This window comes from Biomphalaria glabrata, chromosome 6 (assembly GCF_947242115.1).
Source record: "Biomphalaria glabrata chromosome 6, xgBioGlab47.1, whole genome shotgun sequence".
Classification (NCBI taxonomy): Eukaryota; Metazoa; Mollusca; class Gastropoda; family Planorbidae; genus Biomphalaria; species Biomphalaria glabrata.
In genome coordinates this window covers 52,116,449-52,175,959 of record NC_074716.1, presented here as the reverse complement: position 1 = coordinate 52,175,959, position 59,511 = coordinate 52,116,449, and the positions used below count along the sequence as shown (strand labels likewise).

The 59,511-nt window shown below is 36.4% G+C and overlaps 3 protein-coding genes across 5 annotated transcripts in view; 1 reads left to right on the top strand and 2 right to left on the bottom strand.

The window, feature by feature from the left end:
* LOC106061322 (sialate O-acetylesterase-like) overlaps window positions 1-2,494 on the bottom strand; it is a 16,424-nt gene extending 13,930 nt beyond the window's left edge. Inside the window, exon 1 of the mRNA XM_056033559.1 lies at window positions 2,334-2,494. Within this exon, the coding sequence (XP_055889534.1) occupies window positions 2,334-2,433 (100 nt within the window). The 5' untranslated portion in view covers window positions 2,434-2,494. The remainder of the gene's footprint in view (window positions 1-2,333) is intronic.
* Window positions 2,495-17,108: 14,614 nt separating this feature from the next.
* On the top strand, window positions 17,109-33,156 carry LOC106073184 (mitochondrial pyruvate carrier 2-like). Its single transcript, XM_056033243.1, has 5 exons — window positions 17,109-17,402; window positions 22,399-22,439; window positions 30,661-30,745; window positions 30,934-31,045; window positions 32,448-33,156. The coding sequence occupies exons 1-5, from the start codon at window positions 17,294-17,296 to the stop codon at window positions 32,539-32,541; spliced, it is 441 nt and encodes a 146-aa protein (XP_055889218.1). The 5' UTR covers window positions 17,109-17,293; the 3' UTR covers window positions 32,542-33,156.
* Window positions 33,157-34,784: 1,628 nt separating this feature from the next.
* LOC106073185 (mitogen-activated protein kinase kinase kinase 7-interacting protein 3 homolog) lies at window positions 34,785-53,338 on the bottom strand. 3 transcript variants are annotated; one of them, XM_013233678.2, is made up of 8 exons: window positions 53,097-53,338; window positions 50,749-50,839; window positions 47,363-48,929; window positions 46,604-46,752; window positions 45,881-45,977; window positions 44,986-45,105; window positions 44,088-44,441; window positions 34,785-41,231 (listed from the first exon to the last, which is right to left on the bottom strand). In XM_013233678.2, exons 2-8 carry the CDS (start codon window positions 50,830-50,832, stop codon window positions 41,224-41,226), a joined length of 2,379 nt encoding a protein of 792 aa, XP_013089132.2. In that variant the 5' UTR covers window positions 50,833-50,839; window positions 53,097-53,338; the 3' UTR covers window positions 34,785-41,223. The 3 variants fall into 3 exon arrangements, with proteins under 3 accessions (XP_013089132.2, XP_013089133.2, XP_013089134.2); XM_013233679.2 differs by having other exon boundaries at window positions 44,088-44,438; XM_013233680.2 differs by lacking the exon at window positions 50,749-50,839.
* Window positions 53,339-59,511: the final 6,173 nt, after the last annotated feature.

The following is a 59,511-nucleotide window of genomic DNA, read 5'->3' as shown; positions in this document are numbered from 1 at the left end:
AATAATGACTTCACTTAGAAAAAATATTTGCAATAAATAAAAAATAATGACTTCACTTAGAAAAAATATTTGCAATAAATGAAAAATAATGACTTCACTTAGAAAAAATATTTGCAATAAATGAAAAATAATGACTTCACTTAGAAAAAATATTTGCAATAAATGAAAAATAATGACTTCACTTAGAAAAAATATTTGCAATAAATAAAAAATAATGACTTCACTTAGAAAAAATATTTGCAATAAATGAAAAATAATGACTTCACTTAGAAAAAATATTTGCAATAAATGAAAAATAATGACTTCACTTAGAAAAAATATTTGCAATAAATAAAAAATAATGACTTCACTTAGAAAAAATATTTGCAATAAATGAAAAATAATGACTTCACTTAGAAAAAATATTTGCAATAAATAAAAAATAATGACTTCACTTAGAAAAAATATTTGCAATAAATGAAAAATAATGACTTCACTTAGAAAAAATATTTGCAATAAATGAAAATAATGACTTCACTTAGAAAAAATATTTGCAATAAATAAAAAATAATGACTTCACTTAGAAAAAATATTTGCAATAAATAAAAAATAATGACTTCACTTAGAAAAAATATTTGCAATAAATAAAAAATAATGACTTCACTTAGAAAAAATATTTGCAATAAATAAAAAATAATGACTTCACTTAGAAAAAATATTTGCAATAAATGAAAAATAATGACTTCACTTAGAAAAAATATTTGCAATAAATAAAAAATAATGACTTCACTTAGAAAAAATATTTGCAATAAATAAAAAATAATGACTTCACTTAGAAAAAATATTTGCAATAAATGAAAAATAATGACTTCACTTAGAAAAAATATTTGCAATAAATGAAAAATAATGACTTCACTTAGAAAAAATATTTGCAATAAATGAAAAATAATGACTTCACTTAGAAAAAATATTTGCAATAAATGAAAATAATGACTTCACTTAGAAAAAATATTTGCAATAAATAAAAAATAATGACTTCACTTAGAAAAAATATTTGCAATAAATAAAAAATAATGACTTCACTTAGAAAAAATATTTGCAATAAATAAAAAATAATGACTTCACTTAGAAAAAATATTTGCAATAAATGAAAAATAATGACTTCACTTAGAAAAAATATTTGCAATAAATGAAAATAATGACTTCACTTAGAAAAAATATTTGCAATAAATAAAAAATAATGACTTCACTTAGAAAAAATATTTGCAATAAATGAAAATAATGACTTCACTTAGAAAAAATATTTGCAATAAATAAAAAATAATGACTTCACTTAGAAAAAATATTTGCAATAAATGAAAAATAATGACTTCACTTAGAAAAAATATTTGCAATAAATAAAAAATAATGACTTCACTTAGAAAAAATATTTGCAATAAATGAAAGTAATGACTTCACTTAGAAAAAAATATTTGCAATAAATGATAATAATGACTTCACTTAGAAAAAATATTTGCAATAAATGAAAATAATGACTTCACTTAGAAAAAATATTTGCAATAAATAAAAAATAATGACTTCACTTAGAAAAAATATTTGCAATAAATGAAAGTAATGACTACACTTTAAAAAAAAATATTTGCAATAAATGAAAGTAAAGACTACACTTAAAAAAATATTTGCAATAAATGAAAGTAAAGACTACACTTAAAAAAAAAAAATATTTTGCAATAAATGAAAGTAATGACTACACTTTAAAAAAAAAATATTTGCAATAAATGAAAGTAATGACTACACTTTAAAAAAAAATTTGCAATAAATGAAAGTAATGACTACACTTAAAAAAAAAAATATTTTGCAATAAATGAAAGTAATGACTTCACTTAGAAAAAATATTTGCAATAAATGAAAGTAAAGACTACACTTAAAAAAATATTTGCAATAAATGAAAGTAAAGACTTCACTTAGAAAAAATATTTGCAATAAATGAAAATAATGACTTCACTTAGAAAAAATATTTGCAATAAATGAAAGTAAAGACTACACTTAAAAAAATATTTGCAATAAATGAAAGTAAAGACTACACTTTTAAAAAAATATTTGCAATAAATGAAAGTAAAGACTACACTTTTAAAAAAATATTTGCAATAAATGAAAGTAAAGACTACACTTTTAAAAAAATATTTGCAATAAATGAAAGTAAAGACTACACTTTTAAAAAAATATTTGCAATAAATGAAAGTAAAGACTACACTTTTAAAAAAATATTTGCAATAAATGAAAGTAAAGACTACACTTTTAAAAAAATATTTGCAATAAATGAAAGTAAAGACTACACTTTTAAAAAAATATACTTTTGTCCTGTACGCTCATGTGTCGAATGTTAGCAGCTCGCGATGCTACAGCCAGCACGCACAGAACTCCTAGATACCGATACATGTTAACTCCTGGCATGAAAACATTGAAAAGTCTGGCCAGTGTTGACACTTAATATAGGCCTCCAATGTTTTGACAATATTAAATGGCCCCTGATCCATTGGATACCAAAAATAAATTCACCCCTTTTTTAACGTGTCCATGTAATTATCGGCATCTAAGATAAGTCTGTGATAAGTATACGATAATTAGAAAGTGTTATATTGGCGACCCAGCTATTATCAGACGATCACAAGCTCTTGTCAACTTTGATTGTTACCAACTTTCTATCTTAGGCCTATATGTTTTGAACCTGGAAATTGTTACATTTTAGAAATTTAATAGATCGATTTGAGTTCGATTTTTCAGCGGATGACAAAAGTGCATCGTGGCGATACGACCAGATAGTCATGTATAAGTAACACGCGAACACTGGGGAAACTAGATGCACACAGGATATGAAGACCAGAGTATACAAAAAACAAGTACTGCAGACAAAATGGATAAGAAGCACTACAGACCAAAGGGGAAAAGAAGTGCCGGTACTGCAGAACAAATTTATTTTAAAAAATGCTGAACTTTATTTTCCAGCGGATGGCGTGGAAACTGTCGAGTTTTTTCTTTCATTGGCAAAGTTCAAGATGAATACCTCTCTCTGCCTTCTTCTCTCTCTCTCTCTCTCCCCTTCTCAGTCCCTCCTCTCTCCCACCTCTGTCCCCTTCTTTTCTCCTCCTTATATTTCTCTCTCCTCTCTTCCCTTCTCAGTCCCTCCTCTCTCCCACCTCTGTCCCCTTCTTTTCTCCTCCTTATATTTCTCTCTCTCTCTCTCCCCTCCCTTCTCAGTCCCTCCTCTCTCCCTCTGTGTGCCCTTCTTTTCTCCTCTTTATATTTCTCTCTCTCTCTCTCTCTCCCTTCCCTTCTCAGTCCCTCCTCTCTCCCACCTCTGTCCCCTTCTTTTCTCCTCTTTATATTTCTCTCTCACTCCCTCTCTCTCTTCCCTTCTCAGTTCCTCCTCTCTACCACCTCTTTCCCTTTCTTTTCTCCTCTTTATATTTCTCTCTCTCTCTCCTCTCTCTCTTCCCTTCTCAGTCCCTCCTTTCTCCCACCTCTGTGCCCTTCTTTTCTCCTCTTTATATTTCTCTCTCACTCTCTCTCTCTCTCCTCTCTCTCCACCTCTGTGCCCTTCTTTTCTCCTCTTTATATTTCTCTCTCTCTCACTCTCTCTCTCTCCTCTCTCTCTCTTCCCTTCTCAGTCCCTCCTCTCTTCCGACTCTGTGCCCTTCTTTTCTCCTCTTTATATTTCTCCCTCACTCTCTCTCTCTCCTCTCTCTCTTCCCTTCTCAGTCCCTCCTCTCTCCCACCTCTGTTCCCTTCTTTTCTCCTCTTTATATTTCTCTCTCACTCTCTCTCTCTCTCCTCTCTCTCTTCCCTTCTCAGTCCCTCCTCTCTGGAACTAAAGGACTTATGCCCTATTTCCTAGAGTCGATAATATACAGGCAAGTCTTGACAAATTTAGTGGTTTTCAAAGCTCACGCTACTATTTAGTGGTTTTCAAAGCTCACGCTACTATTTAGTGGTTTTCAAAGCTCACGCTACTATTTAGTGGTTTTCAAAGCTCACGCTACTATTTAGTGGTTTTCAAAGCTCACGCTACTATTTAGTGGTTTTCAAAGCTCACGCTACTATTTAGTGGTTTTCAAAGCTCACGCTACTATTTAGTGTTTTTCGATTCTACTCAAGAATTGTCTTACGATGCCTCGAGTCGGCAGCAGTACAGTTATCCGATATGCAAGAAGAATAGCAGGATTACCCCTAGATAGACGTCTAGACATACCTTTCTAAATATCACATTTTAAGTCCGTTTTAACATAAGAAGATCTAGATATGGATTTCAATCTCTATCAGCGCAATAATACAAATCGTTTCTTTGCGGATTGAGAAGTATGCGCTCCCGTCGGTCTGCAATAAAAAAAATATACAGTATACGGCCCATGTCTTTCGTGCTACAAAAACATACTTTGTAAAATAAAATTATGTTGCCAGAGGCGAAGCTAGGGTTTGGGGGAGGGAGGGGGAGAATTTGAAAATCCACCGGGCCCCCAATTGAAGGGGGCCCCATAATGAGTGGGTTTTTTTTTTTTACATTAAATCTTAATTATTATGCAAAATGCATGGGCCCATAATGAGGTCAAGCTCCCCCGGTCCCCCAAATGATGACAAATTCCTAGCTACGCCACTGTCTGTTGGTCAACGATAAGACGTAAAGTGAAACATTAATTGTCGTCTGCAACAAAAGAAATTGGCGGGAAAGTCTACGACCTATGTTTGTATGCATACTAATACATTTTGTTACTTCTGCCAAATTGTCCTACAAAATGGCCCTGACCTTTATCTTTTAAAGAACAATATTTATACCAGCATGACGTGATCAGTGATAAATGAAATAAAGTGAAATATAACAAAATGTAGGCTTTGGATCTGTCGTACATCAGTATTAGAAATATTAATTGTGATCAGGGTAGGTTTTTAGACTATCTCTGTCACTTCATCCCCTGTCACTTCATTCCCGGTCACTTCATTCCCTGTCCCTTCATCCCCGATTATTTCAATCTCTGGTCATTTCATCCCTGGCCATTTCATCTTTGGTCACTTCATCCCCATCCATTTCATCCCTGGTCATTTCATCCTCCAATCCAACAAATAGTAATTGTAATAATCGAAATCAGTAAGACAGGCTATTGAGCGTAGGAACAGAAGACAGTCCATTGATTCCTATTCCTGTATGCCTGTACATGGTAATTTCTTGGCGAGTGTTTCGTATTTCTTCATAGGACGGTCTTCAGTGCCACAATTTATAACTTCAATGTTTTAATGGGGATTTTTTAAAAAGCGTACATAGGCGATATGAATCGGTGATGTGAATCAGCTCCAGGGGAGGGTTGAAGTCAGCGTTTATTAGATTTAACGCGCCCATTTTCAAGAAAGAGCGATTGACAAATAAAGATAAAGTGAAAGATGGCCGACAGGAGATTAGTTATCATCGGAATGATCATAAGTATTCTAATCGTTCTCATCTCTCAAAAGATTTTCCCTACTTCCACCACACCTTGGCCTTTGATCATTACATCATGCAATATGATTATGTCATCCTTACCTCAAAAAGAATACTCTGAAAGACACAAAGATAAAGGCACATTCCTCGTCCCATATGCTAGGACAAATTTGTACAAATACTGCTTCTTCCCTAGTGCTATTAGAGCATGGAATGGGTTGCCTGAGCTAGCCAGGAAAACCAGTGACTTGGCAGAATTTAAGTCATTGGTTAATATGCATGACTGAATGCATGACGCGTAGGACGTAATCATCTTCTTTTTTGAGGTAACGTCTATGTCTTGTCAGATAAGATAAGAATAGGCCTATAACTAATTACAAACTCCGCTTTACAATAGATTTTAGTTATTTACATATTGGCCCTATTATTTCATTTCTCAACAAGTAGGAAGAGAGGAGGGGGAGCACTATAAACGCTATAAGAACATCTCAAAAATATCAAAACAAACATTCAAAATAAACATATTTATGTATTAGATGAAATGAGGGCTTAAAGGCAAAGCCTTAACAACACAATTGCACAATGTCTGAGAAAAAAAATATTTAACTGGGGATGAAATTATCGGGGATGAAGTGACCAAAGATGAAGTGACCAAAGATGAAGTGACCGGGATGAAATGACCGCTCACAGTTTTTTTGTTTTTTTTTTTTTGTTTGATTGTTTGTTTTCTTTTTGCTATAGTGTACCGCACATTTCATTGTGTGGCATTCTCAGTGCGCTGAAGTCCAATCCCTTTTGTGGACATGGGAGGAGGGGAGGGGTAGTGTACCTGGGAAAAAGAAATCCATGCTGCCTTTAGGCTCTCAGCAAGCACAACTCAGCTCGAGTCATATTTCGAATCAAATTTCCTAGTCTACATTTGGATTCGAACTCAAGCTAAATAGTCTAGTGCAGGGGTTCTCAACCTGTGGGTCGCGACCCATTTGGGGGTCGATTGACGTTTTGTCAGGGGTCGCCTAAGACCATCGTCTATTCTTCTATTGCTGTATGCGTGTGTGGGGAGGGGGGGTCGCGGCAGAGTTGGGGATTGTAAAAAGGGGTCGCCGAGCATAAAAGGTTGAGAACCGCTGGTCTAGTGGATTTCGCCACTCAGCCAAACCTCCCACAGTGACCACTAGTTAGTACATGGAGATATTGGAGCTAGTTAGAAAAAGATGATACTCAAACACGTAAAGACTGGCATAAGGCTTATCATTTTGTTTTTAATCTCTTGCTTATCATTCTATGAATCGTGTCAGGGCCGGCCTTAAATGTATGGAGGCCCTCTTTGAAGTGAATTAGGTGGCCCCAAAAAAAAATCTCGCTATTTATTAAAAACCAGCGCGTCTATATCACAATCGACAAATAACGGAAATTCATATATCGCTATTTCCATAGAAGAGACAGAGTTAGACTAGTAAACACAAGAGTCATAGTAGAGACAGAGTTAGACTAGTAAACACAAGAGTCATAGTAGAGACAGAGTTAGACTAGTAAACACAAGAGTCATAGTAGAGACAGAGTTAGACTAGTAAACACAAGAGTCATAGTAGAGACAGAGTTAGACTAGTAAACACAAGAGTCATAGTAGAGACAGAGTTAGACTAGTAAACACAAGAGTCATAGTAGAGACAGAGTTAGACTAGTAAACACAAGAGTCATAGTAGAGACAGAGTTAGACTAGTAAACATAGAGTCATAGTAGAGACAGAGTTAGACTAGTAAACACAGAGTCATAGTAGAGACAGAGTTAGACCAGTAAACACAGAGTCATAGTAGAGACAGAGTTAGACTGGTAAACACAGAGTCATAGTAGAGACAGAGTTAAACTAGTAAACACAGAGTCATAGTAGAGACAGAGTTAGACTAGTAAACAAAGAGTCATAGTAGAGACAGAGTTAGACTAGTAAACACAAGAGTCATAGTAGAGACAGAGTTAGACCAGTAAACACAGAGTCATAGTAGAGACAGAGTTGGACTGGTAAACACAGAGTCATAGTAGAGACAGAGTTAAACTAGTAAACACAGAGTCATAGTAGAGACAGAGTTAGACTAGTAAACATAGAGTCATAGTAGAGACAGAGTTAGACTAGTAAACATAGAGTCATAGTTGAGACAGAGCTAGACTAGTAAACATAGAGTCATAGTTGAGACAGAGCTAGACTAGTAAACACAAGAGTCATAGTAGAGACAGAGTTAGACTAGTAAACATAGAGTCATAGTTGAGACAGAGCTAGACTAGTAAACATAGAGTCATAGTAGAGACAGAGTTAAACTAGTAAACACAAGAGTCATAGTAGAGACAGAGCTAGACTAGTAAACATAGAGTCATAGTAGAGACAGAGCTAGACTAGTAAACATAGAGTCATAGTTGAGACAGAGCTAGACTAGTAAACATAGAGTCATAGTTGAGACAGAGCTAGACTAGTAAACACAAGAGTCATGGTGCTCTACTATGTTTGAGATCTGATCTAAGTTTCGCATTTTTTTTCTCTTAACTCCACTAATTGGAGGCCCTAAGCGGCTGCCTAGTTTGCCTATGCCTAGGGCCGCCCCTGATTGTGATGAAACTTATGTATCGCAATTTACTGCATGTCATACCTTGCAGTCACTTTGACAGAAATAGAGTCAATGAGAATAGTATCAAACGTAAAGCATGTATGCGTATGTATGCGTGGGTATATATATATCTGTGGCATTTTACGTCTCGAGAGACGATCTTTTCCCTTTGCAACTTCTTGTGTGACTAAAGAGGCCAATCCTTGATACACAGCTGCGATCGCAGGTTGGGCATATATAATCACCAGGCGCCGTTGCATTTTCACCCTTCTTTCTGCTTCTGTTGTGTGTGACATCTGCAATCCGTGACCCTTCCTTTATGCTCTCTCTCCATGTGGATCTATCCAGTGCCACCTCTTCTCATATATATATATGTACCTTACTTACCACTCGGCCACTTCTCCATCATTATATTATTTAGATTAGAGGTGGTATAAATCTAAATAATATAATGATGGAGAAGTGGCCGAGTGGTAAGTCGCTTGGCTTCTGAACCAAAGAGTTTCGAGTTCAAATCCTGGTGAAGACTGGGATTTTGCACTTCGGGATGTAAAGGGCGCCTCTGAGACCACCCAACTCTGATGGTTGCCTGACATACGATGTGGAAGGTGGTTAGTCGATGGTTGTTCTAATGAAGACACATCTAAAGGAAGCTGCGATTGGTCAGTCTGTGACACGCTCTGTCTGAATTAAATAATAATGGATAAGTTTACAAACACATTCAATGTCGTCACAAGAAATACTAGTCCTGAGAATTTTTAGAAATATCAATTTAGATCTGCTGAGTTCATACTGATTGAAGTTCTTCTATCAGATCGAAAAATGCAATGCAAAACTTTCCTTTCGTTATATTATGTAGGTCAGTGTGGTTAAATTATTTTCATTCTTTTGCTGAAGAAGATTTAGAAGAAGGGTTCCGGTGTGTCTGTTTTGGGATCGCAAAGAACCCTCATTGCTGAAACAACAGACATACAAAAGATACGTAAACAAAGTGGTATTAGCTTGACAGGGGCAAATAATCCATTCATTGCTATTTCCATCTAGATAACTATCAGTTATTTCCCTTCGATAATAAACTCTCTTAATGCATGGCATAGTTTATCTTATCTTATATATTGCAGACGTTACTTTTGAAAAGAAGATAATTATGTCTTACGCATTTCATGTGTAAATCTAGTCATTCATTTTAATTAGCGATAAAATCTCTCTTAAGTCGTTGGTTTTCCTGGCTGATTCATGCAACCCATTCCATTCTCTAATGGGAAGAAGGAGCACTTATAAGAATTTGTTCTAGTACTTGTACAACTTTGTCCTAGCATAGAGGAAAAGAAATGCGACTTCTATCTCTGTGTCTTTCTGAGTATTTTATTAGGTTTGCTTTTCTAGTTGTAAATTATTGTTCAGTGTTTTTAATGTATTTTAGCTACTTTACTTTGTAGTCTTCTGTCCTGAAGAGTCAACAAATTTACTAATGTTATTCTTGTCAAATGTAAATATTCGATTGTTTAAATCTCACTCCTCGCTACTGGCATTATAATGTAACCTCTAGAAGGAAATGAGAAGGCTGACACACTCGCCAAGAGTGGGAGAAATAACTCACAAATAAACTCTGCACTCTATCCAGAAGAATTGAAGAAATTAATTTTAAATAAAATAAATGAGAAATGGACGAGCTCTCATCCAAGTCACAAGAAAGATGACGCTTACTATAAGCTATCCCGACAAGACCAACGTCTAATCTTTCGACTCAGGACAGGACACAACAGAATGCGACAACACATGTACCGGAAGCTCAAAATAGGAACCAGTGAAATCTGCCCATATCATCACCAGAGAATCACCAGAGAATGCTGACCACTTCCTCCAAAACTGCTCTCTTTACCAAGAGGCTCGTATAAGTGTCACAGTCTTAGTTGACATTGCATGATCTAAAGTTCACGTCATGTTAAGAATTTAAAAGACACGTGGAATTCCTGATGTAGAAAACAGGAAGTAGAATGAATAAAGTTGACTTTGAGTTCAGTCAAGTCAAGTCAGTAAGGTCTTGCTCCCGGTCCAGGAAGGTTGGACGTTGCTTCCTGGACTGGTGTACAAACATGTATATAGCATGGAAGTCGATGGACTAATGATTGTTGATTAATTATATTTGAGGGCAGTCAGTCGAGTCAAGCAGACAAGTGAAGTCAAGCTAGAAGTCAAGTGTTATTCTTTGGACCGAGTGGTCAAGTATATTTTGGTCCGGGATGGACAGTAGCGACTTAGAAAAGTCTGTAGTAATTTCAGTTAGAAAGTAACTTGTGGGCAGTTGTTGCCAGTGGTCTTTTGAGACATGTATTAGTTGATCTATATTTCTACACAGTGTTACCCACTGAGATGCGGACGTGCTTTGTAACTAACATATATTGGATACATTTGATACCGCTGTTATGCGGATAGGTTTGTTTATTATTTCTTGACTTGTAGCACTAACAATGAGTGCAGTATTATTATTATTGTGTTGTAAATAAACTTCATATTTGTCTGCTGAAACGGACTTCAGTCAGTTTATAATATTTGTCTTGTCACGTGTCAAGAGTACTTCAGGAAGCAAGAACCCAGTATTACAACCTTACGCCATTAAACCTGTCATTCACAATAAGACACTGGCCCCAAAATACCCCAATAGAAAGAAAACTATATGGAGAGCTCCCTGATTTGGAAACCACTGCGCAGTTCATCTCATGTATTGGTCTAGTCATCTGAACGCTCCAACATAACAATGAGAACGAAGAAGAAGAAGAAGAAGTAACCTCTGATTTTAGCCTATCAGGAATTCTTCAGTTTGTATGATCTAAATTAAATTTCCGATGTTTCTAAAATTATCTGGTAACTTCCGGCTAACAGTATCGCAGGGGAACAATGACTCAAACTGAAGACTGACTTTAAACAGCTCCTCTTACTCTGCCTTCTCAAATGCAGACGCCCCTTCAAATGAGAAGATAATTGCGACCAGGGCCAGATTTAAGCATATAATTTTTTGAAAACTTTAATAAAGATCCACTTTTGAATGAAAATATGTATATCTAAAAGCATGCTATATTTTAGAACAAATAAATAGAGCTCTTGTGAACTCAATCTCACTTTCCTTTTAAAAAATATTTGATATGAATATTTTAGTATATTTTTGTCAGTTTCTGGAGGGTAAGACCCTTGGTTGACGCACTGTTATAAATCTTCTTCTTATCTCATATATTACAGACGTTACTTCCAAAAAAGAAGATAATTGCGCCCTACGCGTTTCTTGTGTCAATCTAGTATTGCAAGTCAATCAAAAAACCTAAAATTAAAGTCGTTTCGTTGGTTTTCCTGTCTGATTCAGGCAACCGATTCCATTCTCTAATAGCACTCAAGAAAAGGGAACACCTTTACGAATTTGTTCTAGCGTGTGGAATAAGAAATGTGCTTTATCTTTGTGTCATTTATTTTCCTGGCTGAGAGAAACTCATATTTTCTTTTTATTTCTTTTTCATTTAAACATAGGCATAAACCTCCCCCCCCCCTTTTTTTTTCCCATATCGGTAATAGAAAAACAGTATCAACAACTGCAATAACAATAACAGCAACAGTATTAACAAAACAAACGTTTTTTTAAAATGTTTTACATGTTTCGGATGTCCCTTTAGAGTTGAAGATAATTACTTCTTAATCCAAATCTCCCGCAGGACGACGGGGGATGGGAGCGGGCAGGGTTTGAACCCTGGACCATCGATAAATCTGAACGACAGTCCAGCGCGCAAACCGCACGACCAGGCAGCCATCCAAAACCAAAACGAAAAACATTCAAAAACAATTTATTACAATGTAATGAGCTTTTCCATGGCTTTTCACGGACATCTTTGACTCAGCAAAAATCTCTAAATAAATCATTTTTATCTCTCAGCTATTAAACATTTCATTCACACACAAAAATGACTCTTCAATTTGAGTTGTCTGGTCTAGTTTAAATTGTCCATTAAATTATGACCACCTATCGTCTTCTACAAACATACAAATTAATGTTATCAAATCCATTAGAGCTTGTCACAGTCTGGTCGTATTGGGTTTAAAACAGTTATCGGACTTGCTCTTAGGAGTTGTCTAAACTTTTTTTTTCCTACAGACATCGTAACTTGCTTAAAATGCCCTTTGCTAATTATAGCATATTTTTTTAATTCGTCCCTGGAGCTCTTCAGTTAGATCTAGAGCTATTTACCTGACGTCATAAGCACATTGCAACTTATAGCATCATACCATTTAGAGCCCAAGGCAAGGGTCGATCTTAGGCATAGGCAAACTAGGGCTTCCAGTTGATGGAGTATAACTGTGTATTCCAATCAATTTTTAAAGAAAAAATAGCTAAATTTGTGCCGAATGTTATTATTGTAGTACCCTAGGTTTTGAATAAATTGAGTAATTTTATTTTTTCGATGTTTATTTTTTATTTTTGTATTTCATTTGGGGGGCCACCAAATTCTCTTCGCATAAGGCCACCAATTATCTACCTGGATGTAGAGTGGCGAAGATTGAAACAAAGGTTTGTTTTATAAATATATTTGGCTGCAATAAAAGGAGCTGTATAGAAATCAGATAGGCAAAAGTCTAGCATCGTTTTAACCCTGGTGGTGGGAGAATGTACGCACTGGCGGATCCAGGGGGGGGGGGCGGTAGGGGCGATCGCCCCCCCCCCCACTCGGCCGACACCCCCCCCCTAAGGGGGGGGGGGGGCGGACGAACTTTAGTATAGGTTTCACACAATTTGTATACAAATTTATTACTTATGTTAAAAATATATACTAATTATTTATATTTCAACCTATTTTTAGATTATTTCGCCCCCCCCCTCTAGTATGTTGGCCGATTTGGTGGGGTCGGGAGGGGGCGATGGTATCAATCCCGCCCCCCCCCCTACACTTTCGAGTGGGGGGGGGGGCGGTCCAATTTATTTGTAGAAATCGCAGCCTGCTAACAAATCAATTAAATATCTATATTCTTGTTACTTGTTATTGATATTTTAACCGATCGTTATATTATGTCGTTCCCTGTTTGCCGATTGGTGTGGGGGGGGGGGACGAATACCTCTTCTGCCCTTCCCACCTAAACCCTTTGAGTGGGGGGGGGGCGGTCCGTTTTTATGGAGAAATCATAGTTTGTGAACAAAATTAGTTAAATTAATATATAAATTTTATATTATGTCGCTCCCTTTCTGGTATTTTGGCCGATTCGGTGGGGTGAGGGGAGGGGGCGATTACATGTACTGCCCTCCCCACTCTAGCCCTCTGAGTGCTGGGGGGGGGGCGGTCCTATTTTTGTGGAGAATCATAGTTTGTGAATAAAATTAGTTGAATATCTATATAATATAAACTACGTATTGATATGTGACCCATTGTAAATATGTCGTACCACACTCTAATCTCAAATTGTATCATTAGTAAATTTAAATGAAAAAGGGTTGTACCAGGTGGGAGGGGCGATACATGCAATCGCATTTCCCCCATCGGACAAATCAATACTTTTTCTTTTTGTATTATAGTTAAGAAATTACAAAATTAAAAATATCTGTCACTAATATAATTTATATATACTATAAATTAAATTCTTATATCGAGTCGCCCCATACCTATTCTTTAATGCCAATGCAATCTTTAGCAGAAATTAGTAAAGGAGCGAGGATTAATCGTTTTCACTCTACCGCCATTCCCATTTCCAGACAGAGTTTTTGTAATTTCACATGAAGTTATCATAAGTATTTTAAGAAAGACTTTGCATTGGAAAAGTTAGAATTCAAACGAAATTTTTCAGTATAAGAGTTTTCATAGTCACCTTTTCCCAACCTTTACTAAATCTGATATTTTTCTAGCTAAATAAATTTGGGACTATAACTCACAATTTATACTAGAGTTTTCTGGAATACTATTTATCGAATAAGTTTTTTTTCGGCGGCGATCCTCAAAGCAAAAATCTAAATACGTGGGGTATCATATCTTTTCAAGAAACAAATCGGTTTTATTTGCAATGTATTATGGGCCTATAAATTCAAATTAGAATATTTTTCAAGTACAACATTATTCGAAAGGTCGTTTTTTAATAGTATGAATAATGAGCTTCAGGTCAGGAGAATGCGTTTCTGCAGTGAAGAATGCAAGAAAACGCTTTTGGCGTCGGGGCTTCGCCCCGAACTTCATTTATGGGTAATGAGTTGTACATGTCAAGAGAATCCGTTTCTGCAGAGAAGAATGCAAGAAAACGCTTTTGGCGTCGGGGCTTCGCCCCGAACTTCATTTATGGGTAATGAGTTGTAGATGTCAGGAGAATGCGTTTCTGCAATGAAGAATGCAAGAAAACGCTTTTGGCGTCGGGGCTTCGCCCCGTACTCTATTGATGAAGAATGAGCTGTACTTGTCAGGAGAATGCGTTTGTGCAGTGAAAAAAGCAAGAAAACGCTTTTGGCGTCGGGGCTTCGCCCCGAACTTCATTTATGGGTAATGAGTTGTAGATGTCAGGAGAATGCGTTTCTGCAATGAAGAATGCAAGAAAACGCTTTTGGCGTCGGGGCTTCGCCCCGTACTCTATTGATGAAGAATGAGCTGTACTTGTCAGGAGAATGCGTTTCTGCAGTGAAAAAAAGCAAGAAAACGCTTATGGCGTCGGGGCTTCGCCCCGAACTTCACCAGAGAACCTTATAGCGCTGCCCCAGTTGTTTTGTTTTTCGCCGAAGGTTGAGAAATGCTGCTTTTTTTATTCTCATATTTATATATATATATATATACATATATATATATGTGTGTGTGTGTGTGAGCGCGCGTGTGTGTGTGTGTGTGTGTGTGCGCGCGCGCTGTATGCACGTTTATGCTTAGGGTTAGGGTTTACTGGGCGTTAGGGTTAGGGTTTGGAAAAAAATCGCCCCTCCCACTCCAAAGTTCTGGATCCGCTAGTGAATGTACGCAGATATACAACTCATGATATTGAGTAAAATTTTAGAGAAATTTGAAGCATATTGTGTCCCAAATAAAAGCGTTACATACGAAAGATATATAAGTCAGGGTTAGAGTTTTTAACGGCTACCCCAAAGATGGGAGAAAACTTCCATAACTTTTTGACCGTGCTGATAAATAATAATAATAAAAACAACTGTGAATTTGATGATTAAAAGACAGTCTTATAAGAAACAGATTAATTGTGACATGTGCAGACAGGGAACTAAGAGAGAGAATGCTGGCCAAAGATAACCCTGCTTTAAAAGTATGTGTAGATATGTGCTTGCAAGCCGAGCAGACACGCTTAAGAAGCAACACGATGGCAGAACACTCTTGATTTGTTTCTCCAGATGTTGTGCATGCCCTTCAAAGTAAGGAGGTGATGCGGAACAAATCTGAGCAATCAGACCAAACTTGATTGTAAGCGATGCAACCGCAAGCATGAAATTCACAGATGCTCAGCTTCTGGTAAAACGTGCAACTTGTGTAGTAAAAGAAATCATTTTGCAGTTTGCTGCAATCAAGTCAAAGGGCAGCTTGTACATTCCATCCAAAGGGCGGCCTGTACATTCCATCCAAAGGGCGTTCTGTACATTCCATCCAAAGGGCGGCCAGTACATTCCATCCAAAGGGTGGTCTGTACATTCCATCCAAAGGGGCGGTCTGTACATTCCATCCAAAGGGCGGTCTGTACATTCCATCCATAGGGGCGGCCTGTACATTCCATCCAAAGGGCGGTCTGTACATTCCATCCGCGGTCTGTACATTCCATCCAAAGGGGCGGTCTGTACATTCCATCCAAAGGGCGGTCTGTACATTCCCTCCAAAGGGCTGCATAGACAATTCTGGATCTAGTCAACGATAGTGAGATGGACTGTGTGTTCTGTGCCAGTAACGTCAAAGATAGGTCTACTGGTGAGGAATGGATAGTCTCCATTCATTTATGTGACAAGTTTATTCTACCAGTTAAGCTCAACTCAGGCAGTGGGGTGAATGTAGGCTTAATAATTAGGAGAGGTGTCCAGGAGAGAAACATAAATATAAGCCAACCAAAGTTAAGATTAAACATCGAATTCACAAGACCATATCCCAGTAGTTGGTGAGTGTGAAATGTCACAGTGAACAAATGGACAATGCTGGGTAGATGCATTGTTGCTAAAAATGATGTGCAGCCAGCAAAAGGCTTCAGAGAATTTGAAAGACTTGGAGTCATTGAGAGAGAAACAGTGAATACCATTTCATCTTGTAATCTTTACAATCTGGCCTATCAATTAGGAAAGCTAAAAAACCGCCCAAATGCCTATTTAAGTTTCTGTGATATTTCATTAAAGCATTTAATTGTTTATTTTATTTTATTTATTTATTTATATTTTTTTTTTGGGGGGGGGGGGGTTCATCTGTAGGACTCTTATCTCATCTGTCCCTTGACTTTCGTCGTAGCTGGCAGGGCCGGCCCTAACTATTGCGGGGCCCTATGCGGAACGAATTGCGCGGGGCCTAGTCTGGGTAGGGATAAGCAAAATTTTAAAATTAAGATTTTGTATTAGAAAATACATTCGTCTTTGCAATAAGTTTTCATTAAATTAAAGTTCACAATGCCGTTTTTATTTACACCTAATGGTACCCCAAAAGGACAATTTTGTCTTTTTTTAAACTAGATTTTTATGAGTTTTCAGGAGGTTTTTTATAATTTCAGGAGATTTCCAGGAGACCCTTGAAAGTCAGGAGGCCGCGTAATCCCTGCTATTATATATGTTACAGTGGTTTAATTTAATAATTTACACTTAGAATAAGCGCGGGGCCTATGAAAGTGCTGGGCCCTGGCTCTAGATCTTGGATCTGCGTGGTTCAATGCTAGGATATGGGGGAAATATTTAATTGAATGATTTCGCTCAGTTCAAATAATGAACTATAAACAAAGATCATTTATATCCTTTAAATTAAACAGTTCAGCCAATAAGAACTATCAGCTTTACTTACGCCTGCATACTTTGAACCGCCCCTCATTCCCGCGAATCTTTCTTCCTACATATTTTTTTTTTTTTTACAATACGCCAACTATGCAGGCGGGCGTACGACTAGTAACTGTCCCACCAGCAGCCGATTCGTTGTACTAGATCGCCAGCTTGGAAGGTAGATCTAGATCTAGACTTAGTCTAGTGGCAGACTAGCCGTGTAGAAAAGGTTGTCATGTAGTATTTTGCTTTTCTTCAAAGACCTAGACTCTATTAAGTGTACAATCAATATTTCGATTCAAAATGGTTCGGTTAATGCCAACATTTGCTACGAGGTTCTATGAATTTCTTATACGGAGTGCGGATCCTAAGATTCCTCCTAAACTTAGACCACTTTGGGTGCATCCCGCTGGTAAGTTGTGCAAATTATTAACGCTTGGAATTGTTTTATTTGTTACAATCTGACTTAAACTATATTTATTTACCATTTATAATTTGATTTATGCTTCGATTTCAAGCAAAGGAAAATCGTTTATGAAATAATATTGGAAAACATTGGCCACGATCGAGCATTTTTTGTCCCCTAAGTCTAAAAATAGAATTAAGGTTGAGCAACCATACTAGTGCCAACTCTTCAACGAGAGTGCTCACGTCAGAGGAATAATGCTATTTAACCGACAGTAGGCCTACAATGAAAACGTCTCATCATATTCGTCTTATGATTTATTACTCTTCTTTGATGAGATTTAATTTCTAGGCATTAAATAACACATGGCATGCATAAGTATCTAAAAAAAAGGTATTTGCTACATAGAGTCTAAGTCTATGGAAAATTATTAGATTCTAGATCTAGATTTTAAAACTTTAAATTAGTTTAATTAATAGTCCTAAACTAGCCTAAAGACTTAAATCCATGGCCAGAACCTAATTTACCAAATGAGGCAAATAAAATGAGAGCGGTAAAATTCGATTTGTATTTTGTTCAACATCTAGAAACTAGATATCTAGATCTATAGATTTAGATAATAGATCTGGAGTAATACCAATCTCTTGTATGGAATTTATGGGAGTGACTTAGTAGTATTATTTTAATGTTTTAAAAAAGTATAGACAATAGGATTTACATTAAAATGTTACGCGTATTTTAAAAATAAATAAAATAAAAAATAAAGAATAAACTATGTAATTTAGACAAGCAACAATTGCTCCCATTTATAAATTTGTATTTATATTATGATGAGTTCATAATTATGGCTATAGTCGCCTAAGTAATCTAATGGCTTAACGAGTCTAAATGCTGGAACTCGGTGATTCTAATCTAAAACTCTAATTCTGTGAAGAGGCTCATCACACTTGATTAATTTGTAACACGATATTTTTGCCACATTCATGTAAATGTTTTGGCAGACGATCAACTGGGTCAAAACTAGGTCAAGACGTGTTCACACATAATTGCCTTCTGCTTGCAGTAATCGAATTAGATTGAGTTTAAGGACCAAACGAATAGCTAAGGTCATTGAAGCTGAATCAGTATAATAGAATGTATTGTTTTAAATTACAACGTGAACACTTGTTTAACATTTTAAACCTAAAAAAAAAACAACCAAAACACTGTTTGATATTATGGACCCGTTCCAATGCCCTTTTGTACCTGGTTCTAAAGGTCGCCTGCCTGTGCAAAGATTAGATTTTTGGTTTTACTTTTTACCTATACTGCTGTAAAGAGATAGTGAATGTTTTAAATGTTGTTTTTTTTTTTTATTCCCTCTACTTGTGAACTTTGGCCCTAAAATATGTACGACGTAGACATTCATACTTTAATGTAGTTCTCTTTCTTTTAAGAACCAACCCCCATCTTACCCCCCCCCCCACTACTCTACGCTCCTGTAATGTTCCCTAAATTAGACAGAGTGATCTATTTATACAATGGGTCATACAGGTCTGGCTTCATTCCCTTCCTAATGTATGAATAGAAACAGAAGGTCAAAATATCCTTGTAGATACAGGATATAAGGTTAAACAGACCACTGTCACACCAGCTTTAAAGGCTTGTGCCACACAATTTCGGTTTTCACCTGAGCGATTTATGAATTAAACAGAGCTGAATCGACCTTTTAGCAACATAAGTTATAGCTTAGGGGCACAAGCACCAGAAATGGCACCATGGATATTTTCATTCACTTTGAAGAGAGAGCAAAGAATAAACTGCCTTATGTTTATTACACGGGGCCCCCATATCTCAAATAGCCTCAGGGTCTTATCAGGCCTAAATCCGGCCCTGGAATAAAAAAACAAAAAAAAAAACATCAAGGATTTATAGTCTCCACATGAATGAGGGATAAATATATCCAAACATGACCTGGTTCAGACGGTCATCGTTGGTGATAGTAGTAATTGAAGTCTTCCTCCCCCCCCCCACGCACACCTACACCTGCATCATTGGTAATGGAGACCTCCCTTTTGTTATAAGTGACCCAAATAGAACGAGTTTTTAATCGTAAGTGTGTGAAAATAGTTTGAAAAACATTTTTAAAATATCCATCAATAATGGAGCCCACACATTAACGAAGAAATGTCAGCTACGCTCCTGTTCACAAAGTTGCGTGGAACGGTGCGAGACGATTTGAAACTTCAGCCAATTATTAATTCATGAATAAAAATACAGCGGCAACTGTGTTCGAATTTTGTAACCTGTCCCGTGGAATGGTGCCAACCTCTCTCCCGTGACTCCCCCCCCCCCCTGTCTCAATTCTTATGTTTGCATTGACCTAGATTCAACACCGCTGACGCAATTCGTGTTTACAAGGAAAAAAAGAAACGCGACAAACGATTGGCTCTTTCTGCTACCGACTGCTGTAAACATTCTTCTGTTACTTTACATGCCTCGCTGCATTTTTTTTATCAATTTAAAAAGTAACGCTACAATACATTTATCCCAAAAGTAGATTCTAGACCAACATATAGATCTAGATGTCTAGATGTTCAGATCTAGATCTAGAAATTCTAGGTGTATTAAAAACAAAAATGAAACAAAAACGACTGCTCATTTTTTTTTTAGCATTGCCAGGTTTTTGTCCCAGATAAAACCTAAGATTCTTTCACTGATAAATTATGCTGAATGTTTTAAAATGAACAGTTATTGTGGAATTATGGCAGTCTGGCTACTTTTCTACACACTTCTTATCTGCTATAACATGTTCAATGGGGCCATGTTAGGATGGAATTACTTTAATTAAAAGCAAGTTATCAATTTGTCTTTGCTTCATTGGGTCGAAGCTATTAATAATAATAATAATAATAATAAACCTTCAAGGCCCTTAACATTCCTAGGAACATCTTCGTTGCCTGTCAGAGGGCGGTACTGCTGCAGAACTGCCACATCACCAGAAAATTCCTCAGTGGAAACTGTTAAAGGGACTACGATGAATTTTGTTTCTCTTTAGCGAAACTCGACCCTGGCAGCGCCAGAGAATGACTACTCGTTCATTTCTAACATAATAATAATATTTATTGTCCATATGGAAATTTGTCTTACAATTTGTGCATTACACCAAACAAAAAAAACATTATAACTATAAGAAACCAAAGTGTACATTCACACCAGACTCACTCATAATTTACATGTGACAAAGTTTATACCAGATTGTTCTTATTTAATGATCTGATTGCCAGGGGAACAAAAGAGTGTTTGTGTCTGTTTGTCTTTGCTATCGGTGTCTTGTATCTCTTTTGTGATGGTAAAATCACAAAATCCTGACACAAAGGGTGATTCTTTATTTCGAGGATCTTATTAAGGGCAGAAGAAAAAAAAAGAGGGGGGTGTGGGGTCGTGGTAGCTTTCAAAAAATTTCTAATGGAAGTTAGCCAAAAAGAAAAAAAAAAGAGGGATATTTACAATACATGCTTACACAATCATAACTTAAATCTTTTTTCAATAAAAGAAAAAAAATCAGTGTAACAGAGACGTAGTGGGCAAAACTTGCGACCGGGGCAAGGTACTTTATCGCCCACCCCCAATTTTCCATGAACATCACATAGAAATATAGGCTTCGTGTGCCTCCCCCCCTCCCCCAATGAGGTTGGCGCCCGGGGCATCGTGCCCCCCCCCTCATTACGCCTCTGCAGTGTAACATGATCAAACCTTCACTGCATATTCATCTTCCCTAAAACATCCGTTATTTTGGCAACTTTTGTTTTATTCTTCCATAATTGTGTGCCCAGCCCAAAAGGCCCATGCAGCTGCATTATCAAAATCACTCGTACGCACATCGAAATTTGAGCAGCATCTGAATGTAAATGCTTGCTGTTGACTTTCTCGCCCTGAAATGTGTATAACAAATGTGTTTAATTCTATTGAGACGGAAACAATGATTATGTTTGTGACTTGTGAGTTTCAAACGTTCTTTCAGAGCGGAACATCTTTACATCCTAGTCCAGACCTCCCTGCAGAAAGACACGGAGAAGGCTGGATGGCGGGCGGGTCGAGTTCGAACACAGGACCATGATGACGACAGCCCCAAGCGCATACCACACGACCAGGCTGCTAGTTAATGAACTACTAACAAATTAGAATAGCAGACGCGACAGAACTTGTTATCAAAACAAATTTCCTATCAAATATTTGCTATAAAAAAAAAACCAATTTAGAGTAAAAAAAAAAAAAAAAAGTTCCCCTTCCAGACCTTGCGATCTATAGGGCAGATGATGTAAAGGCCATCTCTTTCTGTGTCCCACGGCTAACTAGGGTGTCATGTGGCCTGCACAACGACCAACCGACTTTACTTTTCCCCAACTAGTGTCAGGTAGAAGCGCCCAAAGATCCAGAAATTAAAAATCCATGTCTTCACCGGGATTTGAACCCGGGACTCTTGGTACGCTTTACGTCGCCTTAATTTTAAAAAGATATCAGTGAAGCAGGCATAGACTTGGTCTTCCAGAAAATAAATATCAGATATTTAACCTATTGAGTAGCTGTGAATGGAGGGCTTTTCAATCAAACCATACAGCTATTTCGACATCAAAATTAGGTTTATATCCACGATAAATGTAAGAACAATTTAGCGGTTTTTTGACATTGAATTATAGCTCGCCGATTGTTTTTGTCTTTTCTTCTATTGCTGTGTGGGTGGGGGTCGCAGCAGAGTGGGGGATTGTAAAAAGGGGTCGCCGAGCTTAAAAGGTTGAGAACCGCTGATCTAGTGGTTTTACTGTTAGATATATTCATTTACTGACTGTTTCAACTACTTTACTTTGGACACGATTTGTTGTTATCAGACTTTGTCAGTAGCACACTGACAGTTCCAGATATGATCCCTCGACATTGACGTCTGCTGACTTTACATACTATTTAAGCCTATTGTGTGAACCAAAAAAAAAAAAGGCTTATTGCTTACATTTATTTTCCTCAGGCCCAAAGACAATATTTTTTTGGTCACCGTTCGCCAAATGGGTAAGTTGATGTTTGTGTTTGTAATTTAGTTGTTTGTGTGGGTTTTTTTTCCCCATACCTACTGTTACCGCTTTTCTATTTATATTTCTACTAATAACTGGGTAGAATCTACCTTAAGTCTCGATACGTCTAGGTGTCCCTGGTTCAGCTGTAGTTACACATAAGCAAGTAACACTTGATCAAACACATAAACTTTTAATCATCATTTCGGCATATCACACACTGCACTCTCTACTTTTGACAACTAACCCACTTCCGATGATTCGCTCTTTTGTAAAAATAGATTATACATACATACACACATTCACCCGTGACACCTACTCCATTAGCTTACTCTCTCATCATAAGGGGAAAGTTCTTTATTTTTCTTAAATGGCTGTAACGATTTTCCTATTTGACAGTTTATTAGTATCCTTGGTAAAAGAAATCGCTAGCTAATTAGCCACTCAGAAAAAACAACAACATTGAAATTTAGACATTAAGTTGACAAACATAATTTTAAAGGCTTCGGACACAGTTTTCCAAACGTGTCTTGGAAAATGCCCAAATTGACCAAGTAACAAAAAAAAATGGTTGTCTACAATGTCTGTATAGTGAGCAGCCTTCTTTATTGTTAGTGAGAGCTGGTCAACATACATGCATAGATTAAATAGCTTTCACTTACGCTGCCTGTGACGTATAATGCGCATCTCCTAGAGGCATTATGTCTCCAATCAGGACGTTTTGAGATTGGCCATGACGCACAGAATCTATGCTCTTTGGATACAGAGAAGACTACGTTGGCTAGGACATGTCAACCGCATGCCGGATGGAAGAACTCCTGAGGACATTCTCTATGCTGAGATTGTGGAGGGAGTTAAATCTAAGCGCCGCTCAAGAAAAAGCCTACAGAGAACTAGAGGCATCAATGAAAGTTTGTCATGCAGTATACGGTTGGAAATATCACTAGATAGGACAGCATGGAGACAGACTAATCTCGCCAAGAGCAAAAGAAACGAATCGAACTTAGACCCTAACAGATAGCCCTAAAACAAATGCATTCACATGCAGGAGCCGTAGTAAAATTTGCCGCTCCATAATCGGCTGAGGTTGTCAATTGTAGTCAAACTGAAGTTCCGTTTGTTTGGATCAGTAAAGTTATCTTATCTTATCTTATCTCTTAATATTAGTCAAACTAGATTCTTCCCCCGACTCAAATGATTCATTTGGGCGCATCCATTGCCTTTGGAGGCAGATGCTTCGACCTTTGTTCTGAACTATGGAATTATCATAAATTTAACTCTTTCTCTCCGTTATTATTTAACACGCTCTGATGGAATCAACGTTGGTGTCGTCAGTTAGGAGAGAAAGAGTTAAATAGTTCTGAACAATTATTAAATTTGGCGGACATCTTTTTATCAATGAAACTGTTCCGAATGACGTCGTCTCGTTGGTCCTGGGTTCGAAACCAGTCCGTCCGTCGCCATTCCCGCTCCGCCCTGCTGGAGGTTTGCACTAGGATGTAATCATCTTCAACCAACCAAAATTTGTACAACTAAACACCGTAAACATACTAAATTTTGTTTTTCTCAATAAATGATCAAACTATTTTTAAAATGTGATGTCCTTGGCGGATGTAGATCTAGTCTACCTGGTTCTTCACTTGTGTTTCTATCGAGCTACACATGTTTAGAGAAAGTGTGTAGGCCCGCACTGAATTGTACAAAAAAAAATGTGTGTATGAAGGTCACCGTTGTGACTTTTGACCTCGTTTGACCTCTTGTTTTAAATTGTATGACGGCAATGAATCTTTTCTTGTGAAGTTAAAAAAATAAAGTCATCCATTAACCCTTGAGAGTAGGTCGTTGGGGCAACCCCTGTTGACTTTCGTCTAGGGCAGGGCAACACCTGTATTTCCCCCCAACGAATGTAGGCCTAAGATTTGAGTCGCAGCAGGTGGAAAAGAAAAGCATTAGATCTAGATCAATATTCAATCAAAAAAGTTTTGTTGTGGTAGAGCCTCATCTGATCTCTACATTCTTTTGTACAACGCTCGGCAATTAGTTTACAGCGCGCGCTGTCATTGTTAAACACAGCGTCTGACCTAGTTTTTTTTTTTTCCTTTCTAAGTTTGCTTTTGATCCGCTCGCCCCGCCTCCTTTTTTTTTTTTTTTTCTCCTAGTGTGTTGTAGGTGTCACGAGCGGAGAGCACGAGTGAGTTGGTGTGTGGTGCGAAAAAAAAAAAAAAAAAAACTAAATCTCAGATCCGGGAAAAAAAAGAGAGCTATGTGTGTGGTACATTTTAATATTCGAATCTCGGTGAAAACTGCGATTTTGAATTTCATGATTTTAAGGACGCCCCTGAATCCAATCCAATTCACCTTTACATTATTTTCCCCATAAATCGCAAAGTCTGAAAAAAAAAAGGGGGGGGGGGGGGGTGGGAGTTTACTTATGAAACACAAACTTTAAAAAAAATAATAATTTATAATCGTCTGGATGGTTATGTGTTCGGCTTCCGAACCGGTGGTCCTGGGTTCGAATCTCGGTTAATACTGAGATTTTACATTTCGGGATCTTTGGGGCGCCTGTCGTCCACCCAGCTCTAATGGGTACCTGACATTAGTTGGGAAGAAATAAATGGTAGTAGGTCGTTATGTTGGCCACATGACCACCTTCGTTAACCGTTGGGCCACAGAAACAGATAACCTTAGTTACATCGTCTGCCCTAGAGATCGCAAGATCTGAAAGGGGGGAAGTTTTACTTTATAATTAATCTGTTCGCTGCGGGCTCCACAAGAAGTATGCTGATCAGTGGTCAAGTTAATCTCCCCTCCCTCAAAGCGAGGTGCCGCTCAAAGTGGCTACCTTTCCAAGGGGTCTCTGGTTCGAATCCCGACTCGAGCAGAGTTGTGTTCGCTGCGCGCATAAAGGCAGCACGGAAACCTTCTCTTAGCTTCTCCCCAACCCCCCCCCCCCCCCCGGCTGGTCCACAAAAGAGATTTGGATTTGAACAGAACGCTACGAGAATGCTATAATAAGCATAAAAGGTGCGCTATACAAAAAAGGGCAAAATTTAAAAAAAAAAGAAAGAAAAGCGTATATAAGGGAAATAACCGCAAAAAATAGCTGCCACATAGGCCTATTACAATACTGTAGAAATATGATCCCTTTACAAAACAGAATTACTAAATTAACACTTTTTGTTATTGATACATGTTTTTGTAAGGTACAATTAATAATTGCGTAGTTTCAACTTGATCCTAGAATTGGGTGTGGGAGATATAACGTGTTCCAAATTTGGCGCAGACAAAGAGAATGAGTTGATATAAGCTATATTTAAAAAAAAAAAAACGGAAGATGATGCTAGGAAGAGAGAAAGGTACCGGTAGTATTGTTTCACTTAAAAAAACAACAACTTTTAAACCATTTACATCTGAATGTATGATATATTAGTAGAGTCTACTGGAGATGTTAGTGTCAACTTTCACCCATAAAAACTTCATCGTTTTGAGGCCAATTAACCTAAATGTTTTATAGCTGATAAAACTGTAGGCCTATGCTCCTATTATCGATAAGACAAGGGTTTGCCTATCAGACATACTTTTTGTTTTGTTTCTTTCAATACATAAGACATGAGTTCTCGTTTTTTATACACACTGTGTGTTTTGGTGGCAATGACACGCTTGCCTATCGATTAGACGTGACTGTAGCGTTGGGTTGTTTGGGAAAAAACAAATGTGCTCCATAAATAGTTGGTTTTGCTACACGGAAGAGTTGCCAACAGTCCTTTTATGCTCTATGTTCACACAGCTAGCGTTCCCATTGTTGTAGTCTGCAGTTCCAAACGTCCGTGTTTCCTGCTTATGTTTTTCTACCCTAGATCTAGATTTTTCTATTTTGCTTGACTTCATCTCATGCGTTAACCAGAGGGCTAGGTTTTCTGATTTGCTTGACTGCATCTTGTGGCATAGCCTACAAGTTTCCCGATAGCTTTGATTATGTTCGTTCAGGCCTACGAAGGGCATATGAAGTAATTAACAGTGCCGGATTTTAGTAAGTGCAGGCCCTGGGCATGACTTTTTATTATTATTGTTATTCTTAAGAAACAAATAATCTCTTAAGTTTCAATTATAATAAGACATGTCCTCAATGGACCTCATTCACCAACCGTAAACAAACAACATTTAGCCACGTGGTGCTCTTCTATACAATTTACGATCTCATGTTTAATTCATGATGGTTGTCACGTGACTGTTTTTTCCATTGTTTTATCAATAAGATCACGTGACTAAATGTTGTTTGTTTACGATTGGTGAATGAGGTCCATTATTGAGAAGTGCAGTGTTTCACGTGGATACAAAGGCCCCTATACGACCGACTTATTTTGCCACATCCAGCGCAGAAATAACCGTTGTCCTCCGGTGATCGGTTTAGGTTCAGTGTAAATGTTCTTGAACTTAATAATGTTACTGGATCTCAAAGCATGCCATACTCGTGAAGAAAGATATAGTCATCTCATCTGTCCCTTGACTTTCGTCGCAGGGGTGCTGTGACAGTTCGCGTAATCAAATCCCTCCATTGTTACCTGCAATCAGCTGTTTTTACCAATAAAAGAGAGGCCGGTCCATTCTTTTACATTGTCCAGCCAGCTTGTCTTTGGATGACCCTTTCTTCGTGCTCCCTCTACTGTACCTTGAAAGATGACTTTTGGCAGTGAGCCACGTCTTACAATATGACCCAAATAGGGTACTTGTAAATTTAATCTCATTTCCCATTATTATCAAATATTTAATATGCATTTTTTTTTAAAGTTTGTATAGATTTGAAATGTAAGGCTCTATAGGCTGCGCACTCTTGCGTTGTCATAGATCTGTGACAATGTGGCAAAACTCACTAGTTGTTTTGGCTACCAATGGGGGTATGTTCGATTCCCGACTCTATCAGTTTTAGTAAAATGTTTTACATGTTTCGGATGTTCCTTCAGAGATGAAGATAGTTTACTTCCTAGTCCAAACCTCTCGCAGGACGACGGGGGATGGGAGCTGGGCAGGGTTTGAACCCGGGACCATTGATAAATCTGAACGACAGTCCAGTGCGCAAACCGCACGACCAGGCAGTATCAGAGTTGTGTTTGCGGGCCTTTTTGCTGAGCGCGTAAAGGCAGCAAGGAAGCCTTCTCCTGGGTACTCCCTACCCCAGCGTCCACAAAAGAGCTTGAACCATAGCGCTCTGGGCATGAGAGTTGCGCTCTACAAAAGCAATTCAAACCAATTATCCGGCCCTGATTAAAAGAGTAACATAACTTGATCTTATCTTATCTTATATAACACAGACGTTACTTCAAAAAAGAAGATGATTACGTCCTACGCGTCATGCATTTAGTCATGCATATTAACCAATGACTTAAATTCTGCCAAGTCACTGGTTTTTCTGGCTAGCTCAGGCAACCCATTCCATGCTCTAATAGCACTAGGGAAGAAGGAGTATTTGTACAAATTTGTCCTAGCATATGGGACGAGGAATGTGCCTTTATCTTTGTGTCTTTCAGAGTATTTTATTAAATTTTGTTTTTGAATTTGAAGATTATGGTTCAGTGTTTTATGTATGATTGCTACTTTACTTTTGAGCCTTCTGTCCTGACATACATGGCAAAAAAAAACTTTGTTTGCGTATACTGGGGTACTTAGATACTGGGGTACTTAGAAGCGCGGGACAGTCAGAGGAACAGGGTGTGTCCTGTTGTCCCTTTCGCCCCCCCCCCGCCATACTAATAAAGACAAGCCTGATCTAGATCTAGTCTCCAGGGCTAAAGAATTGGGGGGTGGGGGGGGGGAATAGAAAACATAGGTCAGCAAACACACACACACACACACACACACACACAATATGTAATTAATGGACCACAGTGACTTTTTATGAAGTCATTAAGCTACATGCAGTTTGAACTTCATCAGTTATTAATTATAACTGTCATTAAGTTTGGTTTTGATAAAAGAATTAGGCTAAGTATAGATATTAGATATATATAGAGATAGATAGATAGATTTAACGTTCGTTTGTAGATGGAAAGTAGTAAGGCCACGTTGACTTCCTATAAACAATGCGGTGAACGGTGTTTTGTCAAATGTTTGACTTATTAATCTGATGTTCCATTCAGAGTTGAAGATATATCTTCTTCCTAGTCCAAACCTCCCGCAGGACGACGAGGGGATGGCAGCGGGCAGGGTATGAACCCGGGACCATCGAGACGACCGAACGACAGTCCAGCGCACATACCAGGCAGCCCCCCACGATGGTGAAATGTGGCCATCTCAACGATTCACCGCCTCAACATTCACCCATCGGAACTGTCATGAATCTACCCCCATATCCTTTTTTCAAATCTAAGTCAAACTTTCCGATAACTTAGTACAGTGATGCCCAAAATACGGCCCGCGGGCCAGATCCGGCCCGCGAAGTATTTTCATCCGGCCCGCCAAAATGTCGGCACAAAGTGTAGAAAATCCCTGCCCCTTCCAAAACAGAAAAAAAAAGTTGAAAAAATGTATCTTTACCTACATTAGGGCCTACATTGGGACCCTCACTTCGACTATCCCACCAACGAATATAAGTACTTAATCCACGGGTCACTACTAAGATAGTTTCAGGTCCATTTCATTTCTTTTAAGTATATTTTCGTTCACGTGGCCCGCGACATGGGTGTCGGAAATTAAAATGGCCCGCAAGTCGAATAAGGTTGGGCATCACTGACTTAGTAAGCTAGCGTGTGGGACGTAGATCTTTGTCACAATGAAGACAACGCGTCCTGTCGGCAGCCTAGCCGTTACTGTATAGATCTAAGACCTGGTGTTTGAAGTAAGCATTATTAGTGTTTCAACTGCTAGATCTTTATCTTCTTATCTTATATAATACAGACGTTACTTCAAAAAAAGAAGATGATTACGCGTCATGCATTTAGTCATGCATATTAACCAATGACTTAAACTCTGCCTCTGGTTTTCCTGGCTAGCTCAGGCAACCCATTCCATGCTCTAATAGCACTAGAGAAGAAGGAGTGTTTGTACAAATTTGTCCTAGCATATGGGACGAGGAATGTGCTTTTATCTTTGTGTCTTTCAGAGTATTTTATTAAATTCTGTTTTTGTATTTGAAGATTATGGTTCAGTGTTTATGTATAATTGCTACTTTACTTTTGAGTCTTCTGTCCTGAAGGCTTTCTAAATTTAGTGATTTTACTAATGTGTGTTACTCTAGTCAAATGTGAATATTCGTTTGTTATGAATCTCACTGCTCTATCTTGTGTCTGTTCCAGTTTCTTAATGTTTTCTTGAGTTGAGGGGTCCCAAAACGGAGGATGCATATTCTATTATTGGCCTAACCAAGGTTAAATAACGTTTTAGTTTTATGTTCTTATTTGATTTATATTTGATTTATTTGATCTTATTCACTTTCACCGATTGCTCTCTGTAACTATAAATATTTTTTTTCTCATAAAACTAGCATTTACCCACCGGCTGCACCCGAAAAATTGGGGTTAACCATCCGACTTTATTTTAAAATTACAAATAACACAGACTTTGCCCTCCGATCTTCTCCTGTTATAATGCAGTATGTCATGTTGGTCAAGGCTGGATGGGGAAATTATTACTGTGTGGTGTTGGTTCGTCTCTTTGGGCGCTGCCAACTACGCATATTTTGAGTTCTTTTTTTTTTTCTTTTCGAAGCGATATCTGTGATAGAAATGACTTAATGGCGCCCAAGGAAATGTATATACGAGCGAGACCAATTGTCATAAAAGGTCCAAACACTGACCTGCAACGTCACAACCTGTGAGTAGTAGAGACCAATAGCTAGTTGCCACGACACAGGTCTGTACGACGTGGTAACGAGGTATTGGTCTAAACAGCCCACAGGTTGTGACGTTGCAGGTCAGTGTTGAGGCCTTCTATCTTCTTATATGTCTATTCAAGTATGCCTATGGAGCCGGAAGCGATGCGTTAAGAGATATATGATATAAATGTGGTGTAAAAGTCGTTCAATAAGTAATGGCTTTAAAGTAACGTAACTGCTGTTACTGGAACGCCTTCATGCGGATGTTCTGGGTACCCCAACCTGGGAGTGGGGATATATATAATAACCAAATATTTTATACATTGATTTATAATATTTTAATAGATCTAGATTCTAGAAGAAATACAATTGTTTGTAAACTGAAATATGTTGTTATCTCCCCTGACAGCTTCTTGTAATAGCCGGCATAGGAGATATATCCAGGCCAGCTGAAAAACTTAGTCTCAGACAGAGTTCAGCCTTATGCCTCACAGGTATGTACAAGTATTTACAGGTAACTATAACTTCCAAAATAAATTTAAAAAAAAAACACTATGCAAGAATGAAATCCTGTATTTTCTGTTAGTATTACACACTACTTACTGCATCTAGTTATTGCTAACAAATATCTAGTAATTCTAGTTTATATAACTTCAATGCCATTTTTATCACTTCTCTTCAGGTTTCATCTGGTCTAGGTACTCCTTGGTTATTATACCCAAGAACTGGAGTTTATTTGCAGTCAACTTTTTCACAGGCCTGACCGGCACAATGCAGCTTAGCCGAATAGCTCAGTAAGTCTGATTCTATTTCTTATAAAAAAAAATTGTGTTTTTCATCATTAAAATAAATGTCGTCAAATTGACAATTGGTAGTTGTAGCCAATAGATAGACTCAAAATATTAATCAAACAAATTTTCACTAAAAGTAGAATTCATTACAGTACCGGGTAGTACCATTGATAGATCTACAGACTACTACTTTCCCAAATATATGGCCTCTTAGATACTTTACCAGCCTTAGGACTTAGTTTTATCAGTTTTATCGTTTGACCAATAGTTTTATCAGTTTTATCGTTTGACCAATAGTTTTATCAGTTTTATCGTTAGACCAATAGTTTTATCAGTTTCATCATTTGACCAATAGTTTTATCAGTTTTATCGTTTGACCAATAGTTTTATCAGTTTTATCGTTTGACCAATAGTTTTATCAGTTTTATCGTTTGACCAATAGTTTTATCAGTTTTATCGTTTGACCAATAGTTTTATCAGTTTTATCGTTTGACCAATAGTTTTATCAGTTTTATCGTTTGACCAATAGTTTTATCAGTTTTATCGTTTGACCAATAGTTTTATCAGTTTTATCGTTTGACCAATATGTCCACAATACAGTCTCTTCAGGTAATAGCAAATTTGGCTACAGACAAACTTTCTAAAGCTGATAATAGACTGATTGAGTTGGGGAATTCCTTTTAAGTCTTTATTTTTTTAATTTAAAATAAACTATTTTTATTCTATCGCTGGTCTCTGCGGATGGTTATCTGACATCTTTGTTGACCAGTTATGGAAGGAAATAGGTTGACTTCGCATTATCTATTCCACTGTTAGGAAGTCTGATCGGGAAACCTTATTCATTTATTCAGTGAGTTAATAATAATAATAATATAGAGCGCTGTTAACAAACATGATGTGGGCTCAAAGCGCTGTAATAACATTACAAACATAAAATGAGAGCTAAAATGACAAACTAATCTAAAAAGGTTTTGGCCTCATTTATAAAGTATTTCCCATTTTTAACATTTATTATTAATTTATTAGTAGTTAAAAGTTAGGCAATCCATCACTGAGTACCGGCACCTATTTTTTTTACAAAAAAAGCACTTATAATAATAATAATAATAGTAATGTTTATATCTATATATTCTTTTTAAATATACTTAATCCTTAATTTAGGATATGGTTTAATTATTATTTTTATTTAAACAAAATATCCAATTAAGCAGTGTTCCATTAAATACTTCAAATGTGTTCTCTTATGGGAAAGCTTGGGAGACACTGTTCTAAACCAATTTAAGATCAATGCAGTTTGAAACATGTATAATTACATAGTCTTCTATTTGATATCATCTTAGTATTACACTAAGGGACACAATCATTACTCTTGTACATGTGAGTTCTCTCTCTTGTTTACCCTCAGCTTCAATTATGTAACCAAGCCACAAAGAGACACCGAAGCATCAGAAAGATTGCACAAGAAATACTTGGCAGCACAAGAGAACCTACCCCTGTAATAAATCTAGATTTGGTTGTTACTATGTAATATTTATGCAGTGAGCACATTGGTCAGGGGGTTCTGGTTTTTTTTGTTTGTTTGTTACATTTAAAGTTGGGAGTAGGGCTAAAAATAAGAGCAGAACTAGTTGCCTCAAGGCAGGTAAATATTAAAATGTGTGCAGTTGAAGGACTAGTTAATATCTAAACATCTTGTTGTCACCGACCTGTAAAGGACGAAGAGTCATAAAAGTGATTTTATGGTTGTTTTATAGACTCATTTTAAAATGAAATCTTGTAATATTATTTCATGCAAGTGAAATAGTTTTTATATGCTTCATGTATATTGAACAATGGAGCTTGTGTTGTGCTAATCTATATAGCCTCTAGTACCACAACAGTATCGATTGTACAAAACATGGTTGAACTTATCACAATGTTGAGTGCCATTATAGACTTATTTATTCAGATGAATTTTTGTGTGATAGTTGTATAGAGAATTATTAAGAATTAACGAATTAGTACCAGTCTAGATTTGATTGAATTCGATTAAAAAAAATTACACAACTTTGAGCGTATATTCATATTTATTTCATTTTTAATTGTTTTTCTAATAAATACATTTTAAAAAGATACTGGTTTTAGTCTTCCATTGTATTTCAAGTTTTCCTTTAGAATAGGTGTTACCTAAAAATATGGATTATTTTTTGTATTATTTGGGGGAAACTAAACATTTAAGGCTGAGTTTCTCTGCATTACTTTAAATGTTTGATATCAGTTAAATGTGGAGTATCACCAGAGAATGCCGACCACGTCCTCCAAAACTGCTCTCTCTACCAAGAGGCCCGTATAAGACACTGGCCCCAAATCAAACCACTGCGCAGTTCATCTCATGTAGTCATCTGAACACTCCAACATAACAATGAGAACGAAGAAGAAGAAGAAGTTAAATGTTTCTGAGGATCATGTTAGGTTGTTGTTGTTTTTTTGTAACAATGTAGTGCAAGCACCGGATGGAGGACAATCGCATCCTGGGGTCATTCTTTACGGGCAACCCCTTAAACATAAATGGCTGGCTCCTCTACCGCCAAAGCCACCTTAACCTGTGGACTGGAGTGTCTCTCCAAAATAGGGCTACACATCCACACAAGAACATGTTCTATGAAATGAACCATAGTTGTTAGGACTGAAGGAGGCCACGCAGGAGTGCCAGCAAGTAGCTACATATATGTACTATAGAGAAGTGGTTAAAAGAGGCTTGCTGCTGGTGTAAGGTTTCACTAGATAGAAACTCTAAAAATGTCAATTAGAATAATATAAAATGGGTTGATAGTACTTTGTTGCTATTTCAAATGGCCAGGGTTAACCTCTTGTGGCTGATGACAAATATTTCAAAATGGGTTGATAGTACTTTGTTGCTATTTCAAATGGCCAGGGTTAACCTCTTGTGGCTGATGACAAATATTTCAAAATGGGTTGATAGTACTTTGTTGCCATTTCAAATGGCCAGGGTTAACCTCTTGTGGCTGATGACAAATATTTCAAAATGGGTTGATAGTACTTTGTTGCCATTTCAAATGGCCAGGGTTAACCTCTTGTGGCTGATGACAAATATTTCAAAATGGGTTGATAGTACTTTGTTGCTATTTCAAATGGCCAGGGTTAACCTCTTGTGGCTGATGACAAATATTTCAAAATGGGTTGATAGTACTTTGTTGCCATTTCAAATGGCCAGGGTTAACCTCTTGTGGCTGATGACAAATATTTCAAAATGGGTTGATAGTACTTTGTTGCTATTTCAAATGGCCAGGGTTAACCTCTTGTGGCTGATGACAAATATTTCAAAATGGGTTGATAGTACTTTGTTGCTATTTCAAATGGCCAGGGTTAACCTCTTGTGGCTGATGACAAATATTTCAAAATGGGTTGATAGTACTTTGTTGCTATTTTAAATGGCCAGGGTTAACCTCTTGTGACTGATGACAAATATTTCATTAGTCTTTATATGAAAGTAAATCACATGAATAGCAAATGAAATGTTTCAAGCCTTGATATTTACCAAAACCAAATATCAGGCATTATCAAAATAATGATATTTAAATATTTAACAAATGACATTGTTTGGGTCTTGATTTTACCAAAACCAAATATCAGGCACTATCAACAAATATTTGATGCTGTCTCCACCACTAATTGTATGTTGGAGGGAGATAACTAACAACTCAGATTTAAAAAACACAAAAAAAAAAAAACAGATAACACACCAATTTGTGTAGCCAGTTTTATTGATTTGTTTAAAATTCTTTATACAGATATCACCCATTCAATAATTTTCAACATAATCGTCACATTGCTTATAGAGAATATATTAAAGAAACATTTCTCGTAGGTCATGCATGTACAAGTCGCTTTAAGTTTCTACTGTACAACAAATGCATGCAATAAATTCTATTGTAGACTTCAGGCTAGTGGGCCATATACATGATCTAGTGGAAACCATCAACAGGCCCCGCAGTGTTCCAGCACTAAACGTGAGGGGAGCAATGAATACAAAGCAAGGATGAGTCCAAACCCCCTAACCAAACAGATAAAGCTTTAGGTCTGCACTGACATATCAAAACAAGACCTGAACACTATTTATATGCACATATTCATTCTATTGGGAAAGTCACTCAACCATTTCCATAATGTGGTCAGATTACATGAAATTAAAATAGTACACGTATGACATCAAATCTTTTTCTTGAAATAAAATAGCTTGGTGATAATGTCGAACAGTGGACATCCTTTGTAGGTACAGAAACACAAAACAAGAGCGTGGCTAATAAATAAAGACAAAATTAAATCTCTTCAAAGTAGTCTGTTCACATCTGAACATTTGCTTTTTTTTGTTCATTCCATTAAGTCTGATGAATTGTGTTCAACCAGTTCAGTTCATAAATATAATTAGGGTCTATATGTCTTTCTTTGGTCAAAGAGAAACCATTGACTGCTTTCTTCAGACAAAAGAGTTTCCCCTTCAATGTTTTAAAAACATGTGCACTTGCTTTATAACTAAACATTTTCTTTCAGGGCCAAAGTCTTTAGACTGCAACAATAAGCGGTGCACATTTACAAGTGAGACAAAACATTCAGCCATGACCTTTGACCCCCAAAGTGACAGACCGAAGTGATCTAAGACGTGTATAAACGACAAAAAATATTGAGCACATGTTAAACAAAAAAATTTTAGAAATCTTTCAAAGACCACTTAATAGCCTTCATCGTGTATCTCATAAGATGTGATGTGGCTCATGGACATCAACAGCAAATGTAACAAAGCTTGAACAAAATAATTTTACAATGAAAACGACACAGACATCAAATTGACTTGTGATTAGAATCAAAACGTTATTCAACTCCAATAATATTCTAGAATTTTCTAGGCACACAAGGGGCCATTCAGTCAAGTCACAATATGAAGAGAACAAAATTGTTTGTTTTTAAACCGATAAATTTAAAACTCTATAAATAATTATGAACTGGCATGTCCTAATTATATACAGATAGTTATAACATTGATTTATATTTGTAAAACAACTATTTACAGACCTTCATTGAACCAGTCTTTTATGGCTACAGTTTATACAAAACACGGAGAAGCAATGGTAACAAAGTAATGCAACAAGGACCAACCTCTTGATTGAATACTGTAGTAGAGCATACAAACAATGGCTATCAGCATGGATGTGTTTTTGTGTTGTATACCCCCACGTACAAACAATGGCTATCAGCATGGATGTGTAACTTACTTAGAGTTCAACTAGACTAATGAAAGTCTAGGATACAACATTCATTACATTTATTAGCAAAATTTGTCAGAAAAATTTTGAATATTTACACAACTGCCTCGGCTACTATATTCAAACACTGTTCAAAATATTTTTGATAGAAATTCTAGAAACAATCTAACAAGAAAAACTTAATCGCCATAACAAGTTCAAAAAGTGTAAAAAAAAAAAAAAAACCAAACCTGATCCAGCAGTCACAAGAAAGAATGGCTCACATACAAAAAACAGTACAAAGTGATGGAATCATCTTTAAAAAAATGGTGGTTGTTTCATTCCCAGGAGATACAGGAAACTCATGAATGAGCACATTTTTAGAATAAGAATGCTCAACATTACCATCTTAGTTGTAGCTACTCTCATGACATGTTTCATGTGCTAAGTCGACAAGATGTGCAAGAGTTTGATTTATTATGGTAACAATGATTAATAAGATCTGCCTTGACTATGTCTTTTTATTTTTGATATGGCTACAGGTGTGAACCTATGAGCTGTACTGTTGTAACTACTACACCCCATTCAAAGCCATGTTTAAAAATCTAACATGTAAGTACATGAGAAGAATGCTGATCAAATAGAGATAGAGTTTGTGTAGTAACAGAAACATATAGAGATAGAGTTTGTGTAGTAACAGAAACATATAGAGATAGAGTTTGTGTAGTAATAGAAACATAAATAACGTTAATGAGGATTAAAAAAAAAAGACAGTTAAAAAAGGAAACGAATCAAAAAGTAAAAAGAGCAAGCTAAAAATCTTGAATCCAATCAGGAGTTTCAATGAAACTATAATTGATCAGTCTACATTTTCATAGTTCAAATTAGGATTACAAAAAAAGTGACATTTGAAAGCAAAAAATAAAATCTTGTTAGAGTTGAGAAATCAAAACTAAAGCTGGTTAAAATAAAAAAAAAAGAAATGTGAACAGGATTAAGTTCAAAAATTAAAACTAGATTTGGTCTTGTATTTAGTTTCTCTTCTGTGTAACAGTTAAACCTTTTTTTTATTTATTCTCTTTGATTGATCACAGCTCTACTATCTAAACAGTACAAAGCCACCACCATAAGATACAGTGTAAGAGAGTTTTAATAGACAAAAAAAAAAAAGCTACTTTAAATAACTAGTGTCGAAGGATGGTTGGTTATACAAGCAACAAAAAAAACACCAAGCAGTGAAGGCAGTAGCTTGAAAAGAGAGGCTCTAACAAATTACACTGTACGACAGATGTATGCAACCAAGTTTTACCATACAAAGTTAAGTGCAAAACAAACCAATGTAGTCTGGTACAAAGTAAAGTTCCCATTTCAGACCTTATGATCAATAGGGCAGATGATGTAAAGGTCATCTGTTTTTTGTGGCCCACAGTTAGCGAGGAAGTCATGTGGCCAGCACAACGACCAACCGCGATTATTTTCCCCAACTAATGTCAGGTACCCATTGGAGCTGGGTGGGCTCAGAGGCGCCTTAAGATCCCAAAACTAAAATCCCGGTCCTCAGGATTCAAACCCGGGACACCAGTTCGAAAGCCAAGCGCTTTACCACTCAGCTACCGTGCCTCCTGTAATGTGGTGGGACCACTTGAAAACTTTGTAAGTTGTTGTTTTTTTTTTTCTTTTTTGCTAAAATAACAACTTGAATAATTTTAAGGCAATGGTACAAAAACTAATTCATGACTGACCAAATTGAAGTTTAAGAAACACAAATTGGCCTGCTCCTAGTAAAGCCCAGTTTTGAATTGAATGGTATAATCATTGGATGAAATCCCATATGTATATTGGTTTTTATTAACTCTTTCTTTCCTAACTGACGATACCAGTGTTGATTCCACCAGAATGTGGTAAATAATTACAGAGAGAACGAGTTAACTGAACAAATTGCATTCCAATTTTTTAATTGACCAAGGAGCATGAAGCAGACGTAGAAAACAGAGAAATACATTTCTTGATTAATTCCACTGAACACACAAAATGATAGACTATGTTCAATGACAGCATTATGCCAGGTAAAATCACTTCAACGATGCACTACACAGGACAGATTTTGGCAAATTTAATCAATGCAGCAGACCCGCCCCACAAATGACAAACTCACCAAGCAAAATATACAGGTCAATGTTCAGAAAGTTGGTGATATACTTGCATACCAGTTGCACAGCAGAGTTCAGAGATCTGATACATACATATATTTTTGTCCTTGCAGAAAAACTTTGGCATATACAATAATATATACATGAACAAATAGGAACTAACAAATTGAATATGGACAAACAAGAATACAGTATGTCTTCACTAATATAGTACTTTTTCACTCAATCTTCCACAGTACTTCTTCACTCAATCTTCCACAGTACTTCTTCACTCAATCTTCCAAAACTGTTATATAAGAAATAAAAAAACAACCTGGATATGAACATAAGAATAAAAAAGTTCACTTTGAATATTAACATCTTTTAACTTATAAAAAAAAAAAAAAAAGATGTACTTTTGATCAAATAAAACCTATTTCATTCCTTTTGAAATTAATATAACTGATGGTAATAATAGGAAAGGGTGCGCTGACTCCTTAACTGCCTCGTAACTTCTTTAAAAAATTGTGTGAATTCATTTTAGACAATGATGTTCAAACTATGGCCCACAGGTGAAGTAAATTATCAAGCCCACGAAACTTCCTGTCAAAATGTCGATGGAAGCCATAGAGGAGAGGGTACAGTGTACACATTTTGAGGGTGATTGAGGCCTGTGGCACAGGTTTGGGAAATTTAGATGGATTTTGGGGGTCAAACAATGTCAGTGATCAGGCCCCCCATTGATTTAGGATCATAAAAATGAATCAAAAAGACAAAAAACTATCCAGTGCTTGTTGAAGTAGTGCTGCATGTGTAGAAAGAGAACCAAGAAGATATCACTGGAAGGGGGCTGCTGAATGTATGGCACAGTAGACAAACCAAAGTGAACACAGAATTAAAGCAAATAAAAAAACACAGAAATATAACAGCCAAATATGAACACATAATAAATTTCTGTCTGTGTTTCAGATAAGATAAAATCCAAATGTTGAGTAATGATGACATTATGTTAGCAGAGTTTTTAATGGGATTTAGAATCCAAACAAAACACCAATGTAAACACTAGTGAAGCACGGAGCTGGCATATAAAACTTTATATATATTTGGAATTATTTGTCTAAGTTCTAAGACACTTTTTTAAAACATTTTTTTCATAAAAAAACAGAAACATTTTCATTTTGTTTCTAGCATTAAAAAGTTAGTTATGTTTTACAGACGAATAGCTTGCATGCCTAGCCCATACACACAATAAATACATTGTTTTAAATGGCTATTATTAGGAACAATTTTTTTTAAACCATTAAAAATTGTTCTTTTCATTCAATATATTCACTAAAAATAAAAGTAATGGGTAAAATAACTAAAACAAAAAAAACAACTTAAAACTTAATTGCTAGCTATACACCTTGCAGATGCTTTTTTCTATAGTAACATTTACTAGAAGTAACACTTAAAGAGTTACCAGCCCATCATTTTGTTTCACTTTGAAACCCTGCGCAAACAAAATGGCAGTTTCAGAATGAGAAAAGTTTTGATTTAAAAGCATGTGACTTAACATTGACTATAAGAAGGTTGATCCATTTAGAATTGCTCTTTTTTAAAAGGATGATTCAGAGAGAAACAAGTCTCCTCTATTTATATCTGAAACTAAAACAAAGGAACATTTTTTTTGTTAAGACTGGGGGGACAAGCGTCTGTCTAATCAACAATGAATTTCCAATTTGTCTTAACCAAGGACAAAATATAATCTTTTATCTTTCCATATAAATATATACAGAGAGAGGGCGGGGCCTATGAAAAAAATAAATAAATAAATAAAACTAAGACCAGTAAGAAAGTTTAGTTGTTGTCATAGCAACATTGCAGAATTTTACACAATTTGAATTTTTTTTTTTAATCAGAACTCAACGTCAGGATAAAAAGACAGAAGCATGAGCTTTGCACCCCACACACTTATCCATCCACATTGTAGTTGCTGACATCAAACATTTAAAATCTGAAAACATAGCCACCCTAGTTACATCCTGGAAATTCTTGACTCTGGTAAAAGATGCCAGGGATATTAACTCTTTCTCTCCTAATTGACGATGCCAACGTTGATTTGACCCCACTAAACTAAATTGATTTTTGAATTTTATGTGTTGTGTAAAAAGAGCATGCATTCCCCTGTAATTTGATACCAAATAAAAACATTTTCTGATAAACAGACAAAAAAGTTATTGCCGTTTAATCAGAACAGGATAGCGAAACACAAATGAGCGAAATTAATTATTCTATCGGAGCAAGGAAATTAATTACGGAGAGAAAGAGTTAAACTCAAGATGATTATCATATTTCATTTCATTTTTTTTTTAAAAGACTTAAAGCATTCAATCAACTAAACAAATAATGGATTCTAGTGAAGAAGACAATCAAAGAATTTTGTTTAGCATAACCTTAACTTAAACAATGTTTCAGGTACTATTTAAATCTAACAACAGATGGTTGACGTCTCACACAGGTTTACACTTCTTTATGGCCACATAGTTCAATGCTCATTCAAGCGTTTGTTAGTTCTCAACAAAAAAACACGACAACATCCATACATACATTCCAGCGGAAGAGTTGGACATCATTCCTGAACCCAAACCAGGCATGCTTGTTCAGACTTGTCATTCAGTTGGATCAATAACTATGTCCCGAAATGTCTGCAGGCACAACAAGTTGAAAGACACGACGAGGCAGGTGAAGAAACATGCGGGTGAAGTGGTTCCTCGCACCCAGTACCCCCAGCCAATGAAGATATCATAAAAACCAGGAGGAAAACGAAGTTCTATGTACCTGATTAGCAAATCCAAGAGAAAAATAAAAGGAAACAATAAAAAATGTTTTTTTTTTAAATTTATGCATAAATAAAGTGCGTCACCACATAATGCACAGACCAGAGCAAAATAAAAAAATTTAAGCATAATAAGAATTCTTTTTTTTTTAAAGAGAATAAATATTTGATCACTTGATTTAGAAGTTATAAACTTGGTGTTTAAAACAAAATAGTAAATAGTCATTTAGAACAATCTGTACTTGTTACATTTAGTTTGGCAAAAAGTAAAAATCATTAAATCTACACTGTTGAATTTGAAATAAAAGCTTGTCAAATATTCACAGCTAACACTTAATTGTTTAACTTGTCAGAAAGTTAGTGATAAACATGAAGATGTGCATAAAAAAAATTAGTTTGAAGCAAGCAAATAAATAAATACAATGATCCATAAAGAAAAGAAAAACAGCAAAATGTCGAAAGGGAGGATATCTAGACCCCGAGACAATGTCTTATGAACACAAAAGAGACGTTACTTTACATCAGCGGTTCTCAACCTTTTAAGCTCAGCAACCGCTTTTTACAATCGCCCACTCCGCCATGTACCCCACCCTCACACACAGCAATAGAAGAATAGACAAAAACAATCCATATTTTCGATGGTCTGGCAAATCGTCAATCGACCCCCCAAGGTGGTCGCGACCCACAGGTTGAGAACCCCTGCTTTAGATGGACTCATTATATAATGTTTTACACAAAACTAATAATGTTTTACCCAAGTTTAAAAAAAAAAAATTATATTATAGACAAAGTACTATTCTTGTTTACTTTCAACCTCTGTTTAAGATGCAAGTTAATTCTATTACATATTTAGCATTGGTTGTAGTGATGTTAGTGATTAAATGGTCAGCTATCAAAACAAATAATAGACATCAAATTTATTTTCAAACAGATTCATAATTTTGTCTTTAAACTTCATTTCAAAATGTCAATGATGTAGCTGGGTTTATATAATCACATGGTTTACTTTCAACCTCTGTTTAAGATGCAAGTTAATTCTATTATATAACTTCTATTACAATGTCTTTAAACTTCATTTCAAAATGTCAATGATGTAGCTGGGTTTTTATATAATCACATGGTTTTAATGTGTTTACAAATTTTATACTTTATAAATAAAAAGAGTCCAAAAGCTGCTATTTATGAGAGACAAAGATTTGCTTTTTAGGGGCAAGAGAATAGCTAGTAACTACAACAAAATCAAAGAGATTATGGACTAGAGCCTAGCTAATAACTACAAGAAAGTTAACAATATCAAATAAGAGAAAAAGAGTGATTTTTTTTTTACTATCATTTATGGCTATCATTGAAAGGGATTCTATCCAAGGAAAAAGACACAAGAGGAATGGAGAAAGACGGTCTACAGATGTTATATGGTGCCCCAATGGTCCAAAAGACTAAGGGATAGGGACTAATATGTTATCAAAACTTGGATGTTTTCAAGAACTGTTTCCAAGCCACACATACACACACACACTGCACATCTCACACACACACACACACACACACACACAGTGATCATATGTTGGTCTACTTTAGTGCCAAAGAATGATTTGAAAAAAAAAAATAAGGGGGGAAGAAATTCATTCAAATCTTTGTTGGAAATGTCTCCACTTGAAGCTTCTAGTAAGTTGACTCTATAGACAGCAGATGAGTTACAACTGAACTATTTGTTAGTCCCTTTCATCAGTTAGCTAGAAGAAATAGCAAAAGTCTCTTTACTCTGTCATCCTTGTTTTTTTCACATCCAGCTGTTTCCCAAATTAAGTTAAAACTTAAGTTTGCATTAACAATGATATGGTCCTGCACTACTCTTATCAAAAATTTAGTAGAAATACTTTGGAGGCACGGTGGCCGAGTGGTAAGGCACTTGGCTTCCTAACTGGGAAGGTCCTGAGTTCAAATCCTGATGAGGACTGGGATTTTTAATTTCAGGATCTTTAGGGCACCTCTGAGTACCCAGTTCTAATGGGTACCTAACATTCATTGGGGAAAAGTAAAGGTGAATGGTCGTTGTGCTGGCATATGCCACAGAAACAGATGGCCTTTACATCAACTGCCCTATAGATCATAAGGTCTGAAAGGGAAACTTTACTATCTAGGAACAGTGTGCAAACATGATGAGGTATTACTTGATAGGACATGCACACTTGATCTTAGCTACTTCTTTTACAGAACTTGCTTCATTTTGCAATTACTTTTTTTTTATTGCTTATTGCTCCCAAATTTTTTTAAATTTTGGGATGGGGGTTAAAATTGTTAATATGAATGGAGGAAAGTGTGCAATAGTCATGGAAAGAGATCAACTGGGTGAAGTGCAAAGACAAATACAGGATGGTGACAGTTTACAAATGAAGCTACTCTAACTTAAATTAACATTCATGAATCACCACTAGCTTTTAACAACCTAACAGGCCAAGTCAATCAAGAATATCTGCCATTGAGGGCTAATAAAAAACGTCTGAATGCCAAATTTCCTGAAATGAAGTTAGAGCTGAGCAGTCCAGGGATCATAAGTAATACTTGTGGCTAACAAAACGCATACATTTACATGTATTTAAATTTTTTTACAACGTACAGCAGGTGTTGGGTTTCACGATTCAAAACTATTTTGATGATGATTCAAAAGCTTTGGTTAAAAAGAAATTTCATTTTCTTACAGTAAAAGCTCTTTTCTTACAAATAAGTGAAAAAACAAAAACAACTTATGCTTATGACTAAATGTACAAAGAGTAAATAGAAAGTTGAAAACACTGAAATCAATGTTTTGAAAATCAATTATTTGCCCATAACATTACTATGGCAATAACAAAGCTCACCCGCTCGATGGTGATGTCCTAGAGGTTGCGAGGGGGCAAGTCTTGGTGGCAGTGGCACTAGGGGCTGGTGTGGTGGAACTGGAGGCCGAGCCACGGAGTCTAGGTTCATCCTGGGCATCTCGCAGACCTCACATTTCTTCATGGCTGGGTGGTTGGAGAAAGTGCAGTATGTGCAGTTCCAGGACTCGCCTTCCTCTGAATCACCAGAGTTCACCATAGGCTGCAGGGTAGGGGGCACAGGAGGGACACGAAATATATCACTGCTGGGCCCCATTCCAACTGTAGGATTCATTTCTGTCGACGGCTGTCTAGACGGAATAGGTGGGGGCGGTCTTGGTGGAGGTAGGGGAGCTGCTGCGGAAGTATTAAAAAAAAAAATTCGAGAATGTAAAAATGGCAATAAAAGTGTCACAATATAACGCAAAGAGTTCCACAAAAAATGGAAGCTTTAGAGATTGAACTTTTTTTTTAATTGTATTAAATGGGTTCAAATTTTGTAAGATGTAATGGTGTAAATTACAACCAAAGACATCTTCTCTTAAGCCTCTACTTGTCACTACACTATATGACAATTTTTTTTGTGTGTATATTTCAAAGTGTGTGATATAAGATGCGTCCATTTCCTTTTAGCATAGAATCATATCTGTTGACAAATCTTGATTCAGCAATACATTTGTTGTCTTTCGACAACCTTCCCATTCCTTCACCTCTTTTACCCAATTATTTGTACAGAGGAAATACATTGTCAAGTCTTTCTCATTAACCTGTATTGTTGTTTTATCAACAATTACCCAATTATTTGTACAGAGGAAATAGATTGTCAAGTCTTTCTCATTAACCTGTATTGTTGTTTTATCAACAAATGAAAAAAAAAAAAATAACCGATGAATTCACTCACGTCTTCGTTCTCCTAATTTATTCTGAGCACTGGATTTGTTGTAGATGGGATCCTGCTGTCCAGTAGGCATGTTGGCAAAAAAGTTTTGCTGGTCAAGAGGATTGATCTTACTAACAGGAACTAGACGAAAAAAAAAAATACAATAAATAAATTTAACAAGATATTTTAGATCTATTCACAAGTAAGTATGGAACTGTGTATACTGTTTACAAAAGGTTTTAACTCCACCAACCCGTGAGCCTGTCTTTCAGAGAATTCCTTAAAAAGCATATGTCCATGAGCCTGTTAAAGAATTATTATTATTACCCTATCTAGAACAATGTGTCAGAATCTAAAAATAACTAAAGAAATGTGATGAGATTATTATATTAACCATACAACAACGGCTATCTCCATCACTGCATATCAAATTTGTGTGGAATTACATGAACATTTCTGAAAATTCGCAATAAAATAGAATCTGACACGTAATCAGTAGGTCTAGGCTTGTAATAAGCAGTAAGTTAATTTCATGTCTTAATTTTATTAAAAATAATGTTTTACTTCCATTTATAGAGAAAGTGATAGCTCAATCAATAATAAAAAAAAAAAAGAGCATTATTAGATCTAGAGCTAGAAAATCTAGTACAAAAATTGGGGCGCGGTTCTCATAAGCTCAGGCGTAGGGGAAGTTAGATATACATACTGAGTGCCGGTAGGGTTAAAATAATATTTTATTAAACAATTTCGGCGTAAGGTTTATATCACATAAAAAAGAGTAGAGATTGGTACAGCTAAGATCTAGGGTCTGAGGGCTGGTAGGGTTACAATAATATTATTATATATAATACCATTTTGGCAGAAGGATTAAAGCAGATAAAAAGTAACTCCCAAAGCGCTACGACACAGCACTTACCTTGTCCACTCTTGTACATGTCTATTTCATTCATGTACATTTGAATGTCTGTCTGCAGCAGTCGATTACTTTCACACAGTTTAGAAATATCTTCAACCTGACCAACCAAAAACACACATTTCAATGTCAACACATAAATTTGAGCATTTAACTAGTTAAAACTGAAGATTATAGAAAGGAAGGAAGAAAAATGTCTTTTAAGTAAATTTATATATAATTGGACCAAAAAAAAAAGGGGAGGGGGATTAACTCATTTCTTTTACAGATTATTCTGTGGCATTTTACGTCTTGAGAGACAATCTTTTCCCTTTGCAACTTCTTGTGTGACTAAAGAGGCCAATCCTTGATACACAGCTGCGGTCGCAGGTTGGGCATATATAATCACCAGGCGCCGTTGCATTTTCACCCTTCTTTCTGCTTCTGTTGTGTATGACATCTGCAATCCGTCACCTCTTCCCAGTTGCCAGTGTTGATTTTGAAGAGCTTCATGTCGGGTTTGCATACATCAGTATACTGATACAGATTATTACCAAACAGGAATTCAAACTTGTTGGCAGATATAAAAATGCATTTTTACTTTAACAGTACCATGAGTTCTGCTTTAAGTTGTCTTGTTTTAAATCAATAACACAGCAATAAGAATCAAGCTTCAGTAAATTGAAAGCTTCAAGTCAAAATGAAATCAAGTGTTAGCGCCTAGGAAGAAATTTTTAAAATACTTACGGATGGAAAACTTTTATTAAGACTATTGTTCTCTATCATATTTTTCTCCATGTCTCCCACCTCCGAGCGCAGTTTCTCCAAGATCAAGCGGTACTGATCCATATCATCTTCAAGCTTTTTCTTACGCATTATTTGATGCTGGAGCAAAGCTGTAGGATTAAATTTGATTCGTTTTTTTTTTTAATAGTTCTGTGTCTAGACATATTAAACATATATATAGAACTGACTTCTATGCTTGTTTATTTTTTTATAATTCTGTGTCTAGCCATTTTAAACATATACAGAACTGACTTCTATGCTTGGTCTTTTTAAAAAAGAAACTTTCAAATAAATGTTGGAAAGATGGGAAAATATGAAATCTTAACCTGTTTTAGCTTTCTCTCTAGGAACAACTAATCATGCATGACACAATCTCCAATCAATTGTTCCCAAATCTTTGTTATCTTTCTTAATGCTTTTCAATAAGTTTCAATAACGGGAAAATACAAATGTTTGATAGCACACAATGATATAGCCCTGGACTAGATTTTTAAAAAATTACTACAGATACTTGATAGGATATAGATTTACACAAATATGGCAATTACTGATATGTTGTTTGTACAAAATGTTTTGTTTTTTTTAATCAAGAGTTCTAATTTCTTTTTACAGTCTGTAACAACAATATAAACATTTTTTTTTTAAATTTAATTTTATGTAAATATATTAAGTTGTGTGTTTTTTTTTCTAAAATGTTAAAAAAAAAAAAAAAAAGCTAACCTTGAATGTAGTCAGCATCCTCTTGTATGCTACCAGAGCGAGATCTAATGCCCTTGTCAGCTCTGCTAGAAGCCAAATCAGAAGTGGTGTGACTAGAGGTACTGGAAACTATATTGTTGTAGCCATGGTTCCGATTCTCATACTCACTAGACACGCTGTGGTCACTCTCTTGGCTGCTGGACCTGCTTGCCACTGTGGGCTGGGAGACAACTCCGCCAGGGCTCTTGGAAATATGCTGAAACCCACTCTGGGGGGAGTAATGGGTGTACTGAGAGAGGTGGTTTGGTGCCTGGCCAGAATGGTGACCCCCAGGCGTATTAGGGTACCCCTGCTGATCATAAGCACTGTAGGCGTTGTAGCCAGTGTAGCCCGGGTGGTAAATATTGGTGGGTGGGCTGCTGTAACCAGGGCCTTTGTTGAAAAGCTCCTGGTGTGTTGGATTAGGAAACTCAGAGTTGTACTGAGTGTAGTTCATATATCCAGGGCTGTTATAGGAAGGTGGAGCCCTCACAGTTGTTGGATAAACTCCAGGTTGAAAAGTGTCAAAATTTCCTATGTGGGGTACACCCGGAAATGGATCCCGTTTCACTTCCACAAACACAGGTTTAGAATGTGCTATTCCTGGGGAGGTAGCCTGAACAGGTGTTGATAAAGGCTTAGAGGCCTGAAACAAATTATTGGTTTGAAATTCGTTTATATTTAGCGGAGGAACAGGGGTGCGCCTACCACTGTCCTGCGAATCATTATTTTTCCTCTCTAGAGTCAAATGGTTTCCAAGGTTAGCAGTGTTCACCACGATACTGGATGAGTGCACTGGTTGAGCAGAGGAGGTTTCAGTGCGAATTTCAGTACGATAGTGTTGGCTTACGTTGGGGGTAGAACCGTAGCGCTGCATTGTTGAGGTGGGCGCTGATATAGTGCAGACGCCACCAGTGTCTCCAAAATGCATGCGGATCTGGCGATGGTTTGGTGGGGTCGCGGCCGGTGAAACAGAACCTCCCGACGATGACCCCGGAGGAATGTTGATAACCTTGACTGGTCGGCGCTGCTCAACTGGGCTACTGGTGGACACTGAGTTTACAGGTACCTGTCGTGATTTTCCAGCATGGCAATTTATATTTGGAACATCCCCAGGAGAGCGGTTGAACATAAACTGGGCGAAATCAGCAGGTGCTGTCTGTGGCGTTGATGTGCTACTGACACCAAAGGCCCTATTAGGTGGAACAGTGGCTATAGCATTTGAAGATTTCTCCCCAGTTTGGGAAGTAAATGATACAACAACTGGTCGTTTCGGGTCATTATTTCTAGTGTTTATAATAGGCCTCTCAATGGTGGTGACATGTCTCTCAGTGGTTAAAGGTTTGGAATGAGCACCTCCTTCTCGGGACACATTCAATTCTTGAATCCTTGTAAAAATAGACTTGCCCTCACTGGGACTTCTTAAAGTATTATTACTAGAGTTCTGTGTTTCCTGCACAGGGACGGCGCCAGCTATACTACCAGGCTCAGGATAATGTTTCCTTTCATCATCTAGAGCCTTCATACACTTATCCTTGTCATTATCAAACTGAAAATACATAAAAAGTTTTGTTTAAAAAAAAGTATAGCCAATGACAGAGTTTTATTTTGTAAAACCATTAAGCTCCAGATTGGGTAATTTGCAAACAATGAAATCTGATAACCTTTTTTTTAAACCAAAGAAATCAATATTTTTAAATACAAATATTACATTAAATGTGCAGCATTATTGTAATTCAAGCCAATTGATACAACAACCAAAAATGCATGCAAGATTTTAACAAACTAACATAACAGGATGTGACAAAGTTTTAACTTTTAGATCCATACATTAAAACTTTGCTAAATTTTTTCTATGAACATAAATAGGAACAGTTTAATTTTTTTTTAATTCTACCGAGGATTTAGCAGCAATAGGGCTACCTTGTATGTGTTACAATAGACCCTAGTTCTAGTCTACCTGGTGCTATCCCTTGTTGTCCTGCTGGAGGGTTGGGCTATGTCATATAACGATCTTCATTTGTGAAGGAAACTTACAAATCGCAAGTCAAGTGATATTACTTTTTTCCAATATTTATAGGTTTCACATATATATGAACAGCTTGCTTGAGTGGAGGTTTGGTGTTTGGAAGTGCTTGTTTCCATTCCATATACCCAAGTAAGCAGCAGAAGTGCAGAAGTGCGAAGACATTGCTACTACACCAACAACAGACAGAAAATACAATTTTGAATCATTACAGTAAGAACGAGTGGCTTTATTATTAGCTTGTGATCAATGATACCACTTGTCACACAAAAACACCATTCCAAGTTTTATTTTTTTCATATTAAGTACATTTTTCAAGATTCTTCTTGTCATGGGATATTCTTGGAACTTTTAATTCTTTTGGGTCACAATGGAATTCCCACAGCATTTTTTTTTATTGCAATTAATGATTTAGTCAATCATACAATGGATTCAATGTTTAGAACTTTATTGCAGATCTAACACTTGCCACTTTCAGTGTCTCTTTGGTACCATATGGTCAAAGTAGCAAAATTTTGTCAGAGATTCTCAAGCAAGACTCCTGAAGGATGCTAGAAATGTAATCCATATTCTGAACATTCCTATGCTTTTAGGAATACTTATCATTTTTTTATCTTCACATCATCAGATGAGAGCCAAATTGTGACCTGTTACAAAGTCGTAACCACCATTTTTTAAAAGAAAATAACAGGATTTTGACACTGTGGCGAGATCCTCATTATTTATAGACTAAATAAATAGACACATGTCAATCTGATAAAGTATAAGTATAATTTTGAAACATACATTTGTAATGACACATACCACATCATAAGACTAAGAACTTTCATTTAATTTGTCAACTTAGACCAAACAAAGCTGTGCTGTCCTGCTATGATTTTTTATATAGATGTTTCTAAATTGCTTTTTAAATAGTATTTAGATGGTTCTTTATCTTTAAATCATCAGGTGAGAGCACAACTGTGATCTGTTATAAAGTCGTGACCAATGGTTTTAACTCTCTCTCTCCGTAATTATTTTCCTTTCGATAGAATTATTCATTTTGCTCATTTGTATTTCATTATCCTGTTATGATTATTAAACTTTACTAACTTTTTTGTTTGTTTTACAGTATATATGTTATATTTGGTATTGAATCATAGAAAAATGCATGCTCTCTTAACACAACACAAATTAAAGTTTATAAATTCAAAAATCAATTTGGTTGAATGAGGTAAAATCAATGTTGGCATTGTCAATTAGGAGAGAAAAAGTTAAATGTGAGGAAATCTCTATGGTGGGAAAGCATCTGTATAAAATTCTTTCAGTTACAAAAATTCAAATAAAACTAAGGTTTCCTTACCCTTTTCATGACTTTGATAACAGCCATACTCGGAACATTAGGGTAACAGTTTTGCAAATGGGCAAACAAGCCAGGATCTGCCATGATTGCACTGGAGAGGGTTTGAGGAAAATAAAACATGTTAAGACAAAGCGAAAGCATGGCACACATGTAGCAGAAGTAACACAAAAAAAAAAATGATGGCTGTCGAGTTTGAGAGTTTGCATATTTCAATTAGTTCATTTCAAGAAAATGATCATTTATCTTGCTTTTATTAAACAATAAGGCATCAAGTATGTAAATACTATATTTGGGTTTAATTAAATATGAGTTTGGAAAAATTAATTAATTTTGTTACTAGTAAAGTTATATTTTAATTAACATTGTAATTATGTTATAAATGTGTTTCTTGAATGACCTTAGGTTGAGTAAAATAACTGAAGAGATATTTTATTAAATTTAATCAAGTTTTTTTTTTTGCTCTTGTTTATCGTATAACAGAACTTGAAAAAATAAAATACCACAAAAACTATTTTAATTTTATACTTTTTAAATCTGTGTGTATACATTATTCATACTGAGTTTATCTAAATAGAAAATATATAAAAAAAAAACAATGATGAAAAGGTCCAAAAGAGTGGAAAAGCACATACATATGTATAAATAAGGTTCAAGTTATCCTATAAGAATTTTTTAAATTTTAAAATAAATTCATTTAAATAAATATCTGATAGAAAAAATTATGTTTAATCTTTTATTTTCTTGAAGATTGATGCATAGAAACTGCAAAAAAAAAAATGTATATAAAATATAAAAATTTATAAGCTTATATATTGATAGTTACTGGGCATTGTTCTTTAAAGCTCTAAATTTTGGGTGGGGAAAAAAAGGGAAATTCAGATTTTTAATCAAATTTCATTCATGTTGCCTGTTCATTTAAAACAAAGTCAATGAGAAATTAAATTATAATATACATAAAGTCAAGTATTCCTAAATTCTCAGCATTTGGCTTGTTCTTACATAAACTTACAAAATAAAAAAAAGTTAACAATTCAATTAGTTCAAGTAGTGCTTACATCTCTATGTGAAAACACTTGCAATAATGCATGAGAACAGGAAACATTCATTTTTATAATAATCTCTTTAATATTGAGCTAATGCAGTGTTTCTCAACCCCAAAACCTGAAAATGAAATCCTCCCCCACCCTCACTAGAGTGCTTAGCTCTCCAAACAAGGTACAGGGGTTTTAAAAACACAAATTATGTAACAGATGTTTTTAAGAGCTAATCCATGATGTCTTTTTTGAAAGTAGTGTTTTGTAGATATTTATTAAGATATTTAGATATTTATTAAGTCTTTAATGCACTAGAAATGTTCTATCTGGCGATGGCAGTGGAGCAGTTGCAACCCCCAAAGCCCAAAAATATTCCCTCAGTGTGGTTATTCTAATTTTGACATCTGTGTATCTATGCTTCTTTTGTATACAATAAATTTGAATAAATACAACATTGACATTGTAGATCAAGATATAATATAGACTAGACTATTCTAGACTAGCAAGTGCAAGTAGATCTAACATTATCTTAATAATCTTATAATTATAAAGCTAGTAACAGGTCTACAGGTAGACAGTAGTCATAGTCAGTAAACTCTATAATAAAAATAGTCTCTGCTTAGAGATATTCTAGATCTAGACGTTAGGGGCCTTAGCCTTAGGACTAGATCATCAGATGAGATATATTCATATTAATAATATTATAATCATGTAATCATGACATAAAAATATATCTAAAAATCATAAATCTAGACTGACTAGTCACTAGACTCTAGACCAGGGGTTCTCAACCTGTGGGTCGCGACCCCACTGGGGTTGATTGACAATTTGCCAGGGGTCGCCTAAGACCATCAAAAAAAATGAATTGTTTTTGTCCATTCTTCTGTGTGTGTATTACTATAAACTATATGGGGGGGTTGCAGCAGAGTTGGGCCAGTGGGGGGGTTGTAAAAAGGGGTCGCCGAGCCTAAAAGGTTGAGAACCGCTGCTCTAGACTCAACTCTCAACTTCTCAAGCGCTAGCTGGCTAGCTTAACTTAAATTATTAAATGTCTTAGTAAACTTATTAAAACTAGCAGTAACTAAGTCTAGCTTAGCTAGCTTAACTAGCTAGCTAGAATCTAGATTTGTTAGTGGTAGATCTAGAGAGTATCTAGAATACTCTAGACCTAGATCTCAAGATTCTTGGACTAAGACTAGAAGTAAAACTAATAACACTCTTAACAATAATAACTGTTTTACTGAGTCTTATTGACAAATATTGAAGTTGTTGTTACTGTTTGAGTTTGTTAAAAATGTTTTAATTTTAGATTACCTGCCCTCCAAAGCTAAGGGATTCTAAGATGCGATTTATGGTATAGTCTTTGCCATGGTAGTTGTAAATCGCAGTACTTCAAAAACAACATTCCAATTAAATTTGTGGAGGAAACAAACTATACCAAATGAAACCTAAAACAACCGAAAAAATATAAACTACAGCTGACAATAAATCCTGTAGTATTATTATTCCTGATCCATATTCACAAAAATGGCGATTTGCGCTTGCGCAAAGATGGCTTCCGCTCGAAAGATTCTTATTTTCATGTTTTTCCTTTTTTGTCTATAAATAGATTCTCGCACTTGTGACTTGATCTATCTAGATTCTAGATCATGATCTAGTCTACAATAGATTCTATATAGATCTAGATGTACATCTCTGGGTGGATCTGTTTAGACATTTTGCTTTCTCATAGTATCACCCAGATCTAAACATTGTTCTGCATCTTTTTTCGTATACAGACGATGAAACCAACTAATACCGTTAATGAAGAAAGACTTTAGAATGCATATAGATCTAGACATGGGCGGACTGGCTATATGGGCAAACGGGCAAATGCCCGGTGGGCCGGTACCAAATGGGCCGGTCTGGTCGCGGCGACCAAACAATAAAAAATTCAATGAAGACAACTTTAAAAAAAAAGTGACAGCAGCAAGACACAAAGGCCCGAACACGTTTTCTTGTTGTTTTTTTTTTAAATTCTTATTACAATTACTTTTGTTTGAAATTCAACAAGAATATTAACAAAAAAACAAACAACTATACACTGTACGTATTATCATTTGCAAAATGTTAGACCGTACTTTCTACTATGCACGACGGCATGGACTGCTTTGATGTCTTCGATGTCTTCGAGGTTGTGTTTGGCCTAATCATTTTGTTGGTCGGCATGGGCACTCCCATTTTTGTTTGCTCCTTCCCTCCCCCGTCTTTTAATGGTTCCAATGAAATTTAACCAAAAAAGGTATGAGTGAGGTTAGGTTAGAAAACTTTGATATAACGCAGCAAAAAAAGGCGCGACAATTAGCTCTTTAACAATACTTAATAGAAATTAACTTTAACACATACACACAGCCGCGAAATTGCAAACCACCCAACCTATTCACAGCTCAATATGGGTATAAAGCTCTACTTTCTGCGATTTGAAAAGAAAAAGTAAGTTTCTTTTTGTTTATTTTTAATAACATATATCTAAAAATGCTACACTTAAGGCTTACAAAAAAAAAATATTTAATCTAGATCTAAATCAATTTTTATACTATTATAATTAATGGCAAAGTTATGCTTAGTATTAAGTCATTAATGATGAAAATTATTACAATAATTAGCCTACATTAATTTATATAGCGCAGTCACACGACATTTAATGAAAGGCGATTTATATTTTAAATAATGGGTCATAATATGGTATATTCATATAGAAATCGCGTTTTTGAGAATGTACTAGGAGGAAGCAAGAGCTTTTCACATTAAGTAAGTGCATCTCTAACCGTTCTGCTTTCTCTTTTAATGGAATGGGTTGTCTGTAATCTATAAGTAATACCAAAAAGCTTCAAACTCATTAGGCTGATATTGTATTGTTTATAGATTTCAGACTACAGGCATGTATAAATAGAATACATTATGTTAGCCTACGAATGCATACATCCAGTTTTTGATGCGTTGTCAAACTTTATATATTTTGTAGAGAATTAGGCTTACACCTATAATATAACATGGGCGTAGCCGGGAGGGGAGGGTCTTCAAACCATCACTTGCCTCAGACCTCAATGTCTGAAAGGGAAACTTTACTTACTGCCCCAGTGCAGCCAACGTAAGCAAACTACAGTTTCCAAATTTCATTAGCATAGCCGAACTGTTTTTTTTTTTTTTTTTTTTTGGTTTCCCTTCCCCCTCCAATACAAAAACTAAAGAATTTTTACCATTTTCGACCAGTCGCTGGACTCCATTGAATAGCAGATTTGGTTTTTGAATTTTTTTAGCGGAAGAGTAGCAGGCTAATTGCACTGTAGATATCTCAGAATATGCATTTTTAAAGCTTAAAAAACGGAAATAATGCTTGATTCCAGGGCGAAGCCCCGGACCCCACTGGGAGGAGCTCACGGCGCTCCCCCGAACTCCCTAGCGGCGGTGTGTACTGTCTTTCCACTAATTATAGGAAGAGAGTATTCTAGGGTAGAAAAAAAAATTGAAAGAATGAAAGATCAGAATGTAATAAAGATTAATTTCATATACACACACACTAATATATACATATATAAATTGCGGAGTGGGGTAAAAATCACCCCCCCACACACACACACACACCGAAAATATATGACATGCCATTTGTGGGCCGGTTTTTATGGTAGTGCCCGAGCCGATTTTGAAACCCAGTCCGCCCCTGCATATAGAACTGCTAATTATTTTTTGGCTTTAAAAAGATTTTTAGAATTTAGATCAAGACTAGACACAGAGACACTCCTTATATTAGTTATTATGGCTTATATTGGAGATTCTCGCGATCAATTAAACAGTGTCAAGGATACTGAACATCAAAATCGCCAATTAAATACAAGCCACAAACAGAAAAACAAATTTGATTCTACTGTGCTTAAAAGGCGCTCAAAAATTATTATGCAATTCTTATCTAATCTACATATAATAGGCTATTTTTATCCTTACCTATCCCTTAGTCTGCCTGACCGTTGGGGCTCCACGCAAGATTTGTCGATGGCCCTTCTGCATCATTCCTCTCTGTCCTCATTCAATGGCATATGCCCTTCCATTCTTTTATGTTGTCCACCCATTGCTTTCTCTGTCTGCCTCGACTTCTTCTTTTTCTTGGTAGGCCTGTTCCCTGAAGGAAGGTCTTAGCGAGCCCCGAAGATCTTGTAATAGGGCCATATTATAGAGTTTTAGCTTGCTAATAGGCTATATAGCTTAACACAGGGGTTCTCAACCTGTGGGTCGCTACCCCCTTGGGGGTCGATTGACGATTTGCCAGGGGTCGCCTATGACCATCAAAAATAAGGATTGTTATTGTCTTTTCTTCTATTGGTGTGTGTGTATGGGGGGGGGGTAGCGGCAGAGTGGGATATTGTAAAAAGGGGTCGCCGAGCTTAAAAGGTTGAGAACCGCTGGTTAACATAAAAACATATTATAGGTTGTACACCGGATAAACTTATAGGTATTCCGCCATATATGAAAATATAAAATCTAAGTTTTTTTGTTTTGTTACAATGCTCAGGCCTATATCAACTCTGTCTGTCTGTCTGTCTGTCTGGTAAAAAGTTTGCACTCGTTATTCCTCCCACACGCATTCTCGGATCAAGTTGAAACTTTGCACAAATATTCACTGGCATAGACAAGACATGAATTAATATATTAAAAAAAAAATAACCAATTAGTCAATTGACTACTGGTAATTAAATATTTAGTTTGAGACCAACAAGGGAAATTAATCCTTCAGTATTCACAGATACGGCAATATATATAGGGTTTGGGTTTGGTTCCCTAATATTATTGTTCACATTTCTCCTACACCCATTCTCGGTTCAAGTTGAAATTTTAAATAAATAATTATTGCACCTAACTAAACACGAATCGATTTAGAAATTAATCAATTAATTAATTGGTAATAATTAATTTTGTTTGATATTGATACTTTATTGAGATATATAGTTGTAAGTGCGGAGTTCTTCTCTTAGATGATGATTTGTTGTTGTTTTTTTTGTTGTTGTTGTTTTTTTTTTTTTTTTGTCAACTTTACTTTGTAACTTTTGCTTTAAAAGAGGCATCAGTATTGGAGGTAAAAAGATGACTAGTGTTAGCAGCTTCAATTACCTCGGAGCTATTGTCTCGGATGGAGGAACGAAACCTGAACTACTGGCCCGAATTGCACAGTTCACAGCAGCTCTTCCAAAACTAAAAATAATATGAAAAGACAAAGGCTTAGCCCTCCGCACCAAAATCAGACTGATGCGCTCCCTGGTCATGGCCACATTCTCCTATATGCTTGTGAGTCTTGGACGCTGGCTGCAGAGCTAGAGAGGAGGATCCTAGTAATGAGATTGAGATGCTACAGAAGGATCCTAGGTATCACGTTCAAAGACCGCATCACAAACCAAGAGATTAGAGACAGGGTTACTGCAGCGATAGGACCCCACGATGGCCTGCTAACTATCGTTAAAAAAAAAACACGCAAGCTGAAAAATCTATGGCCATATAACAAGATCTTCGGGTCTGGCAAAGACCTTCCTTCAGGAAACAGTATCAGGAAAAAGAAGAAGAGGCAGACAGAGAACGCGATGGGAGGACAACATAAAAGAATAGACGAGCCTGCCATTGAAAGAGGTTCTTACAAAGGCAAAAGACAGAGAGGAATGGAGAAAGACGGTCGACGAATCTTGCATGGTACCCCAACGGTCCAACAGACTAAGGGATAGGTAAAGGTAAATGGTAAAATAATTGTGCTTGTTATCTTTTGGATTTTTACCAATTTTATTTCGTTGTATTACGTAGAACTTATAGCCCCTTGTGCAAGGGCGGCCTTAGCAGTGCGCGGGGCCTGGGGCGGTTGCCCCTCTTGCCCCCCCCCCACCCCCCACCCCCCAAGACCGCTACTGCCCTTGTGGTGGATTAAGAAGATGGAGAGAAGAAAACCCAGACACATAGATCTTCGAGACGACAAAGTCGTCAAGATGGTACAAACCCTGTTCGCTGTCATTCCTAGCCGTCCTGTTCTTTCTTTCCTAGTGCAGGGCCGGCCTTAGATAATTTGAGGCCCTAGGCGAAGTGAAGAAAAAAAAAATTAAATTGGTAGCGAAAAAATAAAATTACGCTATTTTAATACTCCAACAATAATATTGGGCAAAAGTTTCGCTTCCTCTTCTCTGAAAAAAAAACAACAGTGTTTTGAGTACTGTGCGAGGCCTAGTGCTATCAGAACAAGGAGCGGGTTGCCTGAATCAGCCAGGAAAACAAATGATTTAGTAGAGTTTGTCTCTAGTCAACGTTAACCACAGTGCTTTTCAAACTGTTACAAGTATAGACTGCTCGTAAAGTAAAGTAACTTTCTCTTTCCTCTTGCGATCCATAGTACCTACAGATGATGTAAAGGTCATCTATTTCTGTGGCCCACGGTTAACGAGGGTGTCATGTGGCCAGCACAACGTCCAACCGCCTTAACTACTTTTCCACAAGTAGTTTCAGGTACCCATTAGAGCTGGTTGAACTCAAAGATCCCGAAATTGAACATCCCAGTCTTCACCAGGATTCGAACCCAGAACCCCCGCTTTACCGCTCAGCCACCGCTCCTCCCAGACTGCTGGTACTTAAAGCCATTTATACCGTGGATGGTAACGCCTACTCATTTAGTCTCTTAAGTTATGGATTAGCCTATATACCCTATCTACGCCACTGGTTATATATATATATATATATATATATATATATATATATATATATATATATATATATATATATATATGTCTGTGTTTTCACCCGTGTTCTTTTGTTCATTATAATTATGACTGTCTAGTTGTGTGGTAAGCGCTCTGGAGTGTAGTTCGGTCGTCTCTATGGCCCCGGGACCAATTAAGAATTGAGCCAGGGTATTAATGTAAACTCCTGTTATACTAATACTAATAATAGCAATGTCTTCGATTACCAAGATTAAGGATGAGTGCAGTGTTTCACATAACTATTCACACCCAGTTGCGACCTTGCTTATATTATTCCGCATCTCCTGCAGACACAGCCGTTGTCCGCCTTTTTTACCAACATATTTCCACATGTAGAGCAGGCATAACCATTTTCCGCCGATGGTCAATTTAGATTTTCTTTTCGCCGTCTAAGTCTTTCCTCGGCAGTGGATTTTTTTTTTGGTCTCAAATGTTTATCCCGCGGCCTTTGTAAGTGATCTCCAGCTGTCTCGTTCTGTAGCCGCATTTAACCAGGTGCTCTCTTCTATGTCAGGTAAAGCAAGTTGGCGCCTAAGCTGGCCTTAAAAGCGTTTCCGTGGGGGCATCTCTGTTACGTCGACCACCATTCAGCTCACCAAAAACGACTGCCTTTGGCATACGTTCATCTCCTAAACGGGATACGGGGCCAAGTTTGGGTAGGGATACGGATAATAAGTGAAAATTAAGAGTTTGTATTAGATAATAAATTAGTATTTGAATTTTATTCATTCTTTAATACATACCGAATTACCAAATGTTTCAATCTATCTACGAGAATTGTTGACCTCGAGGAATTCCTCATTAGCTTGACGCGCGAGAAGATTCTTTCACCAGAATCCACAATTACGGGTATTATTATTATATTATTATAGCTTTTATATAGCGCTACTTTCATGCTTATAGCATGCTCAGAGCGCTTTTGGTCCAATCTCATTTGTGGACCGGTGGGGGGGGGGGTATCTAGGAAT

Bases quoted from the DNA above. Each gene is read 5' to 3' on its own strand.
- LOC106073184 (XM_056033243.1), top strand. From the start codon at position 17,294: ATGGTTCGGTTAATGCCAACATTTGCTACGAGGTTCTATGAATTTCTT. The intron at 17,403-22,398 runs GTAAGTTGTGCA...TATTTTCCTCAG, and splicing joins ACTTTGGGTGCATCCCGCTG to GCCCAAAGACAATATTTTTT. The intron at 22,440-30,660 runs GTAAGTTGATGT...CTCCCCTGACAG, and splicing joins GGTCACCGTTCGCCAAATGG to CTTCTTGTAATAGCCGGCAT.
- LOC106073185 (XM_013233678.2), bottom strand. From the start codon at position 50,832: ATGGCAGATCCTGGCTTGTTTGCCCATTTGCAAAACTGTTACCCTAAT. The intron at 45,978-46,603 runs GTAAGTATTTTA...TTGGTTGGTCAG, and splicing joins TTAATAAAAGTTTTCCATCC to GTTGAAGATATTTCTAAACT. The intron at 45,106-45,880 runs GTAAGTGCTGTG...TTTTTCGTCTAG, and splicing joins CATGTACAAGAGTGGACAAG to TTCCTGTTAGTAAGATCAAT.